Raw genomic sequence first — 60,948 nt, 5'->3', positions numbered from 1 at the left:
AACAATGAGATAGCACCCGTTATTACAGTTTAAGATACATAAACGTCATCGAGGATCTATCTAGTGTCTGTGCTATTATTTTATACATACAAATACTTAGGAGGGCTCCAAAATATTACAAAATGACACATACATTCTGGTGTGAATGTAACACTCCAGATTCACACAACAGACTTGATGTTACACTTGAACATAGATGTGGGGTGATCTATAGAGTCATTTTTGCAGACCATTTTCTGAACCTTGGTCACACAAGGGAATACCGAAATCAGAGGAAGCATCTTATCTGGCGGCTTTGGCAACGAACATAACATGTTTTTGGCTCTGCATGTATGCCTCATCCAAAGACGCGCTGTTCGTTTGTATATTAGTGAGTGATTGAGTCCTCCAGAGAGCTTACACCCAGAGCGCTTTCCTGTCTCCTTAGCTGCTGCCCGTCTCTGTGGGACGGCCTCTCAGTGGCCTGGCTCCTTCCCCCTCCCACCCCCACCCCCGCTTAGGCACGTGGTGTTCCTTATAGGGCTGTATTTAAAAAGTTTCACGTGTCCCTTTCAGGCTAAGTGGCTCTTTAAAATCCCTAATCTTGAGGTCAGTCTTCTTATCCATGACAGGATGCACATGCACACGCTTGCACAACACACATTTTAGTAAAAGCAGTTAATGACTCCCTGTCACCTGATGTCAGCAGTGTGCTTTTGAAAGGAACCTCCCAACTCGTCCGGGTTGAGCATTAGAGACCCTCCCTGTCTGAGGGGAGCACGTGAGACAAACCTCAAGGGGGCTGGGGTCCGGGATCCCAAGGCCAAGGCTCTGTGTGCCCCAAGGCCAAGGCTCTGTGCGCCCACAGAACAAGGAAGTGCGGCCTCAGCGGAACCTACAACTACTGTCTCCTCAGGGCGGACATCATGTCTAAGGGCTCTGTGGGTTGACCCTGTCACTACTCTTATGCACGTGGGACCTCAAGGGTCTCCTCGGCCTGACCCAACCGGCGAGGGGAACAGTGTTAACGCCATCCCCTCACAGCAACACGGGTGAGCTCAGGCACAGGCATGTGTGTTCAACCCAATAAATATTACGTCTTAAAGCCACGCTCGGCCGTTCCCCTCTGCTTCATTTCCCCAAAACAAATCTCTAAGGTAAGGTGACCAGATGTCCTGCTTTTGGCGGGACAGTCCCGATTTTTAACAATTTGTCCTGCAGCGTTTCCCCCCCCACCCCCCACCCCCCCCGCCCCAAATCGGGACTTTTTTAAAACGACTCGGGACAAATTGTTAAAAATCAGGACTGTCCCACCAAAAGCAGGACGTCTGGTCACCTTAAGGCGCTGGAGAGAGGCGAGGGGAGCAGAGCGCAGTCAGCCTTTCAGTGGGGATGTGGCTGTGCAAACCCTGGAGGGAGCCGCTGGGAGCTGGAGTCCCCGTCTATGCATGTTCTCTCCAAGAGGACCCGGCATGTAAACATACTCGAGTGAAAGGACTAAAATAATTGGCTTTAATTTTTAAAAAAAAAAGGCCTAGGAAAATGACAGGGCAGCTTATTTTCCTTCTCTAACAGATATTACTCCTTGGCAAGAGGTGCTTCTTTTGGCTCAACTCATCTGAAAACAGTTCCATTTGAACTTTCCTTACCAGGTCACTCTAACAGGGAACCTACTCAACGCTGGTTCTAGGACCGTGGTCGGCAAACTGCGGCTCGAGGGCCACATGCGGCTCTTTGGCCCCTTGAGTGTGGCTCGTCTGCAAAACACCACATACCCTAATTAAGTTAATAACAATGTACCTACCTACATAGTTTAAGTTTAAAAAACTTGGCTCTCAAAAGAAATTCCAGTCATTGTACTGTTGATGTTTGGCTCTGTTGACTGAGTTTGCCGACCACTGTCCTAGGGGATGAGACAAAACACTGATGGGTATGAAGCCGCACAGCCGGTCAAGGGACTCCGCCCAAGGGACTCACACCCACCAGACTGACCGTGAGTCAAGCCAGCTCCTCGTTCCTCACCAGCCAAACACCACCATGTCCTAAAACACGGTTCTGGTGGAAAGGAGAGTGGAATCAAGGCCCTCACGACAGTAGCCAGGCTGGGTGTTCATGGTACGGCCCATGGCTAACCTCTGCCCCATGGTCCTCGGTATCTGTTAAAGAGACATTGACGGCTGGAAGGACAACCTGAAACTTCAGAATCCTGACCCGAGGATGGAGCTGCTCTGTGCCACCTGACGCTCCTCTCCTCTCGGCCTCAAGTGAAGTGTTTCCACCCCAGATGTGTGGGTGAGAAGGCTCCGAGCCCCAGGTGAGTGGCTGAAGGCTGACACCGGGCTCAGAACCACTTCCGTCTGTTTATCTTCCCAGCGTTAGGTTTCAGTTCTAATGTACGACTAGCATAATGCAAGGGTAATGTGAGCAAAGTCTGATGCTTTGTTCAGTATCAAGCTATCTAACCAACGTCCACGGAAGGCAATCTAGTGGGGTAATGTATATGGCCCGGTAGAAAAATAAACACCAGTCGAATCACGTCTTTGTTTAAAATTTTCCATCTAAAAAGTTGACTGAGCAAAGCCTGAGATTCCCTGCTTTTTAATGCCACTTGCAATCTCCATTTCAAACTTGCATTGTGTGATAAAGCTATCGAATAGACAACGCCATCGCCATGACAGAGAAAAAACGGCCCGTGAGCAAAATGAACCACAGCCTTGAAAAGTAAGTGGGGAGGCATTTGAATGGACAGGACACTAAGGCTTTCAAAGTTAAAAGGATAGTGTATCTAGAAAATACTGTGAAAATATGTATCTCAAAATAGAACTAGATTTAGTCAGAAGGCTCAGGAAAGCAACCACTTAAAAAGCTGACCAATAGCTGGGACCGGTTTGGCTCAATGGATAGAGCGTCGGCTTGGGGACTGAAAGACCCCGGGTTTGATTCCGGTCAAGGGCATGTACCTTGGTTGTGGGCATATCCCCAGTAGAGAGTATGCAAGAGGCAGCTGATCGATGACTCTCTCTCATTGATGTTTCTTACTCTCTATTTCTCTCCCTTCCTCTCTGTACAAAAATCAATAAAATATATTAAAAAAAAAAAAAAAGCTGACCCATAAAAAAAAAAAAAGAGAGAGCTAAAACAGCCTTCTGACTTTCGACTCTTCCTCACTTCTCTGCCCTCCTCAGACTGTACCATCCCGATGCCCTAAAGAGGAATAATCTAAAAGCAGTGAGTGATAAAGTGCTGGTATTTTTCAGGATATCTTCAAGACCATTTCCATCTCGGTAACCTGGCTCTTCTCTCTGATCAAGGCAACTCACGGACTTTAAATGCTTTGGGTGACGCGGGTTCAAAGACTTCGTCATCGTCTTCCGCCCCTTCTTCTATTGGCTTCATCTTGGCAGAGGCCCGCTGGTGTGGGGAGGACACGTCTGTCGGAGACACAGAAAGGAAAGCCACTTAACGGGCACCCTGTCCTGACATGGACGATATGCACCAGTTTCAAACTCCAACCGGAAAACAAAATCCCCTGGGAATCCATCGCTGGTCCCACAAATGGAGTTTCCGTTAACACTGTATTTTTCAATCGAGCATTTCAATGAAACAACCAAGTCAGGATGTGGAACACATTCCACTGCGTGTGCTTGTACGATGAGCTTCTCAAACACCCCAGTCCCTAGTGGGTTGCCCTAAAGTCTGTTTAGGAATCAGAATGTCCCTCCATGAATATCAGACATGGTTACTGGAGTCCCTAAAAAGCTGAGTGAACTCCTGATTTCCCTGCAGTATGGTTTTATTCTAAAACTCTTGACCCTCATACCACCTGTAGCACTTCCTAAAAGAACAGTTCTTGCCACGCTCTGGACTGACATGGAGATGGAGAGCCGGGGACAGCGGGGCGGGAAGAGGGTTCAGGCATGCAGGGGGAAGAGCCAGGTGGAGGAAATACAATCCTAAGTAGCAAGGCATCCCAGGGCCCCAGAGGAGGCCGTTTAATCAAGGGAACCAAGCGACGAACGATTCATGCATCCAGTTCCTTGTTCATTCACTCATTCACCAAAGGCACGTCCCAGACAGGGACGCCATGACTGATGCAGAAAAAAAAATACTGTCTGGCCGAAACCAATTTGGCTCAGTGGGTAGAGTGCCGGTCTGCGGAATGAAAGGTCCCAGGTTCGATTCCGGTCAAGGGCATGTATATTGGTTGCGGGCACATCCCCGGAAGGGGGTGCCCAGGAGGCAGCTGGTTGATGTTTCTCTCTCATCGACGTTTCTAGCTCTCTCTCCCTCTCCCTTCCTCTTTGTAAAAAATCAATAGAAAATTTTTTAAAAATTATAAAAAGAAGTATTGTCTGAAAGTAAGAGAACATATTGCAAATAGGTGCAGAGACTCCGTGAGGCGCCTCATGAGCAGCTCACGTGACATCATAAGCACGGACTCCCCTCCACATTCGATGTCAGGATCCACTGTGTCAGGGTCCCTCTGCCCACCCACCCCTGGGCACATTCTTGCTTCCCTCACGCAGGATGGAGTGGTATTCAGCAGATGCTGAACTCGGGCTGGGTGTAAGGTTGATGATGGAAGAACAATGGGTGAAATCAGACTCTTCACATGTTTGCTGTACAGCAAAGGCAAGGAACAGGGTCTTATAAAGATAGGAATCAGAATGCCTACAAGAAATTTATACTGATCAGCTGTTCAACGTTGACAAGAGTCAGCAGCAGTCAGCAGGGCCAGCCAGCCCGGAGAGCAGGCTGCTGCCAGCGAGGAGGGTCAGGGACCAGCAGGGGGTGCCATGGCACAAGGCAGGTGGCCTGCACAGGGCTCAAGACCAGAGGCTCAGGAAACAAGTCCAGGGTCAAGTTGCCGCCCTGCTGCTTCCTGCTGTATGCCATGTGCTCCGTTACTATGCCTCTCGGGGCCTCAGCTGCCCTCTCTGTGTAAGGAGATATTCACAGGACCTGCCTTCTGGGTTGTTGGGAGGATTAAACAAAAATATGCCTAGCAGGGTGCTGGGCAAATAGACAATATCATTTCTTATTCCAGTGGTTCTCAACCTTTCTAATGCCGCAACCCTTTAATACAGTTCCTCATGTTGTGGTGACCCCCCCCCCCCAACCATAAAATTATTTTTGTTGCTACTTCGTAACTGTAATTTTGCTACTGTTATGAATTGTAATGTAAATATCCGTGTTTTCCGATGGTCTTAGGCGACCCACATGTTGAGAACCGCTGCTGTAGAGCCTAAGACCATCGGAAAACACAGATATTTACATGTGCAAGCCCTGGCTCTGGTATAGTTTATGTGTTTGATGTATACACACAGAAATCGTTCACTTTCAAACATTTAAAATGCTGAGCTTCTGGAATGACAACTACTGACCGACGGTAGAAAAGAAGCTTGTATCAAAGTCCCAAGAATGAACTTCTGTCACAGAGCACACGGGTTTTGTGTCCTTTTTGTACAGGTGATTCCAAGCCCAACCTCCAATTCACAGGCTTGCTAAAGCGGCAATGTCTGTGACTTTGGGCAAATTACTTCACTTCAATGTGCCTTGATTGTCCTGTCAGCAAAATAGGAATAATCATAATATCTACTTCACATGCTGTTTGGATGAGTGTCTTCATATTTGTACAGTTCTTACTCAAGTCAATACGTGGGTATGATAACACTTTGTAAGTCAATCAAACCAGTGCATTAATATGGTCTTTGGAGGGCAATAGCCTAAAGAGTTGGTAAACTGGTTAAAGTTCATCATTACCCATAGGATGGCAAAGACAGGAAATGGGACTAGTGCTTGAATAGAGCTTTGTGTTTCTCCGTCTAAACTGGCCTGAGTGCAGCACAGTTATCTTGTGGTTGTTTTTTTGTTTGTTTGTTTGTTTTCTTTCTACCAGTAGCCATGACTTCCATCATAGTTCTATACTCAAGTTATGATTGATTCTCATGAAATATTAACTTAGGCTGAGTATTTGCAATCAGAAAAAAGTCCTCAGAACAAACAAGATAGCATGTCTAAGAGCATTCAGCCAAATCAATAATGTAGAGCATTCAGACATAATTGTATGCTACACATAACAGAAACACATCCAGTTCATTTTGATTGGGGAAGTGATCTCTACTTTTTAAGCTCGTCTATCAAAACGATCTACGGTATCCTGAGGCTGCTGCCTACATCGGGGACAAAATGTTCTGACCCTCCCACTACCTGCCTAATTGCTGCATTTCCCCACGGAGGGAAAGTGAAGAGAGGGCCCCAAACAACTGGAAATGACCCAGGGAAAACTTTCTAAGAACTCCCAGTTTCTCTGTGAAAGAACGTATTCTGTTCCCACTCTATTTGCCTGGGAAAGAAAGGGCTGTGGTGGTTACTCTAAAATAGGGGTGTCGAACTCAATCAGAGAAGGGGCCAAAATCTAAAATCCAGCCTAAATCGTGGGCCGAATGGTTTACTGAACAGTCATAAACTGTCATTGTGATGGAAACGCAGCAGAGTGCAGTGATGACAGCGTGGTGCCACATTGCAAGGCCTGGCGGGACGGATTTGGCCCGCGGGCCTTGTGTTTGACACATGTGCTCTAAAACATTACAAGGCAGTCAGGCCAGAGTCACCCACAGTCCTGGGCTGGCATTCCAGGGTCTCCAGGGAGGGCCTCCTTCCCTTCTAGCCCACGCCCTGGCAAGCTCACTGACCCCCAATTCCAACCCATCCCTCTCTTCTTCTCCTCGTGCTTCTCTCCACCTGGGATGGTCTCTCCACTCCCATCTCTTCCCACCAAATTCCTATCCAGGTCTCAAGGCGGAGTTCAAACCCAACTCCTTCACTTGTAGTCTTCCCTAATTCCTTCTGTGGGGGATTCTATTCTTCTCCAAACAACCACAGCCCTTCCACACCTGCACCACACTGTGGTCCTAAGGACGGCATCTCTCTCTTCCCAGAAAACAGCATCCCAAGGGCCATGACCACAGCCTCTTTCTCCTGCAGCTTCACCGCAGCGCACCCCACACTAGCCAGGTCCCAACTACTTAGTACTTGAAAAACAAACAAACAAACAAACAAAAAACCCTCCTCCGAAACTAGGCCTTCAGAAAGCTGATTCTGAGGACGAGGAAGAAACACAGGGCAGTCACATTTCATCTCTGATGAGTCAAACCCCGCCCCCTGACCCCATGGGGCACAGCAGCATTCAAGCGTCAGCAGGTCTTGGGCCTACAGTAAGCCCTCACTATGGAAAGGGACTGTTACAGCACATAGATTCTGCGTCATGTTTCAAGGGAAATCACTTTCAAATAATTGGCTGATATCACAGTGCTCATAGCAAAGAGTACCGGCTCGCAGCAAAGGTACCTACAACCAAGTTTTCATCCCATAAGCCATGCAAATCTCTGAGCAACGGAAGGGATCAATGTTGGGGAAATAAAAAACAAATCGGACATAGTCTCTGACTCCCTTGTTTGTCAACACACTTTTCAGAGTAACTCATTCTCCTCGCGTCCCTACTCATGTTTCTACTTTATACCCAGAAGCTGAACCTGAACGAATGTGAAAGCAAACAGCAGGGGAGCCGCCGTGGGCACATGCCTTTCTCCCTGGGGGTGAGCAGGTGGGAAGAGCCTGGCGGGAAAGCCAGGTGGCCCCAGTGGCCCCAGGAGAGTGCACATTTCTCCTGAAGCTCTTTTCTCCTGGAGAGCACTGAAAGCACTTTCGTTTCAGGCTCTGCGCTGGGTGAGAGCCCACAAGTCCCCAGGTCCCAGTTCCCACAACGGTGCCTGTTGCTCTTTCCCCACCGGCAGATGCACCTGAAGCTTCACAACAGAAAGTCGGTCTCCCTGTAACTGCCAGAAGCAGCCCAGCGCCAGCTGGCGGCCTGCGCTTGACAGGAATCACGGTGGCAGAGAGTGCCCACACTCTGTATCAACCGGTAAGCCTGGGCCTCCTGCACCAAGAAGGACGCTCACCTGGCCCCACCTGTCACTGCCACCGCTAGGAGAAAGGCAGGCTTCCAGGAGCAAGAGCAAGGAGCTCACCTGGCCCACAGACACAGTGCTCTCCAGCCTCAGCAGGACCCTGTGGCTCAGTGGGAAGAAAGAGCCCATCGCTACACAGCTAGAAATCATTATTTTGTCCAATAAAATGTCCAAACCCAATATGGAGTGTGGAGAGAGAGAGAGAGAGAGAGAGAGAGAGAGAGAGAGAGAGAGAGAGAGAGAGAGAGAGAGAGGATACTGTGCTCTAAGGGAATGATCTTCCATTTCACAAGCTGAACATTATTAAATTCTTTCTGCAAGTTTGCCTGCCTTTTTCATTAATTTTAGGCACTGATGCGTCATCAGACACTTGCCCAGAAGGCCTTATATCTTACCTAGAGGTGAGAGCATGAGGAGAGGGGAAGAAATTGAGCTTATCTTTCATTAAGTGCTTTTCAAATTACTTTTGCCCCTCCAGGACATTGCTATGAGTTCATGACCTCAGTGTAATATTTTTACTTTTCATTTGTTTCAAATTCGAGAAAGCAAATACGTCCATAGCCATACATTTTCCAGAAGACTGAGGTTCATCTTCTGTTACACCCACTTTTACAGTTGGGAGACAAAAGTGGTAAACTCTCTCCTTTGGTACTTATCATAATATAAAAGAGATAATTAGCATTAGCCCCCCCCCCCCCTTTTCCAACCCAAAATTAAGAAATCGATATTTTAAACATTTTGCTGGTTTTCCTCTTAAGGCCTTCTTCTTTTTTTGTCATCTTAAGGAGTTGTTCTTCCAGTTTTCTCCACTGTCTGATCATACACTCAGTAGAAGGAGTCCTAATTGTCTCTCTGCAGCTCTATTTTCACGCTCTTTTGCAAAGCTGATTACATTCAGTTTAAATTTTGAAGAGTAAGATAATCACATACTGGTATTTATTATATTTTTATTTTTTGACATTTTTATGGGCTTAGAACGCCCCAGTCCCTGTTGCATCTGTGCACTCTCCATCTCCACCGACAATTAAGGCATCAGCTGAGGTCAGTGACAATAAGGCTCATGATTGGAGAAAGCCTGTTTGACAAGGTGTGGGCAGCCACACAACCCTCCTCAACTCTCTCCTCGGCTGACTTACGTGTATAAGATGCCCTTTGATTTTCAGTCTAATGACTTTAGAAAAAGAAAAAAGAAAAAAAAAGGATCTTCTACACGGAAAGATAGAGTAAGTCACAGGATGTAAGTGATAGCATAGAGAATATAGTCAATAATACTGTAATAACTATACATGGTGTCAGGTAAGTGCTCGTCTTACCCTCCAAAGTTACATAAACGACTAACTCTATGCTGTATGTGAAACTATATAATAGTCAATGTCAACTATACTTGAAAAAAAGAGAGAGAGAACCACAAGAAGCTTTTGATACATGGACCAGGAAGGTCATACGGAACAGTCAAAACCCCGATGTGGAGTAATAAAAGATTGGGTGAGAGAGACCAGCTTTCCCAGAATTCTGTCCTTATTAAGCTTATTTCTGTTGCAGCATGCTTCTCATTGTTAGGCCTTAGAGCCTCTCCTAGCAGGCAAAGAACCAGACATACATTAAATTTTTTTTTTTTAATTTTTAAAAATATATATAATATTGATTTTTTACAGAGAGGAAGAGAGAAGGATACAGAGTTAGAAACATCGATGAGAGAGAATCATCGATTAGCTGCCTCTTGCACACCCCCTAATGGGGATGTGCCCGCAACCAAGGTACAAGCCCATGACCGGAATCGAACCTGGGACCCTTCAGTCCACAGACCGATGCTCTATCCACTGAGCCAAACTGTTTTCGGCACATATGTTGTTCTTAAATCCAGAGTGAAGGTCATCTCTGCGCTAGGGAATAAGCAAGCGACGTCAAGTTTGATCTTCAGATAAACCCAGCACCACAATATAAAGTTTGTCCAGCGCTATTTCTCTCTGCTTCAGAAACACTTATGAAAAAGGAGTAACATCTCTGTACACTATTCAATGTAATGCATGATTTCCCCCTCTCCTCTGTTATTTTAATGGCATTTTCTTTATCCCTTTCAAGGAGCTCTTTTTATTATCTTTGACCATCTGGCCAACTGCTTGAGCAAGCAATTACAGCCCGTACAGGGCTTTAGAATTTTAGTTATGGTACACAATTTCTGATGAATGGGGCCGGGGAAGGATTTAATGGCTTCTTTGCTAGAAAGATTATCATCCATTTTCCTGCCTTTGACTACTTATAGTGAAAAATGTTTTTAATTAAAAAAAAAATTTTAGTGAGGTCGTAAGACATTTTTAAATAAAAAATTAAGTTTGATTGAAGCTTTCTGAACAATAATGCTAAAGCGCAGGCCTGGCCTTTGTACTTCACTTCTCTTCGAGGGACTCGGCACCAGCAAGGAGGTGTTCCAGGCAGGGCAAATGGGCAGGTAGAGGAAGTTAGTGGCTCCCAGGAGGAGGTTTTTTATGGCCCAAAGAAGCATCCCCAGGTCAATTTCTGCTACTCACAGTGGCAGTCAGGGCTCTGAGCTGCACGCCACAGGGCTGAGCAGTGAAGGAATGGTGAAAACCCTGCAGTCCCTTCCTGTCCCAAAGGAAAAGACATAGGGCTGCAGAGACAGCAGAACGGGAAGCTGGTCCCAATGACAGCTGAGCAACAGAGCAGAGAATCACCAGTCCGGGAGGGGGAGCAGGAGGGGAGACCACCGTGAGAAAGATCTCAGCCAAAGGGAGTGGGCACTGATGAACAGAGAAAGTGAAGACATAAGATGAAAAAATGAAAGGATTAGGAAAACGAAGGGCAGCTGGAGATACCCATAAACACAGAGAGCAGTATGAAAAGGCACGATTCAAACAGGAACCAACCACTCGGAGACTTTAATTGAGAAGTGAAAGGAATGTCACCTAAAATAATAAGAAGCTATAATAGAAGATACTGAGGATATAGTGGCCACATAAGCAAAGCAGTAAAAAAAAACTAAAAAAAAAAAAAAACTTTAGGGGAAAAGGAGGGTAAAAAATGGAGCAAACGGTGGCATGATTTCTGTGTTGTGCACAAAAGCCAGATCCACGCATCTCTGACATTAGGAACCTTGGCACAGAACAAGAGTCATGACATTGAAATAAAAAAGAGAGAAATGTAGTCACAGCCAATTATTTGGTTTTGAATAAAGTATAATAATGTCAATACTTTTTATTCACTTTGATTTTTCAGAACCACCCATAGGCAAAGGAAGACCTACTTACAGTTACCAAAGCACAGAGTACTGAACTGTACACTCAAAAATGGGTAAGATGATAAATTTTATGTTATGTATATTTTATCATATTTTCTAAAAAAAAATAGAAGAGAAGAGAGAACAGAATGCATATGCCTTCGACCTTAATTGTTTAAAAGTTAAAGAAGTTGCCAAAACCAGTTTGGCTCAGTGAATGGAGCATTGGTCTGTGGACTGAAGGGTCCCAGGTTCGATTCCAATCAAAGGCATGTACCTTGGTTGCAGGCGCATCCCCAGTAGGAAGTGTGCAGGAGGCAGCTGGTTGATGATTCTCTCTCATCGATGTTTCTAACTATCTCTCTCCTTTCCTCTGTGTAAAAAAATCAATAAGATATATTTTAAAAATAAGTTAAAGAGCCCAGAACAGTATGAAGGTAGAAGGGAGAAAGAATAAGAAAGGGTAGGGATACCGGTACTAATGCTTTCACCTTTAAAAATGCCACAGAGCAGAAAAGAAATGGGAGTTTATTGTGTCATTTAATGTTACAAAGGTAAACAAAGAATATAACCTAGTGACATCAGCATTCTGAGCAGAGGGGGAAGGCAGTTAAAAGTGAGCTAAGTTAGGTTAGTGGTTAAATCAATACATAATGACACATTATTGAATACTCTGGACAAACAGTTTCAAAATGACAGCTCCCAGGAGCAATTAGTTTGGAGGGGATCAGATCTTTTCACTAGTGATTTTTCTTAATGTTTGATATCTATGTGCATATATTAACTTGATAAGTTTTTAGATTTTTTTACTAAAAGATGAAAAATGTATAACTATAAATTCCCTTTGTAGTCACCTTACAGGTGAGAAAATGCTGGGAGCAGACAGGCCATGTAAAGGACTGGGGAGGGCGGGGTTCTGGAGGCAGACAGCACAGGGGCCAGGGACTAAAGACCCAGAGAGATCAAGGTCATACTCCTCTACCCTAGAAGGGGAAATGCAACACAGGACACGAGGTGGTGGTGAAGATTGAATGAGGACATGTTTGGAAGTGGTCAGCTGCCATAGCAGTACATATCCCCAAACAAGTTTACTCTCACATATGGATCGGGGTATTGGTACGGAAAACAGCAAAGCAAGAGCGTCAGCACTTCTTCGTTTCGGGGCTAGCCCAGGAGCCGTGGCCAGGCCTGTGACCCGCCCTCAGCTGGCTCCATCGCTGCGAGGGAGGTGCTGCGTGGTGGGCCTGCGGCCTGTTCCTAGCTCTTCCTCCCTGTCCCTGCGCCTGATCACCTCTCTCCAGCTGTCCGCAGTGAAAGCGCATTGTTTGTAAGTTGACAGTTGTTTGAAGGAGGAATCAAATGCAAATGGAGTTGACCAGACTAGTTCATGGAACCAGTCTTGAAACGAAGAATTGGCTGTTTGCATCTTTCCTGGTAAATAAATAGCTAAGAGAGCCGAGAGAAGGTCCTTATGTCAGATACGTTGCTAGTGTTTGTGGCCAAGAATGCTCACCGGATGCAAGCTAACCTGACTGAAAGCATATTTGGGCACCATTTTGACATTAATAACACAAAACGCCAGAAAAGGTTTTATTTGTCAGTAAGAGATATCTCTCTAAATATTTCATAGTTGTCTTTTAAAGAATCTTAAATGTTAAGTTTAATTCTGGGGGAGGGGGGGAATAGATGGTTTAAACCTTTAAAAGTTAAGTTCCATCATCAGGAGTGTACTGCCGATATTGCCCCCCAGGGTTAAAAAACAACAACAACAAGCAAGCAGCAAGCCAAACAGTAGATTATTTAAGCTAAATTAACTAAAATAAAGTTCTGCAACTTTAAAGGAAACACAGTATGTCCTCCCATTGCCACAGCAACGTCTGTGTTCATCACCAGTTATCAGACAAGTGCCAATGACAATCTGTGTGTGTGTGTGTGTGTGTGTGAGTGTGTGTGTGTGTGTGTGTGTGTGTGTGTGTTACACATTACTTGTGGGAGAAAATCCCATAAGGCAGAGATGATGACCGGGCACTGAGGAGCACCTTGGTCCAGGAGCAGAGAGAAGCAAACTCATATCCCCGAGAGGGCATGAAATCCTTTCACACATTCTGGGCGCCTTGTCTCTTTTGGCCTTCCTAGGAACAAAGGTTGAAAAGTCTGGCCAAAGCTCCCATGCTAGCCTATGAAATACCAGTACAGGAAGCAAGAAGAGTTAAATTAAGTGGATTCTGAGCTACTGAATAAACGGGCAGAGACTATCTTTTTCCTGGGCTGCTGTGCCTCCTGCAGAGCTGGCAGGTTCAAATGCAAGAATGGGGTGAAAGTGACCTCTAAACTACAAAGGGCTAGTCAAATGATATATGCATCTTTCTTTTCAACACACGGAGACAATATGTTTTAACAGCATGGGCTTTTGGAATCAGACACGATACCTAGGTTTGCAATCCAGCACTTCCCCGCACCCCAATGAGGCGAATAAACATCTCATAGTTCCCATTTCCTCACCTGGGAAGTGAAACAATACTCACTGTGATAGATCCTGTTATTGTCAAAATGCCTGCTTTCCCTCCCTCCTGCAGGAGGATTCAAGATTCCATTCACTACTTGTGGTTCTGGCCAAATGACTTCTCTGATCCAGAGAACATGAGCAGAAGGGGCGGAGCTGCGAGAGCCATGACATGATCCTGCCCTACTGTCTGCCCTCTGCCATGAGTGGCAGTGACCCCAACAGTGACTGCTCCTCCCACATCCCAGCGTGAGCTGGACTCGGGCCTGGAGCAGCACTCAATGTGCACGTGAGCAAGAAAGCAGCCTCTTCCTCATGGAGACTGGGGGACTGCCTGTGAGTGCCTCATCATCTAGCAAACACCAACCCACCTCCCTCTGTGCAGGAGCCCAGTGCCTAGCCCATGTGGTTTTGTACAGAGAGCACCTGAAAAACACTAGCTGCTGCTGTCAATTGACGTTTGTTCCCTCCTCTCCTTTAGCACCATGACAGCAGCTACCAGGCTGTTCGTTTGCACGTCAGAAACTCGAATAATAAGAGTTTAGTCACTGGTTTTTAGGGACCTACCATTGACTAAGACCCATCACATGCTCAAAATAGGATAAATTTTGTTACTTCAGCCTAGCAGTCCTAGGAGGTTGGTTCTGCACTGTTTTACAGGGACTGTAATTTGTAATGGAAGAGTAGGAGGCGTATTGATGGGAGTGGCAAATGAAAAACGACAGCCTTCAGCAGTTCTGAGATAACATGTAAGAGACACAGGAGCTAACCAGTTCCTAAGGAACTATGTGATAGAATTAGTAATTCATAATTTGTGTCAGTGTTGTGCTCAGGTCCCAAAGCCTTTCATTAAAACCGCAGGAGGGAAGCCGAGAAATTCAGAACAAGGATATGCTGTGTAATTCACACACACACTCAAAAATATGATGCATAGGGAGCTGGATGCATTGGTATCAATATGTGAGATCTTGCATAATAAATCTGAGGCTAAATAATTAAATAAACAATGTAAGTAGGTTGCACACATCTCTTTTCTTTCCTTCCTTCCTTCCTTTTTTTCTTTTTTTCTCATACAGCAAAGTACTAAAGTCTAGTTAGACAAGGGAACGAGGAAATGAGAAGTGAAAATGTGACTCTGCTCTGAAGGGCAGCACACTTCTTCACAGACACTGAAGCCTGAGTTAGCCCTGCAGGAGTGCTTGGATTACACTCATGATTTACTGCAGGGAAGAGGGGAGGGTACAGAGCAGGAGTTGTAACCAAATATGACAGTATACGTCAGATTAGAAAGGTCATGGGACTTCCCACAAGGCCCACAGCTAATATTAGGTCTAGTAATAATTAATGTCGTTTTCTAATACTTTTTTAAATCGAATTTATTTAAACAATACAACAAAATTTAATCAACAATATAGTTGCTGTTGTTTTCTACTACTTGTGCCCAATGCTCAGGAAGCATTTTAATACCTCTGTTGTAAAATTCTTGTGATTTTGATGCAAAAAATTCGGTCAATGCATTTTTGAGGCATTCTTCATTATTAAATTTTTTTCCAAGAAGAAAGTTTTGCAAAGAACGAAACAAATGGTAATCAGAAGGGGCAATATCAGAAGAATATGCAGGTTGAGGGAGAACTTCCCATTCCAACTGGCGCAGTTTTTCAGCAGTGATTCTTGCAGTATGCAGTCGTGCGTTATCGTGGTGAAGAATTACGCCCTTCCGATTAATCAGCACGGGTTCTTTTTCTCTTAAAGCTTGGGCTAACCTTTCCAATTGGGCACTATATACTGCACTTGTAATGGTTTGGTTAGATGGTAAAAGTTCATAATGAAGAATTCCTTTAAAATTCCACCAAACACACAACATCACTTTTTTCGCATGCAAGTCAGGTTTTGGCGTGGGCTGTGGAGCCTCATTTTTGTCCAACCATTGAGGCCGCCTTTTCAAATTAACATACAGCACCCATTTTTCATCTCCGGTAACAATTTGCTCTAAAAACGGCAAACGGTTTTGACGAGAGAGGAGCGAACTGCAAATTGTGACTCTTTGATTACGGTTGTTGTCGGTCAACTCATGAAGAACCCCATTTTCCAAACTTTTGGACTTTGCCAAGTGCACACAATTGATTGGAAATTGTTTTTTGTGAACAATTTAAAGTTGTCGCAAGCTCTTGTTGGGTAATTTGAGGATTTTGCACCAAAAGAGCTTGAAGAGCTTCTTGATCAAAATTGGACACACGGCCTCGACCACTCTTGTCATCTAACGAAAAATTTCCCTCGCGAAATTTCTCAAACCAACACTGGCATTTTCTGGCGCTAACTGCATCTTGACCAAGAGTACTACAGATGTTTTTTGCAGCCTCACTTGCTTTTCTTCCTAATTGGAACTTGTAAAGCATGCAGTGCCGAATATGCTCTTCATCCGCCATCTTCTTAGCCCTAGTTTTGCAACAAAAACCAAACCAAACACAAACTTTTTCAAGCAAAACTTGTTAATTGCACTTCACACGTTCTGTAGATACCACGTGTTTGAAGGTTATGTCAATACAAGTCAATGCCAAGCAAGATTTTAAAGCACATGTGTCAAACACAAGGCCCGCGGGCCAAATCCGTCCCGCCAGGCCTTGCAATGTGGCCCGCACCATGCTGTCATCACTGCACTCCGCTGCGTTTCCATCACAATGACAGTTTATGACTGTTCAGTAAACCATTCGGCCTGCGATTTAGGCTGGATTTTATATTTTGGCCCCTTCTCTGATTGAGTTCGACACCCCTATTTTAAAGGAATGTTTAAAAACGACATTAATTATTACTAGACTCGATAATTATTAGAGCAAGAACTAGTTTGTATGCACCTGTGTGAGCCATCCACTCAAGACCAGAAAACAGGTCTCCAGAGGTGAGTACAATACAGATGGTAATCTTGAAAACATGTTTTAATTCTACTTAAACAATATACTGTACATAAACTTCAACCCCTAAAATGTTTTTATCCCCAAAATATTTTGATGATACAATAAAATACTACAGAAAAGAAAGCTATATACCACTGGTTCTCGGTGCTTCGTAAGCAAGACTATAGAAACTAAACAAAAGTAAGAACTACAAAAACAAGCTCTTCTACCGGAAAAATAATCCACATATAACATTTAACTATAATTCTCTTTCTGCTGACCTTTCGTAGTAATTAATCACTACACATGTAACTAAGATGGGTCCATTTGAAAATGCTGATTGAGCACCAAACTGTTTCAGGACATCTGACATGCTATCCTGTTTCCCCGAAAATAAGACAGTGTCTTATATTAATTTTTGCTCCCAAAGATGCACTAGGTCTTATTTTCAGGGGATGTCTTATTTTTCCATGAAGAAGAATACGGTACACATTTATTGTTAAATGAAAATAAAGGAAATTTATTACCTGTATATGGTAAGGTAGTATGGTAGTTGTCAACACAAACCAGACAAACTGTGAATCCTACAGTATCAAGAATTTACTCATTTATTCAATGACAATCATGTCATCATCTTAACAATCCAATTCCTGAATTTCCTGGTGAATTTCTTGTGACTCCATTTCTTTCAGAATCAGTGGACTGATTCTTTCATGTTTACAATCCAATTCCTGAATTTCACCAGGAAATTCAGGAATTGGATTGTCATCATCATATTTCTTTCAGAATCAGTGGACTGATTCTTTCAGTCCACTGATTCAGAATCAGTGGACTCCATTTCTTTCAGAATCAGTGGACTGATTCTTTCATGTTCACAATCCAATTCCTGAATTTCACCAGGAAATTCAGGAATTGGATTGTCATCATCATAACAATCCAATTCCTGAATTTCTTGTGACTCCATTTCTTTCAGAATCAGTGGACTGATTCTTTCATGTTTAGCCTGGGGGGGGGGGCTTATTTTCAGGGGGATGCCTTATATTTCACTCAGAAGGAAACCTGTAAGTAGGTCTTATTTTTGGATGATGTCTTATTTTCGAGGAAACACGATAGTAGGCTGCAGGCCTTGGTTAACCACAGTGATTTTCAAAACATAACTTTAGAATAAAATACAATCATTTCCAATTTCTCGTTTGTGTTGCTCCTTTAGGTCCAAAAAGTATTTCAATGCCTAGACTTTGCTTTGGGAGCTTACACCAATGATGTGGCTTTGCCAATCCTTTGTCCATTTAAACTATAGTTAAAATCCTTAATCCAGTTCATCCAAAGCATCCAACGTTACTCATTTACACAAACACTTAGGCTTGCCGAATGTTTATCTATAGTTACCTAATAGTTATTCTGGATTAACATACATTTGGAAATAGTAGTAGTTTTTAGTTTATGCAATGGGAGACATTGTCTTTTTGCTATTTCACATGAATTTGTTCGAAGTTCTTTTACTACCATTTTTGGAATAATGCATAAAATAATTTTAAGCATATGATTCTTAAAACAATCTAGCTTCTCTCACTTTACTTACTAATCTTCAACATGTGTCATCAGTTGTACTTAAAATGTCTTAAAACAGTCTAAACTATGGAGAGATCTTGCAAAACGTACTACTTGGTGGTGTGTGAATGAGTAACGCACAGGGGCGTTGAGCGGCCTCCTTCATCTTCGGGGATATTCCATCACCCGGCCTCACACTGAGATAACCTGCCAGCAGTAAAACACCCAGCAGTTGCTTGCTACTATTTTTAACACATGGCTGGATCTTTCGCTAGGATTAAAATCATGAAAACAACAAAGCCAAAAACCCAGCAAACCATAAGGACACGTTCCCATTATTCCAGCGAACCAGTCAGTATTTTAAAAAGCAGGTGCCCAAAGCAGTGAACATGTTCTGAAACAGAAATAAGAGATCTGAATTTGGATTTTAGCTGATATTATTAAAATAATCAGCAAAGATCTGATTTTTAATGATGCCTTTAGGCTGCCAACAAATTATTTTTCTGGTCAGAGTTGTCGTCATTTGTCTATTTCCAGTACCATCCCTCGGAATCCTGACACGTGTCAGTGCTGGGCTAACTTACGGAGCGAGGACGCGCTGGGGGTGCCCCGGAGGAACTGGTGCAGGCCGTCCTCGCTGTCGCTGGAGCTGGCGATGCTGTTCCTCATCTCCAGCATGGAGATCTGTGTGCAGAGGCTGAGCTTGTGCTCCAACTTTTTGGCTTTCTGAAAGCAAAGTTTCAAGATTTCTGACACCCATGGGACTTAGGTAGCATTCCCTATCAGTGCATTTACTTTTCCTTGGAAAAAAAAAAAAAAAAAGTCTACCTGGTACAAAGTACAAGTGCCCAATGAATGTCGGCTATAATTTTTATTTTCTGGATATTACTATAGATAATACATTTAATATACTCATTAGTCTATTTATTAATCTTAAAAAATAGTAAGGACCAACCTAATTTGATAAACAGTATAGACAAGATGACTTAAGAGAGCACAGTGCTATACTCATAGCCCCTTGAAGAACAACAGTGCTTATCATGAAGCGATGTTTTCCAAGTTGTCTTCTGTGATCATTTTAATTTCCTTCTATGTAAACGTGGGGGAATGAAGATCAAATTGCAAATTGGTGAAGATCTCTATAGCTGTGAAATCCCAAACTAAATTGCTGCAGGCCTCCATCTTGTACCTCTCTAGTCACGTATGGGCTTCCGGGGAAGGAGGCTGACCAGGAGGATGTGCAGGACTGGGAGACCCCAGGGTTAAAATGCCAGCTTCCTGCTCGCTGGGGTTCGTCAGCATTGCTCAGTCTAGAATCTCCCCACTGTCCTGACCCCCCAACCTCCGCCCCCCCACTCCCTCACACCACTCACTAGGCACCTTCCTTAGACTGTTTCACAGACTCTTTACGAAGAGGATAGCCCCTTCTCGCCATCCATGGAGGCCCCTGACATTTAGAGACACCGCACTCCGTAATGGCAAATGTGATCATTACAAAATATGTCCTCACTCTTGAAAAATGAGTCCCGGAAGCATTCCTACTTAACTTAGCATTTGACTAATTAATGGAAATTCAGGAAACTACAATATATGTTGTATTAAGTGAGGTATACCTCATTGTACATATTTATTTAACAAAATAAACACACCCAGAAAAACTTACTTTATCATTTAAGGTGGGATCATTCAATGAGTAGAGCTTATTTGTAATGTCTTTTCCTATAAGATACCTAAATATTTCATACAGGAAGGGTTCGGATTCCAGGAAGTAAGTTAATCTTTCTCTTGACCAGCATAAATATCTGCAGTTATCATCTGCAACAATGGTGACCTGACAATGAAACACAAAAGGAAAAAAGTACATCTACGTATATGAATTATGACTACAGTAATTTGGGGAAGGGTCAAATAATTTAGTGGATATTATAGCAATGATTTACCATATTAGTTAAATTAAAATAAGATCCATACACATAAGCTTCTATAACCATATATAAAATTATGTTTAAAACCAAGGAGTCTTAAGACTAAATAGAAGCAAATTCTCCAAGTTTTATTGTTTCTTGAGGTCTGGGGACAGAAGAATGGCCCCCTTCAATTCTACATTCCAGTTGGATGTAGAATTTATAGCTAAATATTTCCTTACACCATGAAGATTACCACAGAAGTTGAAGAATACACTTCAAGCAAAAAACAAAACAAAAACTGAGGTAAGATTCACGAGGCCAAGTTACACTAGCTAAGTCTGCAAACACACACTAGAGGATAAGAAAATTGACTCATGAATCAGTTTTAGGGCCTAGGCTGTTACTAACAAATATGACCAACAAGGGACCTTCTCCGGGTCTTTTTGTCATACTATTTACTGAGTGTGACCCTTCAAGACTAGCTCTAATCAATGTAGCCCACTGGGGACACACAGGGATCCCGCAGTTAGATCAGCACTGGGAAACCACACCCTTTCCTTAAGTCTTATGACCCAGAAAAGTGTAAAAGTACTGTAACTGCACTACAGAGAGTTCAAGTATTCCTCAAATCAATCCTTTCTCCAGAGTGAAGGAAGCTAGTATCAGGAAGCTCTTCCTCCCAGGCAGGTCCCCTTCCATCAGCTAGTGCTCTCATAGCCCTGAATCCTGACACACCTGTCTCTCCTGGTCGCTATGACAGTGCACCTCCATGTCTGGATGTCTGTGTCCAACACAGAGTGGTGCTCAGTGCATGTTTAACATGTGAAGCAATTAGCAAATGAACATAAATACTGTTGAAGGCAGGAACCATTTTTCTATCTCAACATGAAACCCCAGGCTTATCCAGGTAGGAAATGAATAAAGGCTTGTTTATATGCAGTAATAGCTGGACCTCACAGCAAATATGTCCACAGGAGCTCTTAGTCACAAAATTAAACCTATTTCAGAAGACAAAGGGTTATTTATGTCTACTAAGAGAGACAATGGAAAACCCAGGAGAGAAGCTGAAATCTGATCTTTACAAATCAAAGAGTTTGACTACTTTAAAAAATAGGTCAATACTTCCAGGGGGGAAATTGTAATTATTTAATATCTTAAAAGTGGGAATCTCCAAAACCAAATATATTGAAGTTAAGAAATGTGTTAACAGCTATGTGACTCCATAAAATACTAAAATCCATTCATTCTTTCAACATATATTATTATGCATGTATTTAGTTCCAGACACTGTTCAAGGCAATGAGCTCACAATGATGAACAAGAAAGACAAGTTCTTACCTTGTGAAGCTTGCATGCTAGTGAAGGAAGCTGATAGTAAATAAATGAAATATGACACCCTCAGGTGGCAGTAAGTATTTGACAAATGTAGAACAGGGGAAAGCGGTAGAGAATGACTAGGGAATGACAGTCAAATATAATGTAACTTATTTTATATATGTAGTAGAGGCTCATGTATGGATTCATGCACCAGTGGATTCCCTTGGCCTGGCCTGCAGGGATCAGGACAAAACTGTCTCTCCAATATCCCAACGGGTCCAGATTGCAAGAACACACAGGCCAGGCTCAGTACCCCACCAGTGCACTATCCAGGGCCTGGGAGGGACTGCAGGAAGGCTCCAGAGTGTGTCCGGCCTGTCATGCCCAGTCCCGATTGGCCAGACCCCAGCAGCAAGCTAACCTAGTGGGTGGAATGTCTGCCCCCTGGTGGTCAGTACTCATCATAGCTACCAGTCCAATGGTAGAATGGTCTTTTAGGCTTTTATATATATAGATTGTACTTTTAAACATTTAAGGTGCATTTTTTATCTATCATATAAATGTATCCTCATAACTGCCTTAAATATAAAACAGGTTACATTCTCCCCTATTTTTCAGATAACAAATGAGAAACAGCAAAAAACGTATTCATGAACACATGTTAACTAGTGGTGGGATGAACACTTCTGACTTTCAGCCCAGGCCTATTTTCCCACCAGGCCAAACCCCACCCAGCATGTCCAATATTCTCTCCCCATCCCTAACCAATATTCTTCAAGATGGCCAAATAGAGAGTAATCTGGCCAAGTGGCCATAAGGTTGGCTCACAGTCCACTGAAAGTCCCTCAAACAAAGACCAGCTAAGCACATGCCATAAACTTGATATTCTAGTGGAGGAAGCCAATAAGTAAAGATGTATGACAAAAAAAGATAATATTTATAGGATGAGAAGTATAAGGTCAAGCCAGTCCTTGGGAGTTCTCAGAAACAGTAGGGTATTGGTATGTAAATGCAAGGTGACTGGATAATACGCTATAGCAGCAGGAATAATTAAAGAAAGGTGAGCACCAGGTACTCACAGCGGTCCAGCCAGGCACCTAAGTGCTGAAGGAAGTGTTTGTCAAGTTGAGGTGCCTTCATTTTACAAAGATGTCATCCATGACTTTGGAAAATATAATGCATGAACAGTGGGACAAGGAGTTAAAAAGGGGAGTTGGAAATCATCCAAGAGAATAGTATCTGGTTATAGATAAGGCATTTCACTTCTTTCCAACCATTTTAATAACCCCATTTCCATGGAGGCAACGGTGCTTATATGATACTACAATATAATTTGCTTAGCAATTCCACTTCTTACAGATAGTTAAAGAAACTCTTTAAACATGTTTAAATTGTTATTAAATTTAAACTTAATAATAGTATTCAAATAATAAGCTATCACTGCAGTAAGTATGAGTGACTTATAAAAGCAGGTATTAAGTCGGAAGTGGCTAGTTAATGATTTCCTGTCATAATAGTCAAGTAAAACACACTTTAATGAGGGATTTTTCTAAATCAATATTGAAATATTTAAAGCTTCTGTAGAATAAGTCACTTCTTAAGGTGGTCAGGTATCCTCAGCAGAGCCATACTTGAGTTCTTGTGAAGAATTTTACTGAAGAAATAAAAGCAAACATGGCAATGGAAGACAAGGAATCATCTCTTCCAGGTAGAGTTCTACCAAAGCTTCACAGCCAGGTTTAGTGTGATTTCCTCAAGGTTCTGGGTCAGCCCCTCATCTTAGACTCCAAGCCACTCTACACCTCACATAATGAGAAGGCGATACACACGAACAAGGGTGTCTGAGGGAGTTGCTGAATGGGCTAGAACCAGAAACAACAGTTTCACAGGAACTTTGGTCTAGAGCAGCTGCAAGTTCAGAATCTATTTCTCAGCTCTACCACTGTGTCTATCATTCCGGTTACCCCACGTCCCTGAACAACATTTGCTGTGCAATCTCAAGGGACAGGCAAGTCCACCTGCCTTCCTCTCATCCTACTGTATAACTCATTAGTACCACTGCCAAAGAACAAACTGAAACAAACATGTAAAGGAAGTAGCTCCTTGTTAGAATACTTGTAACTAGCAGATCAGAGTTAGAGAAAAGTCAGGTTAGCAGGTAAAGAGTACCGAGTGGAATAGTTACCACTGACCATTTCAAGTGTCCTCTGCCATAGGCACAATTAGTAAGACGCTGGCCATGGGAACATGAGACATTTTTCACTTGGGAACTTGCTTCATTAAGAGGTGATGTACTCATACACAGATGTGCAACAGCTATTTTTACTCTTGAGAAACTGCCAATGGGAACATTTTGTGCACAATCTCTCTGGAGGGCTCACTCTGATGGAGTCTTGAACCAACTGTATAGGATACAGGTTGGATGATGCTCGAGTAATTGTCATCCATTAATCAGTTAGGAAATGCTACCCCAGACTCTATGCAGAGAATAGCCTACTGGTGTTTGGAAAGGCTGAATGCCTATACCCTTCACCCAGCTATGTGGTACCTCTATTTGGGTCATGTTCTGGAGCCTTCACAGCAATTATCAGGAACATTTGTCAACTACCAAATCCCAATTCCAGACCCCAAGAAGAAAGAGAACTGTAACTACTAGTAGGAATTCTTTATTTTGTCAATTATAAATATAATAATTTGAAGTTCAGTAGAAATGATAATGCATGTTATATCCCAGGCCTCACAGGGGGCCATTTGCTTCTAGAAATGAAGGAGGTTCAGTTCCCACCTTCTCTCCAAATCCCCTCTTTTCAGGATCCTGTAAGATTGAACTATTGTGTAAAAGCACTTGCTACTAGACACAGAGAAATGGATGCGCTGGACAAAAGTTGGGCTTTGGAAAAAACTGTAAGGAGGTCAGAGGAAAGAAGTGGCCCTGTTCTAGTTGTAAAGGAGGTGACTGAAGATAACAATATGAACATAAATCTCAGTGCACAGCTGACTCTGGCACACACAAGATGAGAGTGCAAACTGAAGGAGCCCGGGTATATAGCACTTGCTTTCTTCTGTAGCTCAAGCTCAGCTGCATGGGGACAGCACTGCAACCAGTCAGTGAACATGTCTAAGACCTCTACTGAGAGCACATCACTTTAACAAGTTACTCAAGCCAGTTACTCGGGCAGGGTGGGAGCAGGGGATGGCTGAAACCATTGCAAAAAAGCATGGTTTTTTAAACTGTCTGTCTGTAATATATCCTTTGGACTTTAATGAGACATGAACTAGTTTCAGTCTTCTTGAAAATAATGCTGGATTTTAAAAAATCCTCATCACAAAAAAAGATACGTAATTATGTATGATGATAAATGTGAACTAGACTTGTTCACAATATATATACAAATATTGAACCATTATGTTGTACACCTGAAACTAATATAATGTTATATGTCAACTATACCTCAATTTAAAATAAATTGATAAAGTAAATAAATATCCTCCAAAAACTCCATGCCAAAACATACCTGGAATTTTTCACCTTTGTGCATCTGAGTTGATCTAAATTCAGGAGAATCTATAAAGGCACAGGGGTAAATGTTATGCAGAAAATGTCCTCGATAGGAGACCTTCATTCTGATAACAGAAATTAATGTTAATAAATGCATAATATCTCACAAAATAACATGACTATCCTTAAAATCTTCATAATCTTATGGGTTTTAATTTTACACTAAAGTTTTAAAGACTCCACAGATGACTAACATAATTAAAAGTACTTCCCAAAGACAAGTATTTATTTCAAAATAAATTTCACCAACAATAAAAAGAAGACAGGTTCTAGCATGGACCCCCATAGGTGCCTTTCAAAGGCTACCATCGCTCTTATACCTTCAGTGACCATACTCAAACTCATGAACTTTCGAGAGAGAAAGGGTGATATTAATGATTATTCCAGAACGATATACATGAGTCTCTTCCTAGAAGGCTGATATTCTTAGAAGTTATATTTGTGATATTAAAAAAAAAAAAATCACCTCTGAAACATGTACACGTTTCTTGGACTTTAATGTCTAATTTAAACCTACTTCAATTTTGATTCACTAACCTTTAAGTAAAAGGTAAAAAAAGATGAACAATGTTCACAACTGAAAATCCTGACACCAGCAAGGTTGAGTGCAGCAAATTCCAGGTAACTAACCCGCTGCTCTGGAGTGTTCCAAAATGCAGCTGTGAAATGCAAGTTCCCCATCAACCAAGTCTGCCACCGCTTCCTCCATTATTTGACAACTGGGGGCCCAGGGCATGAAATTCGTGCACAGGTAAGGTCCCTAGCAGCTGCTGGCTGCTGGCCAGGGCCTCCCTTCCTTAGCTGCCAGCTGCCAGCTGGCGCTTCCCTTCCCCATCTCCCTTCCCCAGCTGCCTGGGGCCTTCCTTCCTTCCGTGCCATCCCCTGGTGGTCAGCACACGTCATAGCGAGTGATCCAACTCCCAAGGGGACACTTCAAATACCGTATTTTCCAGCGTATAAGACGACCAGGTGTATAAGACGACCCCCTAATTTTACAGTTAAAACATAGGTTTAGGCCTGTATTCGCTGTATAAGACTACCCCCCACTTCCAAGGCAACACCAGTTCTTTTTTTAATAGACCGCCTCTCTGACTCTGGCCAATCTGAGCAGGCTTTTTTTCGTTTCAAAAGTCATCTTATATGCCGGAAAATACGGTATTAGGTTTTTATATATATAGATATCCCCTTCCATTCACTCTCTACCCAGGGGCCATGAGAAGATCACTTACCTTCCCTTCAGGAGAATACTCAGACGATCGTCGACTGAGGTTTTATCCTCTGCAGCATACGTCTGACCCTTTGTCAAGGTTTGGATCACACAAAACTGTCCAGTTAATCTTCTGAACAAATCTGGAGGCACTCGGAGTGGTTCAAACAATCGTCGGTATATGCCGTTGAGTTCCTTTTCTATCTTGACCTGAAATGCAGCCATGACAGATGCTGTACTAATGCAGCAATGTGAAAACAGTGGCTTCTGTGGTCCAGATACTGTTTTGAGAACAATTTGTAATGCAGACCCTCACTGTTCCGCATTTCAGTCAGTGGAATCTCACACAGTGGGTAAGTGATGATATCGGTTTAGATGCTAAAAGGGCATTTTTGCAGAGAGCATATGGGGAAGATTTGCACTATCGATCACACCTCTCCCCAGCTGCTACAAAGCAACTGTGGAGGTTGTGAATGTTATTACAGCATTCACCTTCCCAATCTTAGCATTTTCTATAAACACAAAACCTTTTCACTTTTAGAACAATACTGTTTCACAGAAATTACACTAACTTTGAGATATTTAGCAGAAAATAAACAAAAATAGGAATCAATGTACAAACACATTTATGAAAATACATACATTAGGTTTTTTATCTACTGTAATTATCATTCAATGCATTGATACAGGAAAACAATCACCCACAGCTGCAAACATTGCTTCTCATTTATTTATTCTGAAGCAAAGTGAAGGGTGTAAAAAAAGGTTTCAGTGTAGCAGTTTTATGCTAAGCTAAAATAAAACCTGTAGAATAGAGAACCCACTGGTGAGCAAGACTGGCTACTGGAGGAAGAGAAAAGCAAAATGACCGAGTTGCTTTGTTGTGAGACAACCAAGGCCCAGGTCACACCCATTTTGGGGCCCAGCATTCGTCTGGGAAAACTGGGCTGCATGTCAATGAACTCTGGGGTTCAAGTGATTTTCCATCCCAACACTATGAAGCTTATACATCCAGAAGACTACTTGTCCTGATGTTTAATTGCAATGAAGAACCAGCATTGACATTTTTCAGAAAAGTAGTCTTATAGTCCGAGAAAAAACAAAAGCACAGATACTAAGTGACTTACTCATTGGGAGCTGCCATCACATCAAGTACTTCTGAACCTTATGTTCAAAACTTGGGTTCCAGCAAATTCTTAAACTCAGAAACTGTATCCCCATTATTACTGTCATTTCCCTCCTCCTCTCTGGAGTGCTAGTAATGTGTTTAAAACAACTTATTCACATATCTGTCCCACTTGCAGTATGTACACTAGCCGGAGTAGCACAGTAATGAACATATGAACTGAAGTCTACTGACTCATCTTCATAACATGCAAGTCTTATCCCAAGTCCCAATTCCTCCATGAAGCCCTCTTAATTCTTCTCTTTGAAAGCATTCAGTCATCAAATGTGTTTAGTTTTTTTTTGAGCACCTACTATGTGCCAATCCTGGTTGACAGGAACAGGGAATACAACAATAAGTGTGGTAGGTAATATTATTCCCAAGTATTTGCTGCTCCCATCCCCTATAAGAGGATTATACATCCCCTCACCCCATCCTACCCCCACATTATCAGGCATGGCTGTGTCACTTGCGATGGCCAATAAAATGTGAACAGAATTGACATATACCCCTTCAGAGCAGAAATTTTAAGAGACACTGGGTCTCTTGTACTTCTCTCTCTGCTAAGAGAATGCATGTGCAAGCAGAATCTGCTGCTTCGGCAGAGACCCCGAAATGAAGAGACACAAGGAAGAGAGTCACGGCTGACACATTGCTGCCAGAGTCCACATATAAGGAGAGAGAAAAAACCTGTGGCTGGTGTGTGTCGCTGAGACGTTCAGGTTGTTTATAGCATAACCTAGAGAAAAGCAATGCACTAGGGAAAACAGGCTGGGCTATCATCTCATGGAATGTCTATTGCGTATATCACTTGTAATTTCCCTGGAATTGTCTTGTTTTCTACACACCTCCGGCCTTGAGCATACGCTCAGGGCAAGGGCAAGCACTGTATTTTTTATTTTTCTGCGTATTGGGTGTGCTTTGGACAGTCAGTAAACAAGTATGGAGAGAATTCTAGGAGCCTTGCTGTTTTCCAGTTCTATCTACACCTTTTTGTTCTTGGTATAACCAAGGAAACACAGCAAGATAAGTCAGAATTTAAAAGAAGTTAAAATCCTAGTGTTTTGATGACAACTCACCAAAAATGGTGATATCCTTAAATGAATATTTTGAGCATAAGGAAAAATATAGTCATTATATTTTAAAATTAGCAAGAAAAACATAGCATAAGGTATTTGTAAATCGCTAATATATTTATTGAAGTTGCCTATAATTTTGTAAATAGGCAAAGATATTCCCAAGTAACATTTCAGTATCAATACACACACACACAAAAATAATGAAGTTATATGATGAAGAAAAAATAGAGAATACTATCAATTTGTCTCATGTCTACACTGCCCTAATGATTTAAAAAGTTAAAAAAGAACCAAAAAACAAACAAACAAATAAAAAACACCCCATCTGTAGAACACATTTCATAGTATCCGAATGTTTCACTTTCAGGCATATATAAAGAGTAAGTCTCATCTGGAATGATATTGAAGGGATTAATGATGTTAGATGCTTATTCTCAAGTCTGAACAAAGTGCTCTAAAAGCTTTAAAAATCTCTTCCTTGCTAATTAATTTTTAGTAATTACCGGTCTTTTCTTGAACAAAAGATATGAAAGATGCAACATATTGACACCGAGGAACACTGAGTTCCAGATCACAATATCCAAGGCACATCGGTAGAGTGTGGCCCACATGATGTAAAAGGAGCATCCTGTGGGATAACAAAATTACATGTTAGATGTTTAGGACATCTTTAGCCCGAAGCTTAATAAATTATAAAATAAACCAAACATATTCTAGAAATAGCTAAGCCAAACATCATATGTTCATTTTTTTTGGTTTGAATGTCAAAAAGAAAAACACGCTTTGCTGCAGATAATTTGTAAAGTTAGAAAATGTTTTTTAGAATCTGATATTTAATACTTCTTTACAGTGTTTATGCATTGTTACCTGATGGCAGAACTACCATATATAATTTAAAAACATACTCTGTTACTTATTGCAGCAATTTCCCCATTATATTAGAAGTCTCTGAGTATGTAGGTGGTTTTTCTTTTGGCAGGTGAAACTAAAATTATTTTTATTTTTAAGATACATAATTAAAGTACTCAAAATAAATCTATTCTAATTCTAAGTGTTATCAAGACTCATCTATAATAAAAGCATAATATGCTAATTAGACCCAATAGCCTAACGACCTTCCAGACATCCTTCCAAATGAAGCCTTGGCAACAGGGGGCCAAGGCAGAGGGGTTATGGGTGATCAGGCAGGCAGGCGAGTGGTTAGGGGCGATCAGGCAGGCAGGCAGAGGGATTAGAAGCCAGTGGTTCTGTATTGTAAGAGGGTGCAGGCCAGGCTAAGTAACCCCCCTCCCCCATGCGTGAATTTCATGCACTGGGCCTCTGGTTAATTCATATTAGTGTAAGCAGCAGTCTGGATTACAGAAAGCTACTGATTGTTTTGTAAGTTTATTATCACTAACCTATGGACAATAAATAAAATAACAAAACAGTGTCCTCTGAATTTTTCCAAGAGGAAAATAATTGCTGGTATTTGGTTAGTCCTTTGGAGTTAGAATTATCTTTATAGAAATATTTATTTTATTTAAATATCATAGCAACCTTTTGAGATAAGGTAGCATATGTAGTTTTTAATGACTATAATTGATTAGACCATCATTTATTCAACCATCTCCCTATTGGTGGACAGATGATATTTGTTTGCGGTGTAATTTTTGATAAGTAGCCAAAACATCTTTATATGTAAAAATTGATCTGATTTTGTGACTGTTTGTTTAGGGGTAGGTTTACCTGATAGTAAATCAAGGAAATGAGCTTCATAGCTTTTGATGACATTGAAGAATTGTTTTCCAAAAGGTTTTTTAAATTTATAATCCTATTAGTTTGAATGTGAGTATCAAACTGTCAATATTATAAAATTTGAAAACCTTAGTTTGATAGTGAGGAATTTTGTATAATTTGTACAGTTATATTTTGCATTTGCATACTTTCTGGTGAGTTTGACTATTTTACCCATCTGAATATCTTCTAACCATTTGGTGGTTATCTATTCACCTTTGAGAATCTTCCTAGTTTTTCTTATCAAGTCTCTTACTTTAAATCAAATATCAATAGCTTCTTTGGATTAAATTTTTGGTGAGATCATCAATATATATCTTTTTATTTAAAATAAAATAACCAAAATATACAAATATATCAATGACACACACATAAAAGCTAACCTCCCATGTTAAAAAAATTATTCATTTGCAATTTTTTTCCCATCAGAATAATATGGGGCATCAAAATAGCAGCATGAAATGTAAAACTTTAAATGTTCTTTAAGTATTTCACAGCTAAATTTGGAAAAATGTAAACCATTACTTAAATGAGACAGGATAACCTAATGGGAGGGCTGGCTGGGAAGCTGGGGAACCTGAACTATAGTCCTGGTTAGGCCACTGTCTCCCAGCGTTAGTTTTAATGAGTCATTTAACTTCTCCAGGCCTCAGTTTCTTCATTTATAAAGTGTTAAGTTATCTCCTTAGTCCACCTCCAAAACTCTTGTCTTCAAATTCATTTTTTGCTTTTGATTTTTATAGGGTATATTATTTGTTTTTCCCATTCAACACTCTGCTCTCCTGCTGCAATCCCTATCTTACTCAGCAGTAACACAGACGAGGAAGTTGCACAAGCTAGCTACCCTTCCATATTAGCTCACTGGCCATTCCATACCATATTTCATATATTTGAGGCACAATGAGCTAGTGTTCATTCTCCCTAAGTATGCCTTATCTCCTGTGTCTTTTACCTGGATACCACACACACTCACACTCAAAGGAATCCTGTTCATCTTCCAAAAGCCAGCTCCTACGTGGTTTCTTCAGTGGAACTTTGCTCCACCTTCATTCTAAGCCTATCACAGTCTCCATTTCTCCCCGGCACTAGCCACCCATCTATTCTCTGGCCCCAAAAGCATGTCTTTCTTAAGAAGGGAGACTGCCTCCTTCAATCTTTTGTCTGACAAATTACAGGTGCTCAAAAATGCACCTGAATAAATGAATCATTAGGGAAATAATCACAAGAGTAATTTGTCAAAAATCACTGGCTAAACCCTAGCCGGTTTGGCTCAGTGGATAGTGTCAGCCTGCAGACTGAAGGGTCCCAGGTTCGATTCCACTCAAGGGCACATGCCTGAGTTGTGGGCTCGATTCCCAGTGTGGGGCCTGCAGAAGACAGCCAATGAATGATTCTCTCTCATCAATGATGTTTTTATCTCTTTCTCTCTCTCCCTTCCTCTCTGAAATCAATAAAAATATGCCCCCCCAAAAAGAATCACTGGTTACCAAAAACAAATTTAATTGTTTTAGTATTTTGATGTAAATCAATTCAATCTGCTTCTGGAGCCCCTCATAAAAGTTTTATTTAAAACTTTTTGATTTAAAACTATGTGTCTGGGTAATTGCTCTTGTTCTTAACGTTGCTTCTGCCCATTACATACATATACATAGTAAGTATATGCCTATTCAAATAATAATATTGAAGACTATCTAGTACTTACTATTGAAAGTCAAGTGTGTACACACGCACAGACACACATACTCACAACAACCATAGGAGGAGGTATTACTAGTATTTTAACCCTACTAGACTCACGTGGATACTGAAGTATAGAGAGGTTAAATCACTTGCTCCAGTTATACAGTTAGCAAGTGCTGGAACCAGGATTCAAAGCATAAAATCTGGCTCCAAAATCCACAATCTTACACAGGAATAGGTTCTCTGATATCTGGGAAATCTAAAGAACACATGAAAACATCTTTGTGATTATCTAAAACAAGGGTTTAACCGAAACGGTTTGGCTCAGTGGATAGAGCGTCAGCCTATGGACTGAAAGGTCCCGGGTTCAATTCCGGTCAAGGGCATGTACTTTGGTTGCAGGCACATCCCCAGTAGGGGGTGTGCAGGAGGCAGCTGGTTGGTGTCTCTCTTTCATCAATGTTTCTAGCTCTCTCTCCCTTTTGTTTCCTCTCTGTAAAAAATCAATAAAATATATTTTTTAAAAAAGGGAATGGCTTATAAAAATGCCTATGGTCTAAGTTACTTGATACCCTGCTAAGTCAATAACAAAGATATTTTTGGTATGCTATCAACCTGACAGGGAATTCTCTAAAGCTCCCAGTGCAAAACTCATTAGGTGACAGTTACAGAAGCTACGTAAAATCTCAGTTAGGTTTCTTACCTATAGCTAACATCCCCCTAAGAAGTATCATATGGAGGTGGAGAGTAGTTGGAATAACCAACCCAATTGCAAAAAAAATATTTGCTACATGAAAAACCAGATGATGTATTTCTCTCCAGTTTTCACAAGCGGTGTCATTGGAAGGCACAGGTATAATACTTTCTAACTTAGGTGTAAAACCAACTGCAGGCGATTCTGCCAATGGGCTGGACTCAGTATAATTCATCTTGAAAATTCCTGTAAAAACAAACAATAGAACAATAATAAAAACGGTGGTTGTACTTATCATCCCCAAAGATGTTATACCAAAATTATTTCTGTGAACCAAATGTTGGTAAATAGACTTCTCTGGTGCTTGTGAATTGGACAGATCCAGGTCCCAATCCAAGCTCTATTACATACTGAATCCTTATCTGTTATTAATAAATAATGACAATAATTCCTCATTTGACTTTATAATTAACATTTGTCTTCACTCCGGCCAGAGCCTTGAGTCATCTCTGCCCTGGCTGGAGCACCACTCCTGTAGCTCCCTCCACAACTCCCCCGACCCTCCCTCTCATAGCAGGTGTCTAACCCCACATGGCCTCTGCACACCTATGTATGCAAATTAACCAGTTATCTGTGTTGGGTTAATTTGCATGCTCACTCCAGATTGGCTGGTGGGCGTATCGGAGGTATCATCAATTTGCATATTTCTCTTTTATTAGTGTAGATATATATATCTGTAATATACATATTTGTATATACACATACATGATGGTTAAGAGATGGTGGAATTAGCTAGTCTGAAAGAGAATCAATGTGCAGAAACTACAGCAATTAAAAAGTTATTTAATATAGTCTTTCATAATATTTCCAATAGTAAACTAAATCTAAAAACAGGAACAAAAACTGGAATAACTTATTTTTTGAATACCGTATTTTTCGGACCATAAGACGCACCAGTTTTTAGAGAAGGGAAATGAAGAAAAAAAGATTTTGAAACAAATAGTGTCCTAAAATATTTTATGTGAATTAAAACCCAACATCACAGTCATAAACACATGTAATCAACCCTGTAAAGTAAACAGCAGCATTTAGAACCATTTTAGAGCCGGGCAAGCACACAGAGAGCACACAGAGCTGGGCAAGTAAAAAAACTTTTTTTTTAAAGTATATGTGTAGGCTATATTTGGACCATAAGACGCAGGGACTTTTCCCCCCCACTTCTGGGGGAAAAAAGTGCGTCTTATGGTCCGAAAAATACGGTACTTTAAAAAACTAATGCCCTAATTTTTAAATATGAAGGCTTAGGATATTTAGAAGGCTCCACTGTTATTTTGTGAAGTAACTGTATAATACATAGATTCTACATTACCTATATGTACATAATGAATACATTTCTATAATTATTTATGTATACACAGAAAGATATAACATTTACTCCATCTTTCAGTGTTTAATTTAAATCTCTACTTCCTTTCCCATAAAACCCTAGTTGGTTGCACCTTGCAAATTGAAAAGTAGAAAACTTCCATTTTACTTATATGCAGGATGTGAATATACATTGAACTATTTAATATTAAAATATGTTGTGAATACATTTCAAAAAATAAGTATTTTACACAAAGTGGCACTACTTTCTGACCATATTACCTGTCCTCCATCTCTGATATTTAAACAACTCTTTCTATTATTAATTATGCAAATTGGTCCCTGACAAAAACTATGTAGATTTACAGAATAGGTGAATTATTCTATTTCAAGAGAAGAATTCCAAATGGGAACTGAAAATACCTTTAATTTAAAATATGTATTTCTTTCCAAATAAGGTTATGCAATTAACCATGTTTTTCCATTAATTTTCCCCCCATCATATTAAAGGTTTTAGATGGGAAAATAATTGGTGCAGGTTGGGCATTTTGAAAATATATTATTAGACAAATGTATAAGAATTCCACATCTCTTAAGATGATTAGAGAACATATACACAAACTCACAAACTGAATGAAATGATCAAGTCATCTAAAGATCTCTTCACATAATTCTGAAATAGCTCATAAATACAAGAGAAATTGTTGACTTAGTATTAATTTTCTGCAAAAAATAAAAGAAATGACAAAAATTCAATTACTTTCCAAATGTTTGAACCCATAAAACCAGAAGCCTATTAGGATAGGGGACATTATTATTTTAGTAACTCTACCTACACAAAGTTTGCTTTCATTGGGAATCAAATCAGTATCAACCTCATAATTTCTGCAGGAGGGAGAGTGGTATCACTCATAAGCTACTGTCTATGTCGGCTTATGTGTTAGCATTACGTAAGCCAACAACTATCATTTCCATTGTGCCTTAGAATGTGCTTTCACTCCCTTTGTCCTATTTATTCTAACTACCCTATGTTCTCCAGGAGGCAGGGTCAATGACATATTCATCTACGTAGAGAATGCTAGAGGTGAAAGCTATATGGGACACAAACAATGAGGAACACAGTTAGAAAGCACTTTTCAGCCTCCCCAAGCCTCAGCAGTAAAGACGGGAGAATGGCTACCCTTCCTGAGGTTGAGTCAGAGTCCTTGAACAGAGACAGCTGGACTAGAGGTCTCAAACCTCTTCAAATTAACGGCCTGTGCCTCGCCTCTAATACACCGTGGTATAATAAGTTAATTAACACACACACCCCTACACACACACATTCACCTCATTATATGATACTTGTGTTACCAAGTAATTCACTGCAGTACGAAAAGTACCAATGTTTGGTCCAAGAGAAATGACAGGAAAACTACAATCTCCTGACCCAAGAACCAGGGAAATAATAATACAAGTTTTTTAAAGTTGAGATCATCTCATAATATATTTTGATGCACTACACCTTATTAGATATATATATATATATATATATATATATATATATATATACACACACACACACACACACACACACACACACAGTTCATACATTTAAGTATCTATATGTATTTATTATATGGTATGATATTAACATTATATATTATAAATAATTTTACTTATATATTCATTGTCTACTATTTGTCTCTATATATTTATCTGTATGTCTATTTTGAAATGCTAGTTACCTATTGTCAATAAATATTGATAGGATCTTGCGGATTGCAGCTTCCTTTGATCTGTATTAGTGGATTTAGCGGTTTACACTGAACTATCCTTATCCAGAGAATGAATGGGTCTAATGAGGCAGATGAGTATGGTAAACTTTCAGTGTCATTTCGATTAAATTAAGAAAACTTCTTAGTTCCATTAGTTCTAGGAGTCTAATTCCTAAAATTATTGGTTCTAGTAAAGTCTTGTTTATCTATCGGATTTCAAAAAGGTGTTTTTCAAGCTAAATAGACAAATGGTGAAACTAACAACCCTCCACCAAACTACAAAAATGAAAAAGATGACAATGAGCAAAAGTCGTGCTAGTCTACTTATTTAATCCACTCTGTCATTCCAACGGAACCCTTCCACATCTCCCACAGGGCATTATGACGCTAAGAGTCTTTTCACTCCTGAAAACAAGCAATTTCTGTGACTCGTGTGGCCAGCAACCGGCTTCCCAAAGCCCGGCTAAGGAGGGCACGGGGATGGGAATAGGTGGGATGGTAGAGGTGGCGAGGATCTCGGGTTCCCGAGCCATCCACGCTTCCCGGGGCCCTGGCTCACCTGGTTCCTGAAAGAAGGGGGTCAGTGTCCACTGTTCTCCTGGATCCCAGCTCCGGGGCCAGGAGCGATGCGCCCTCAGCGCGCTCCTCCGCACCCGCCCCGCCCGGGCCGCCGCCACCCAGCGCACCGTCCGGGTGGAGGAGCCGGAGTGGGTTCGGGGTCAGGGAACCCCGGGAGCCCGGTGGGCAGAGCAAAGGCCGAGCTCCCCAAGGATCTGCCAGGGGCAGAGCGCGGGAACGGGCACCCGATGGGGCCCGGGCACCCGGGGACGCTGGCGCTCACAAACCCGAGTGGACACACTGGAGGGTCCTGAGGCCCAGCGCCCAGCCCCGCGGAGGAGAGCGGCTTCGAGGGACCGGGAAGCCCCCCCCCCCGGGGGGCGCGGCCAGCGAGCAGCAGGCGGGGCGCCGGCGCCCGCAAAGTTGCTCCCCGTGGAGCAGGCATCCAACTTTCGCATCCCGATTTAGCCCGGGAGCGCGCGGCTGCAAATAGCCGGGCTCCGGTGCCAGCTGCCCTCCCCTCCGCTCCTTACCTGGCGGGTCCCTGGCGCCGAGCCCGGGCGGCGCCGGCCCAAGTTCGGGGCAGCGGGCGGCGGCGCGCGGGGCACAGGGCGCGGCGGCTCGACGGGCGCCCGGACGCCCGAGCCCCGGAGGTGCGGCGGGTGCGGAGGCTCCCGGGTCCCCGCGCCCGCGGCCGCTCCGCTGTACTGGGCGGCGGGCGGCGGGCGGCGGCCACGGGCCGGGGCCGCACCGCGCACGCGCCCGGCGCCCCACGGCGGGCGGAGCCCCCGCCCTCCACCCGCTCCCCTCCCGGCCCCCCTCCCTGCCCTCCTCCCGGCCCCCCTCCCGGCTCCTCCAGCGCCCCGCCGCCGCGGCACCGCCGCGATCCCTTTGAAACGCCCGCTCCTCTCTCCCCGTCTCCGCTCGCCGCTCCGTCCTGCCCTTGTTTGGTCAGGAGCGCGGGTGCGGGTGCGGGCGGCGCCCGGGGACCGGCGGCGGGGCGGGCGCTCACCCCCCCGGGGACACCTCTAGCAGCGGAGTCCCGCGGGTAGGAAAGAAAGAAGAAATGAGAAGAAAGGGGAGCGAGCATCTCCATTTTCCCCCGCAAAGTGGAACGACTACCCCCCCACCACCCCCCACCCCGCGCCTAAGTCCGGCCCGGGACGGGCGCCCTCTGCTCTGCACCGGAGCGCGGAGAGCGCGCGGCTCACATCGAACCGGCCGGCGGAGGCTTTGGTTCCCGTGGACCCGGGACACCGCCCTCGGGGCCCGCCCGGGGCCGGACCAAGCCAGCCCTCGAGGGAGAGACTTTGGACGTGGCCCACGGTTTTGTTTTCAAAGGAGAGCATATGCCCGAAATTTGCATTCCCCTGGTGGTGCAGGGCCCTCGCTTGTAAATGAAGCTCCACCGAATAGGTCGAGTTGGGACCTTAAAATTGGAAAACAAGATGTGAAAGTAAGCTCCAATCAATCTTTACAGTTTATAGAGGACAGCTATGTGGGTAAGACACGCAGGACAAATTCATGAAAAGTTGGCAGGAGGGGGAGGGCTGGAGGACTCAAGAGGAAGGTGAGATGGGCATTCACAGTTTCCACCCAAGTGCCCCATTATGGGATGGGATTTGTGCCCATTCCTAGAGCCTGGGGTCCCTTCACGGGTGCCAAACATGATCTAAATATACAAAACACTACAGTTACATGATCAACGTCTCACCGGTGAAGGGGCAGTTCAGCATTCCAGGTCATAGGTGACAGTGCTGGACAGACCAGGTGTGAATCCTGCCTCTGCTGAAGCTAGCTGTGACCTTGGGGGAGTCACTTAGCTTTTCTGGTCTCAGTTTCTTCTTCTGTACTATGGGGCTGGTAATGATGGTGATGATGATGATGATAACTCCTAGGATTGTTTTGAGGACTATATATATATATATATACACACACACACACACACACACACACACACATACATATATATATATACATACACACTAAGTGGCCAGATTATTATGACCTCTGAACACATAATAATCTGGCCACTCAGTGTATATCCTATATAATATGCAAATTGTCCCCTCAACCAGGAGTTCCACCAGCAGTTTGACCAGCAGGCTGGCTGGCCAACCACTCATGTCCCCTCCCCCTAGCCAAGTTGGCCAGACCCCAACCATGCACAAATTCAGGCACCAGGCCTCTAATATATGTATACACACTGAGTGGCCAGATTATTATGCATTCAGAGATCATAATAATCTTGTCACTCAGTATAAGCACACACACACACACACACACACACACACACACACGGCTTAAAGTGGTATGAGGTACATAGTTCTATGTACATGATTATATTTTATATTTATAAAGCTCCTTCTCTAACATGTTTGAAATTTGCTATAACTATAAAAGATTAATTTTCAAGGCTATTTCTTCAGTCTATTTCTTTCTAGATGCTCTGCCAGCCATTTAGTTGCTACCAATAGACACATTTTAGGATGTGGATGTAATAATAAAAATGTGCCCAAAGATTTTGCCTGGCTATTCATTGGAGGGTGACATACAATGAGAACATGAAACAACCTAAATTCTAACGGTAGGGGATGAAGTAAATTATAGGACATCCAAACAATCTTGTTATAAGCAGCCATTTACAATAATATATAGTAAGATAATAAAGACATGTTAATCTCTATTAATTAGATAAAAGGTCCACAAATGATGGCCCTAAAACCCAGCCTACTGCCCATGTTTGTATAAACTCTGAGCTAAAAGTGTTTACATATTTTTAATGGTTGAAAAAATCAAAAGATGAATAATATTTCATGACATGTGAAAATTATATGAAATTCAAATTCAGGGTCGGTAAAGTTTCATTGGAACCACCACCTCATTCATACAAAGGCATCATGCAGGGGTTGTAACAGAAACCAAATGACCCGACAGAGCCTTAACTATTTATTTGACCCTTCATGGGACAATTTTACTGACCCTGATACAGAGTGCCTGGCACTGTTGTAAGCGATTAATATCTGTGAAGCCATTGAAGCTTCATAGTGGGCCCCAGGAAGAGGCAGTTACTGTTTCGATTTCCATTTTATAGATGGGAAACTGGAATAGCAGAGAGGCTGAGTAGCCTGCTCAGGATCACACAGCTGAGCCAGGATGTGAACCAAATAATTTCAAAGCTTGGACTCTCCTTCATGGCACAGTTTCTGCCACCTTCTAACTCTAGCTCTATACTGTCTCCCATGGAAAGATGTTAAACAGAAAAAGCAAGTTACAAGAGTGTGTAGAATATTACAAACCATCCAGGATGGAAATATTCTCAGCACTATTTGAAAACGAATATGATGCAAGGAGGTAACTTGCCCGGAAGGATAGAATGAAAAGGACAAAATGTAGGGCAGCCTGTCTTCTCTGCATGACTCTGGCTAGCACATCTTAGATGGACATAAACTGTTATTTATGCCTTTATTTCTTGATGGGGCATCCAAGTGTGTTTTTACTATTTGGACAAAAAAATAATGAGATTTCAGAATTCTGATAGAATAAATGTTGTGAGAATAAAACAAGACTTGACTGAGGTGGGGAGAGGGAGGAGAAGGTCATTGAGTTTAAAAGTATGTAGCATTATCTTTCTTATCTATATCTGCCCCTGGTTTATGTCAGTGTAGCCTTTCTTTCATCTGTTACTCCTAATTGCATGGAGACCATAGCTTCTTCTGATAGGGTCTCATGGCAGACAGTTCTGATAAAACATGGACTATTAACCAATGATTTAACTAGATTCTTTCTGTACTAAATTCCTCTCAGTAAATGTTATGTTACTGTTTTCACTGACTAGTTTGACAGCCAACCTCATTGACTATTCAAATTTTTTCTTTTTAAAAAATAATTAATATACTTTGTTTTGTTGGAGCAGTTTCAGGTTTGCAGATTATTAAGCAGTTAGTCTAGAACATTCCCTCTCTCCCCTGCTTACAGTTTCCCTTTGCATTAGTGTGATGCATTTGTCACATTGTTGAACAAATAATCAATGGATTATTATTAACAAGAGTTTACATTAGAGTTCATCTTTGTGTTGTATAGTACTATGGGTTTAGCCAAATATATAATGTCATATATCCACCTATCTATACTAATAAAAGGGTAATATGCTAAATAGATCAGGAGACCTTCCAGGAGATCTTCTGGATGCCCTTCAGGACAAAGCCATGGTGGTGGTGGCCAAGGTGGAGATGGTTAGAGGGGGATGATCAGATGATCAGGCTGACAAGGGAGACAGTTGAGGGTGATTAGGCCAGCCCGGGGGGGGGGCAGTTGGGGGGCGATCAGGCTGGCAGGGGGGGCAGTTTGGGGTGATCAGGCTGGCAGGCAGGTTATTGGTTAGGAGTGAGTGGTCCCGGATTGTGAGAGGGATGTCCAACTGCTGGTTTAGGCCTGATCCCAATTGGACATTCCCTGAGGGGTCCCAGATTGGAGAGGGTGCAGGCTGGGCTGAAGGACACCCCACCACCACCTCCATGTATGAAATTCATGCACTGGGCCTCTAGTAGATAATAAGTGTTTCCCTGAGTTCTCTGAGTTAGTACATGTCAAATCTGAGGACAAGGTCACGGGAATCCTGATTTATGTCCAAGTTGGACATTAAGTGTGAACCTGGGGACCCACTACTTGAGATTGGCTTCTGAAGTAGGGGGACAGGCTTGATAGCTCATAATATTTTATAGGATGGATGTACCACAGTTTGTTTATCCATTCACCACTTTTAAAGAAGGAATTGGTTTCTTCCAGATTTGGGCAATTATGAATACAGCTTCTATAAACATTTATGTTCAGGTTTATGTGTGGACTTGTTTTCAACTCATTTGAGTAAATGCCAAAAAGTGCACTTGCTTGATAGTGCGGTCAAACTATGTTAGCTTCACAGGAAACTGCCAGACTGTCTTCCAAAGTGGCTGGGCTGCTTTCCATTCCCACTAGCAACGAATAACCATTCCTGTTGCTCCACATTCTTGCTAGCATTTGCTGTTATCACTTTTTTGAATGTTAGCCATTTTAATAGGTGACTTTTGCTTTTTAAACTGACTCAGTTGGTTTGTTTGTTCAAAATAATCCAACAGGTTATTTACAGTTTGGCTAAATTACAAACAGGGAACAAGACTTCAAAGCAGATCTTAATGTGCAAGTTTTCATATTATTGTTGCATCCCAAGACCCAAAAAAAAAAAAAAAAAAAAGGAATGCTTTAAAGAAGATCTAACTAATTTTTAAAAATATATTTGTATTGATTTTTAGAGAGAGAGGGATAGAGAGATATAAACATTGGTGAAAAAGAAACACCAATTAGCTGCCTCCTGCATGCCCCTTACAGGGGATCAAACCCTCAACTCGGGCCATGTGCCCTGACTGAGAATCAAACCAGCAACTTCTTGATTCATAGGTGGCCACTCAACTGCTGAGCCATACTGGCTGAGCATATCTACTTAGTTTTAATACTAACTTCAGGGAGAAGTGCTTTAAAAAAGTTGAATTACATTTGATTCATGGAGCTCTTACCCAAATGGTTCATTCAACAACTCTTAAGAGAAACAAAACACAACAAAAATTTTAAAAACGCGACCCAGAGCTTTAAGAGGATGGTGAACTATGAAGGCAACTGAAAAAAAAAAAAAAAAATCCAGGCTTTAGAATTAGTACCTAAGTTTGAACCACAGTTTTACTTTTAATAAGCTCAGTGAGTTCAAATCATTTATCAAACTTTTCTGAGCCTCCATTACTTGTATGCTAAATTGGGAAAATAATTTGTAGTTGACAAGGTTATTTTAACCTTTAGTGACTATGTCATCTAAAATGCTTGGCATCTAGCTTTTGGTAGCTTAATTTGCACATCTGTTCTAGCCCCCTTCTGGTGCCCTGCACATGATACACAATCAATAAAAATTGTCAGAACTTCAATCATCAGAATTCCCTAGTCTGATGAAATATTCTATGAATATATAAAATATAGCTAAGAAGTAGTTTCATCTTCTATGTATTTGCTTGTTTTAAATAGGTGGACTATAATATACACATGACTGTTGTTTCAAAGAAAATTTGCACATCGTAAGACTTTGCCACATGCTAAAATTTCCCGTGGTTTGGGATTTCCCTGGAGAAGCCAGAAATGAGATATTGGCTTCAAAAGCAAACTCATGAAATATGCAGTAGTATAGATTCTAGAAACCTACCACTTGGCAGAGCTAAGTTACAGTAATTCATCATTTTGGGGTTGGCAGAAATGTGTATGTAGTGACTATAATGTCAAAAACTAACAGCCTGCTATTCGCTCTGTCTATTCTCCCTCATACAGCTTTTCTTCTAAGACAGAAGATTGCATTTGTGAATTGTTTTTAAATACTGACAGTAACAAATGAGGGCCATAGGTGAAGCATTTAATAAACTTCCCCAATTTTTTAGGAAGCTACTACTTGAAAGAGGAGAAATTTACTGTAAGTAACTACGTACAGTATAATCTCTGTCTTAAGTGTCAAAAAGAGGATCAGAAAAGCAGTTCTGAATTCACAAGCAATCCCAAAGAAGCTGCAGAGCTGGAGGCTGGTTGGGTCCTCAAGACAAACTGGATCCCGGGTCCAGGCAGGTCCCCCTGGAATAGCAGGTTCAAAAGCCTGACACTGCCGAAACCGGTTTGGCTCAGTGGATAGAGCGTCAGCCTGCGGACTGAAAGATCCCAGGTTCGATTCCGGTTAAGGGCATGTACCTTGGTTGTGGACACATCCCCAGTAGGGGGTGTGCAAGAGGCAGCTGATCGATGTCTCTCTCATCGATGTTTCCAACTTCCTATTCCTCTCTCTAAAAAATCAATAAAATATATATATTTTTTTAAAAAAAGCCTGGCACCAACCACTGTGACAACCTGGTTTGTGCTTTGTTTTTTCCATTTCTAGAAACTCACAAACGCTTGAAGCCTGTCTATGAACCCTAAGATAAGCACCTCTACTCTCAGAGGGAAGAAATGCAACTACTCCGAGGTATGGTTTTCCAAGTGTGTAAATAACTTATTTATAGGAAATATTTGGTGGTTAGAAAGGAGAAGTTGTTAATGATAAAAAAAAATTACTTTTGTCAATTCTACAGTAAATAACGTGTAATCTGATGGTTTACATAATATTTTGATTGAAAGTGAAGCCATGAGCCTGACCCATGTGGCTCAGGGGTTAAGTGTCAATCCAGGAATCAAGAGGTCACTGATTGATTCCCAGTCTGGGGACATGTCCCGGTTGTGGGCTTGATCCCCAGTAGGGGGAGGACAAGGGACAATTGATCAATGATTCTCTCTCATTATTGATGTTTTCAGCTCCCTCTCCCTTCCTCTCTCTGTAAAAATCAATTTAAGAATTTTTAAAAAACAAAGAAAGTGAAACCATGGAATGACTTTTACTCTCTATCTGGTCAAAGCAGAACTTTCAATCACAGAGTTTCCACTGAGCAATATCATTCTCTTATGTAATTAATTCTCAAAAAGGGGTGTTTGGGAGGCAAATGTGAAGCCTGATAATAGCCAGCCTGGTAATTAACATCGGCTAGAAACAAAAACCCAAAGCAACACATTGTAAAGATGGAATAATAAAAAGAACTTGGGAATAATGAGGCTGCCATCCAGCGTTAATTGATGTTAAAAAGCACTCAGAGTTCCCAGGAGAAAAGAATTATTTAAATGCAAATTTTTATTATTAACATTACTTGAATTGTTGTAATGAGTTTATGAAAATAAGACACCTTGCTAGTTTTATGCATACATAAAAAACCTAATGAAATTTATGAGCCACATACCAGCAGTGTTATCTTTTGGCATAAAAAGTGGTAAACAAGAGGAAACATTTTTTTTTTTTTTTTTTTTTAGACCAAGATCAAATGTATTTGGGACAATTTAAAACCACACAAAATGATTATGATGATATTGGGTTTGAAAACTACAGAAACCCTCACCTACTTTCATGCAAAAAAAAAAAAAAAAAAGGTCGTATTTTGAAGAAATGCGGATTTTATTGTCATTGAGTCTCTTTAGAGCGTGGGAAGAATGGAAGTACCTTGGGTAGCACAGTTTCTGACAGAACACCATGTTGGTTTGCATGCCCAGTACAAAACGATTCTTTGCAGTTTTACTGCATACTACAACTTAGGGACTTCTTAATATTTTTTTTTTACACCCACTACACCACTTTAAGTTATCCGAAGAGAAGTGTAATGAATATATTATAAGCTTAGAAAATGGCATCTAAAAGCAACAGAGTGTTCCAATGTGAGTCAGGAAGTCTTGCAGATGATCCCGTATGACTGCTTAATGAATAAATAAAACTTCTAATACTTAGGAAGCTGATGTCGAGTGGGAAAAATTCTAGGAGAAAATATTACTATTAATGACCATTATAAGATGCCATGTGATGAAATCATTAACAATGCTTTGGCATTTATTACTTACATTATTAATGACTTAACTTGTTGGCATGGGTTTTAAAGTGATATTACAGAAATATGATCCCCCAGAACAGTAAGTTTCTATCTATATTATGGCATTTGTCTCTTGCTACCTTTTATATGTTTATGTACAAGTTTTGGTTCTCCCTCTAGGCCATGATTTTTTGGAGGGTAAGCAGTGTATTCAATTTATCTTTCATATATCCTTGGTACCCAGCATGTGATTCACATATACTTGGAGCTCAGTAAATATTAATTGATGGAATAATCGAGTGTATTTGTTTTCAAGTATAATTCTCAAATAGAATAAATAGTAAATATTTTTTTTAAATTGTGTTTTACTACTTAAATTATCATGAATGGGAAAAATAACAGAAGAAACACATACCAACATGTTAATAGAAATTGTGCTAGAATAGTAGAACTCATCATTTTTTCCCCCTATTCCAACTTGCTTATAATATGGTTATATTATCTAATAGAAGGAATAAATAACACCAAAATGACACTTAATATTCTACTAGATTAAAAATCACTTTATTAGAATTTTGGTGACCGCTCTACCATAATAGTGACACCCTACCCCCCTGGCCCACCCTCACACTCCCAGCACCACCTGCTTCTCCTTCCCCTTCCTGTCTAGCTGATTGATCATGGAACAGAAAAAAAGATGGAAAAAAAGAAAATTGGAAGGAGTGGGAAGAGATGAGGGTTTAACCCCGAGGGCATTGACTCGTTCATTTAGAAACACTGAGTGGTCCAATGGGTGGGAAATGCTGGGTCAGGATGACTGTGGGGCAGAGCCCAGAGACCCCACTGTCAGAGGCGAAGGTGGGACCAGGCACACTCTAGAGCCATCAGCTCAGATGCCCAGAGACCAAGTGGTCTAGCAGCATTGCAGGGGACCCAGGGAGGACTCAGAGGTCAGAGAGAGGTCAACACACTTCTGCTGCTCTGCCATGCATCCCCAGAGCAAGGACAGAAACAGAAAGCCGGAGGGGTGCTGTTTAAAATGGAAAGAAATCACTTTTCAGCTTTAGGATCTCACAGAGAGTGTGAAAACAGGATGAGATCAGTGACCAGTTAAAGAAAAGTGTGTGTAGCAGGTGTCTGATCAATCTCTTCTCAATTTTTACCAGCTGCCTGTCTTACTCATTTAAAAAAGTAATTTAACAAACAATTGCTACCTACCAGGCACTAGACCAGGGGTGATTTTTGCACAGAAAAATATAATAGAAGTGTGGAGACTGGCTTTAAGTGAGGTCAGAAGAGCTCCCAAACCATACATTTTTAAAGAAAAATGAAATACAAAAATCAGTCTAAGCTAAATCAGCTCGCAGATTTTCAGCTCAAAGAATGACCTTGGAACCTGAAAACTAATAACTGTGCATTCTGAGTAAGTGCTGTTCAAACTCACTTCAGCAATATCAGGGAGAAAATTGTGGCTTTGAAAATCATTTAAAGAAATAATGGTCCTGCATCATGCAGAAAAAATGACATTATTACAGGTCTTATGTTTCATTTCATGATAAAACTGTTGATGGCATTGCATCATTGAAGTCAAATTGAGAGGGAGATTCAGTGTTAAAATTCAGGTGCAGATTTAAGAACAGATGCAATTATTTTCTTTTTACTCAAAAAATATTTACAAAGCAGCTACTTTTTCAAACAGTGAGTAAGATGCAGACCAGTGCGGGAAGTCCTTTTCTCAGAAAAATAGACACTGTGCTGATGCATTGACTGAACTTTTATCTCAGCTGAACCAATTTATATCCCACAGTAATACCCTGTTCTTCAGAGACCCCTGCTTGTATCACATTAAAAATATGTCTGTCTTGGAGATCTCACTGGCTTCTACTTGAAAAAGCTTCAGTTTACAAAGTTCCACTGTACATAAAACTTTATTCCTTCCTAAAAGAGAGAGATAAACAGCACTGCCAGGGGTCCTGAATTAATTTCCCTATCAGTTCCGGAGGTGCTACCCAACGCTTGGTGACCCCCGATAAGGAAGGTTTCTCAGCAAAATTCCTGGGACAATCTCAAATGAGCCATGGGAATATCTGAAAGGAAACGGACAGATCCAACATTTGAAGACCTTAGGTGAACTGCCTCAAGAGGCTTGGACATGCTCTCTCATGATAGAAGCTTGTAACCATTTTTAATAGCTACATTTAACTTCACTTGTAAACCACATTTGAGCTCAAGCTAGTTGCTGAGAAAGGAAGTTTCTTTTCTTCTTCTTTTTTTTTTTTGAACCCATACGGTCATTAACTAACCCAGCAGATGTGCAACTAAGCATTTTGCCTTGAGCTTTCCTTCATTTCAGATTGGGGACATTTAGTCCTCTTCAAGTCACGGAGGAACACCGTGGTCAGGGGAGCATGAGAAACCCAAGGACACTGCTTTGGAAGAACTGGCTTAAGTGGAGTGTCACCATTTACTATGATTCAGACTCTCTCATCTTTACCCACAGAATGGAATTCTCCCAAGGAACAAGTAAATGAAATCATGTGAGGGCACATACTTTGTAAATGATAAAGCATTAAGTAGATGTACAATACTGTCTTGTAATTATATAACTTGGGAGATAATTTTATGTTTCATAAGAATAGTAATCTCATGTTAGATGATAAAACATTTGGCATTATAGTAACTGGAGCTAAAATCCTATTATAAAATTATCTAAAAACATTTATAAAATTATGTCAAGTTTTGGAATTCTATAAATAAAATAAAATTACATTTATTAAGATCATCAGAGTTAGAATTAAATTAGAGTAAAGGCGCTAAGTGAAATTAGCCAGTCGGAGAAAGACAAATAATATATGGCTTCCCTTATATATGGAATCTAATGAACAAAATGAACTAACAAACAAAATACCATGTTTTCCCGAAAATAAGACATCCTCCGAAAATAAGACCTAGAGCATGGAAAGATAAGACACCCCCTGAAAATAAGACCTAGAGCAACTTTGGGAGAAAAAATTAATATAAGACACTGTCTTATTTTCGGGGAAACAGGGTAGGAGCAGACACACAGATACAGAGAACAGACTAACAGCTGTCAGGGGAAGGGAGTTGAGGGGCTGGGTGAAAAAGGTGAAGGGATTAAGCAAAGAAGAAAAATCTCAGAGACACAGACAGCACTATGGTGATTACTAAAGCGAAAGTGTGTGTGTGTGGGGGGAAGGTAGGCGGAGTAGGGTAAAAAGGGGAATAAATAGTGATGGGAGGAGACTTGATTTAGGGTGGTGAACACAGAATACAATACATAGATGATGTATTTATAGAATTGTACACCTGAAACCTATATAATTTTATTAACCAATATCACCCCAATAAATTCAGTAAAAAAAATGATAAAAACAAAAGAAATAGAGTAACAGGAAAAATTATAATTCAAGATATAAATATTCAGTTCTTAAGGGGAAAAGGAAAGTTCCCTGTCAATCTTTAATAGCTAGCAGTTTTAAAAACTACTCAAATTTAGCATAACAATAAAACTTCAAATTATGTTCAAATCATGCTGATATTATATGCAAGTGTACAACCCAGCATTAAATGATGGTAATATTCATGGTGAGATAACTAAGAGCTAAAACAACTAATATTTCAATCTTGCCACATCTTCTCATTATTATAAGATTTTTGGTCTTGAAGTAACAAAGTTCTATAAAATTAAACCTGTATTTTCTATAAGAAATTGGTCTATACCAGTAGTCAGCAAACTGAGGCTCTTGAGCCACCTGTGGCTCTTTGGCCCCTTGAGTGTGGCTCTCCCACAAAATACCACGTGTGGGCATGCATGGGAAATTGAAACTTCGTGGCCCATGCGCAGAAGTCAGTTTTTGGCTCTCAAAAGAAATTTCAATCATTGTTCTATTGATATTTGGCTCTGTTGACTAATGAGTTTGCCGACCACTGGTCTGTATGATACTTGTTTGTATTTGATATTTATTTGTATCTTTTATTGTTATGTGTTAAATTTTAGTAGAATGAAGAAAAATAATGGAATTAATTGGGTCAATTGATTTCTCTAGTTTGTGTAAAAACTGTCTTTCACTAAGAAAATTTTAATTTGGGATCACCATTTTTGAAGGTTAATTTCTTCTATAATCATGTGCAATGTAACAGAACATGAAACCCAGTTGGAAAGTATACTCCAAGGCCACTTATGCCTTTGGTCAAACTAGGAGTCTCAAGTACATAATGTTGTATCAATATAATGTGTTGCTCTAAAATAATCCTATATAATAAAAGCATAATATGCAAATTGACATTAGGCTGAACGACCAATTGATGGGAGGCGGGCTGGCAAGCAGGCATTGCCTGGAGCCAAGGCCTGTGCCAGCGGGCAGAGGGAGGGGATAGTGATAGGAAGGGGTGGTAGAGCAGGCCTAAGCCATCAGTCTGACATCCCTTGAGGTCTCCCATTCTGTGAAAGGGCACAGGCCGGGCTGAAAGACACCCCCGAGTGCACACATTTTCATGCACTGGGCCTCTAGTATAAACTATCTGCCTGGTATGCTTTTCTATCTGCCTGGTATGGCTTTTGACAGTTTAGCTGAGGGATTTCACTTTGTAATGCTCTGCCAAGTCACTTCTGTGCAGTGTAACAACATGACACCCACCCAGAGCTTACCCAGATGAGCAGAGAGCAAATGAATTTCCTTCTGCTCCTGTGTTGAAGAGAGAAAATTCTTCACCCCATAAATGTTCAGAGAGCATCATATTGTTTTTCATGGTAATCTCAGTACCATGCATTCCTAGGAATGCAGAGTCCCTTCTCAGATTTAGACAAAGGTCAAATCAGGTTCAAAGGACCAGCCCCCTGTGGGGACGTGAAGTCTTCAAATATTCAGGTGAATTTAAGAATGCGCAAGAAGCCCCTGGGAACTTGCCTGTGGAGGTGTTCTTTACCCCTTAGTCTACTTCTTAGTCTCTCCTGACCATGAAATTTAGGACAGAAAAGCACACAGCAATCACCCTAATTACTTCAAGTCCTAGGGACAAGCCTTGGCCTGGGCCTGCAACCCATGTTGCAAAGAGCCTCAAGCTTACAAGAGCCCTGCCCTTGGCTTAATGCTCTATTGTCTTGGCCTTGAATCTTAATACCTTTTGAACAAAGTGCTCCATTTATAATACAGATCTTATGTACAAAGCCATGAAGCATTTTTAAGGCAAGAAAACAACCCGTTCCTCATCTTAATGCATTTTTACACAGAATAAATGAGTCAAAGGAATTTAGGTCTGGAAAAAAAAAATAGGCTGAGATGAAAATGAGCCCAATTTTTAATAGAAATGAAAATTTAAGTCACTGTGATGTTGCATTGAGGGGTACTTTTCCAAGATCTAAGTATTTTTTCTTTCCATCTGGGTTGATTACTTTGAGATAATGAAATGTGGTTTGCTAGACATTTCAAACCAAAAATATAGAGTACATACATAGAGGTTATTACAGGGTTTTGATTTTTTTTATTTTATAAAAACTGGGTGCAAACAAATAATAGCATATCTATACTAATAAAAGGGTAATATGCTAATTAGACTGGATGTCTTCCGGACATCCACCCTGATGTCCTTTTGGACAAAGCCACAGTGGCGGGGCTGAGGCAGAGGCGGTTAGGAACGACCAGGTCAGCAGGGGAGGGCAGTTAGGGGCGACCAATCTGGCAGCAGAGGGCAGTTAGTGGCGACCAGGTTGACAGGGAGGACAGTCAGGGGTGACCAGGTCAGCAGGCAGAGGCAGTTAGGGGCTATCAGGCAGGCAGGGACAGAGGCGGTTAGTGGCGACTAGGTTGGTAGGCAGAGGTAGTTAGAGGCCATCAAGTAGGCAGGCAGAGACGGTTAGGGGTGATCAGGCAGGCAGGCAGGTGAGTGCTTAAGAGCCAGCGGTCCTGGATTGTGAGAGGGGACCTGGATTGGAGAGGGTGCAGGCTGGGCTGAGGGATCTCCCCTTTTCCCCCGCCCCCATGCATGAATTTTGTGTACCTTGCCTCTAAGCTGTTAATACGGAGGAATGGCGCCAGCCCCACACAGAAGTGTGGAAGTTTCACAGCCATCTCTTTACTGCCTCTTCCAGCATGCCTATATCCTGTCATGACTGCTCTCCTCTCTCATCTTAAAAGTGGTTAGATTTCTGGGAAACTTATAAAGTCTTCACTGTCTGCCACATGAATTGAGCCAAAAACTTGCATCCCATTTCTGTGTGGCTTTGTTCTCAGTTGACTTCCATGGTTAGAAAGTGATCTGATAGTTAACCGCTATTAAACTATTAGCTGGTACTTAGGGATCTTTATTTTAATATTTAGTATCACAAAGTCTCAAAGACTCCAAGGAATGAATTTCCCGAGAGCCATTGCAAAGCCCATGACAAGCCAGCGAGTGCATTCTGAAGGCCTTCAAACTGCACCAGGCAGACAGCTGCCCTTGATGGCTATGGTGTTCCGGAGACAGAAAACCCCTCCAGTATTTCCTCTGTTCATGCCAAACCTGCGTAGCTCAGTAGCTCATCCAGACTAATGACTTAGCCCTTGTCACGTTGTATGACTTATGGCAGATGCTAACATACAGAAAAAAAAGCAATGTACTCTGCATAATCCCAGTACTTCCCCATTGTCCTTGCTGACTTCTTAGGTCACTGAGAAAATAGAAGGCATTATTATGACAGAACTTTTACAAGTTTCTACAACATCTCTCACTTGCCATGTATTCTGCCTTCTCTCCTTACTAATGATTAATTGTCCATGTTCCTGTTTAAGGTCATGGGGTCCCATCATCACTCAACAATTCACCACTTTCTTCTGAATCATTCCCATCAGCATTCCAAGATGCCATTGTTTCTCTTATCTTCAAAACAACAACAAAAATGTTCTCTCTCTTAACCTTATTTCCTGTGCAGGCTGCTGTCCATTTCTATTTCCCTTCACATCAAAACTCCTTGAAAACCTTACTTACACTTGCTCTTTCAAACTTGTTCCTTTCATTTCCCCTATACCTACTTCAGTCAAGTTTTTGTCCCCAATGATTCCACTAAAACTGCTCCCACAAGTTCACCGAAGACCTTCATGCTGCTCCACCCAATGGCTTATCCCCAGACCTCCTATCACTTGTCAGCCACATTTCAGACAGTCCACCACTCCCTTCTCCTTGAAACACTTTCTTCACCTGGCTTCCAAGACTCCACACTTCTGATTTTCTTCCTGCCTCACTAGCCTTCTCATGCTTTGTTGGCTTTTCCCCATTTTTTTTTTAAAAATATACTTTATTGATTTTTTACAGAGAGGAAGGGAGAGAGATAGAGAGCTAGAAACGTCGATGAGAGAGAAACATCAACCAGCTGCCTCTTGCACACTGGGGATGTGCCCGCAACCAACGTACATGCCCCTGACCGAAATCAAACCTGGGATCTTTCAGTCCGCAGACCGACGCTCTACCACTAAGCCAAACCGGTTTGGGCATTTTTCCCCATCTTAATAACAGGGGACCCCAAGGAAAGATCCTTGGACCATTTTCCTTCTGAATCTACATTCACTCCTTTGGCTATCTCATGGCTTTACATATCATCTCTATCTGAAATACTCCCAAGCTTTTCTCTCTAGCCCAGATCTTTCTCTTGAACCCTAGACTCCTCTATGTACTTCAGGGTCTAGTTGGCATGTCACACCATGACTTATTAGACCCCACCCAGCCACTCTTTGCCTTCTCTCCCTAGCACTGGTTCTGCTTTAGCCAGGTTGGCCTTCCAGCTGCTCCTGCTGAGACCTAACGGCCTTCTCAGGTGCTCCCCTCTCTGCCCAGATTGCTCTTTCCCCAGATATCTGCAAGGATTGTTCCTTTGACTCTCTCTCAGGTGTTGTTCAAACATTACTTTCTCACTCAGGCCTTCCTTGACCACCCTATTAAATTGCTCTGTACTTTCCTATCCGCCTTCCCTGATTTACCTTTCAATGGCACTCTCTAACTCCAGGTGTTGTTTTTTTTTTTAATTATTACTAATTTTATTATCTGTCTTCCATGCCCAGAATGTAAAAACTCTGTGAGGAATGGGACCTTTGTTAGTTACCTGATGTGTTCCCACTGCCCAGATCAGCACCTGGAACCACGGTAGGTGCTCAATACACATTTATTAAATGTCTGATGATATATCTTTCCCCCGAAGGACATAGCTTGCGTGTGATGTTAAAAACAGCAACAACTGTTTTCTAAAAATTGGGATCGGATTTGTGACTGAGGACCTGTCCTTTCTTAAGCTCTTCTTTATCAAGCCGGCTCCCTTATTTGTTCGGTGGGTGGAGCATTCACTCCTAGTTCCTCATGGTCCCACATCGAGACACACACACACATGTCCTTTCAGCTGAACGTAGGACATAAAAGTGCTGTGCACCATTTTCACTATTTGTTCACGGGTGTTCTTTTTTACACAGTAATTACTATGCATTTTTTTGTTTTCCATGAAATGCCTCGTTTAAAATGTTATGGTGAAGATTAAGATGATGAATGAAGTGTAGCTACTAAATAGCCCTCACGATGGGAATATTATCGCCTCTCACATTTGTTCTACTGCCTAGGCATATTAAGTAACTTCCCATCTAAAAGAAATAATCGCTGCCTACCACAAGAATGCATCTCGCTTTCACCAGAGGTTGTAGCAAACAGTGAATTCCGGGAACACTCAGATGTTTCCCCATGAACCTCCTCCTGCTGAGAGTACTTACCATCGGCGCTTAGAGAAGCAGTGCTGATCTCCATAGGGCCAGACCACAGGTTTGAATCAATTGGAGGAAATATTGGAGAAAGCAGGATTTCATTCTCCCAGTTCTGAAGCAGGAAAGGGAAAACTTCCCATATTCATCTCCCTGCCCGCCCCTCCTCACCCCAATTTGTTCAAATAAGAACTACAGAAAAACCATTACAATTTATTCACAATGCAGAAGTTGAGATGAATAAAGCAGCTGGCAATGGCATCTTGCCTCTGAGTTTGAGTTATAAAAAATATTAATGATCTCAATTTTCTGTATTTTGCTATTTGGGGAATGATGAAGAGAGTCTTTTTTAAAAAATATAATTATAAAACTTCAGACTTCAATGTCATTTATCACAGTGTTGTCTGATGTTTCGAAAATGTCCTAGCAGGGGTGATCTGGGCTTTTTAGGACCTGCAAGTTGATAGAAGTTGGGTAACCGTATATCGTAGTGGTATCTTCCTCCTATGTATACCCTGTCATTCAAGGCATAGAGTTTATCTGCAATGTCACTGCCAATTAAAACTGAAAACAGGCGGGAGATGTAACGATACTGAGCGAAGAGCAAATATAATTTCTTTCTCCTCCATGTCACATACCGACAATCAGTTTCTGCTGTGAGGGTTACCTAAAAACAATAAAACCATGTATCAACAAAGATTAGGGAGCAAGAAAAGTTCTGTCACATTTTTTTGTGCCCCACCATTTTAAATGAATGTCCATTCTGTTTTTTGTTTTGTTTTGTTTTTAGGTTAAAAAAGCCCACCAACCCAAAACATTGTAAAAATAGAAAAAAAGAGAACAGAAACTGTATTACTATATATAATTTATAACATGAATAGTCGCAATATTGTGCCCATCTCCAATTTATCTGTTTTCTAAGTTCAGATATCTATGTTCTGCTTTTTTATTGAAGCGAGAGCTACATATACTAAAAATTAATAAAGTTGGCCAATGTTAGAGAAGTATCTTCAGTCAGTCCTGAAGACTGTAGACATTTAACCCTAAACCAGTTTCAATAGTACAAAGCAGAATTTATTTACCTCTCCTGCATATGCATATGGATTTGTATTTTTAGACACACATGTATGTTACCTGTATCAATCACAGGAAAACAGTATATACCGTACTATAACAGAAAAGAGGCCCGGTGCATGAAATTCGTGCACGGGGTGGGGTCCCTCAGCCTAGCCTGCACCCTTTCCAATCTGAGGCCCCTCCAAGGATGTCTGACTGCCCGTTTAGTTGGACATCCCTCTGACAATCCAGGACTGCTGGCTTCCAACTGCTCACCTGCCTGCCTGATAGCCCCTAACCGCTTCTGCCTGCCAGCCTGATCACTCCCTAACCACTGCCCTGCCAGCCTGATTGATGTCTAATTGCTTCCCTGCCAGCCTGTTTGGCCCCAACTTCCCTCCTCTGCCGGTCTGGCCACCCCTGACTGCCCTCCCCTGCAGGGTTGATCGCCTTCAACTGCCTTCCCTTGCAGACCTGGTGCCTCCTGACTGCCCTCCCTTGATGGCCATCTTGTGGTGGCCATCTTGTGACCACATGGGGGCAGAATCTTTGACCACATGGGGGCAGCTATCTTGATCTTGTGTGTTGGAGTGATGGTCAATCTGCATATTACTCTTTCATTAGATAGGATAGAGGCCTGGTGTATTGGTGGGCCAGCTGGTTTGCCCTGAAGGGTGTCCTGGATCAGGGTGGGGGTTCCCTTGGGGCATGGGTCGACCTGGGAGCGGGGCCTGTGGTGGTTTGCAGGCCAGCCACACACAAGCGGAGGCCCTGGTATCTGGAATTTATTTACCTTCTACAATTGAAACTTTGTAGCCTGGAGCAGAGCCAAACCCCCTGCTCACTCTGTGGCTGCCGCCATTTCTGTTTGGTTTTATGTATTTTTTATAATTGAAACTTTGTAGCCTGGAGTGGAGGGCTAGGCCAGCCAGGGGAGGTGGAAAGCTTTGCTTCCTCCATTGCTGGGCGCAACCCTAGTCTGTTCTTTCCAGCTCTGGGGCTGCTTCCATTATTATTGGGATTTACCTTCTATAATTGAAACTTTGTAACCTTGAGTGGAGGCCTAGGCCAGCCAGGGTGTGTGGAAAGTTTGGCTTCCCCTATTGAAACCAAAGCCTCTCAATTGCTCTCTGTGGCTGCAGCCATCTTGGTTGGGGTTAATTTGCATACTTGCTCTGATTGGCTGGTGGGTGTGGCTTGAGCAGAGTGATGGTTAATTTGCATATTGCTCTTTTATTAGGTAGGATAGAACCTCCTGCACTGATTATCTTTCAAAACTCCCAGACCTGGCAGCACAGCAGAGATAGGAAGTTTAGATCTTTGTTGCTAGAAACAACTGCAATCCATCAGCATCTTAAATTTCAAAAATAACTTACTTTGTAATAAGGGCAGGTCTTTTTTTGTTCTTGGTGTTTTTCTAAACAGTCACAGTGGCAGTGTGTAGTGTACTGTCAAGTCTCAAATAATTTTCATTCCCATTTATGCAGTTCAGCAAAGAAAAAGGTAAGAGTAATTCTCACAGACTCCTTTCTGTCATATGGAATACTCATTCTTCTCCTCATTGCTGGACCCCTATACAGTGACATTAATCGGCTAGAGTCAAACAGCTTTAGAAAGTCATGCATGCTGCATAGTATAATCCAAAGTGACGTATACATTATTCCTCTGCCACCTGCTGTTGTGTTTGTTTATCTGTGTGTGGAGAGGTGTGTTCACTGTGTGCGTTCGTTATCTCTTACCTGAAAAGTGCCTTCCTCGGTGGGTCTCAGTGAGTCCCATTCAGGAGAATCCAGGAACTGGAAGGGGAAAATGTAATGCAGAAATTCGCCATCAACTGTCACTCTGATCCTACCCAGACACAAAGAACAGCATTTATGAGGAAGGAGAAAGCCAGCACATAATTAGGGTGAGGGGCGGGTTCAGGTCTCTGAGGACCTTTTTTGGCTATTAAAATTTTGAAGGGCAAAGATTAAACTCCTGCATTACAATAGGTGGCAAGTCTCCTGTAAGATTCATGTACTGATGTTCCTCACATAGTTAGGGTTCTGGAATATTGAGCAAAATTCATCAAACAACTCATCAAGCTGTACATTTTTGATATCTGTGTGTATTACACTTCCATAAAAAGTTTCAGTGCACTCAGTCAGATTTTAAATGAAATAGAACGCTGAAGAACATAAAGGGGTACCTCTGAAAATTAAATACTTAACCTTTTAAAAAAACATAATCATATTGTTTCCTCTTCCAAACTTTCTGTTATATATATATATATATATATATATATATATATAGGCTCTTGAACAATATGAGTTAGAACTATGCAGACCCACTTACATGCCATTTTTTCTAATAAATACTGCTATATGTATTTTTTCTTTTTTATAGCTTTCTTAATAGCATTTTTCTTTTCTCTAGCTTACTTTTTGGTAAGAATACAATATATAATACATATAATATGCAAAATATGTGTTAACTGACTGTTTAGACTCAAGGGTGGGGAACCTTTTTTCTGCCAAGGACCATTTGAATATCATCATTCATGGGCCATACAAAATTATCAACTTAAAAATTAGTCTTCTATTGGTCAAACATTTATTTTATTTTTTATTTTTATTTTTTAAAATATATTTTATTGATTTTTTTTTACAGAGAGGAAGAAAGAGGGATAGAAATTTAGAAACATCGATGAGAGAGAATCATCGATCAGCTGCCTCTTGCACACCCCCTACTGGGGATGTGCCCGCAACCAAGGTATATGCCCTTGACCGGAATAGAACCTGGGACTTTTCAGTCCACAGGCTGACACTCTATCCACTGAGTCAAACCGGTTTCGGCCTAATTGGTCAAACATTTAATTAATTCACCCCTAATGCCTTGGCAGGGCTAGACCAAATGATTTCGAGGGCCTTATATGGCATGCGGGCTGGACGTTCCCCACCTCTGGTTTAAGAGATGGGTAAGGCTTCTGGCCAAACAATAGGCTATTAGTAATGCTTCATGGGAATCAAAAGTTATATGTGGATTTTGACTGTTGGGATCAGCAGAGTCAAATATTTTTTCCAATTGATTCTCTATCCCTGTGTTGTACAAAGGTCAACAGTGTGTTTGTGTGTCTGTGTCTGTGTCTGTGTCTGTGTCTGTGTCTGTATATGTATATGTATATGTATATGTATATGTATATGTATATGTATATTACTAAAGCCCCAGTGCACAAAATTCATGCACAGGTAGAGTCCCTAGGCCTGGTTGGTGATTCAGGGCCTATCAGGGCCTTCCTCCCCCCAGCTGCTGGCTGAGGTCTTCCTTTGTTCTGCACTGTCCCCTAGTGGTCAGTGCACATCATAGTGAGCGGTGAATTTCTGGTTGGCCTAACTCTGGAGGGGACAATTTGCATATTAGCTTTTTATTATATAGGATTGTATAGGATATGTGTATATATACATATATGTATATATAATAAGGCATGCCCACCTCACTTTTAGCAATTGCTAGAAATTACTGAAAGAGTTGATCATTATAAAACTAATTATTCTAAAATTCAATGATCTCTATTACTTAAAAGAATGCCCTATGAGAGTCTATTTAAAATACTTTGCATGGCACCGAAGCTGGTTTGGCTCAGTGGTAGAGCGTCGGTCTGCAGACTGAAAGCTCCCAGGTTCGATTCCAGTCAAGGGCATGTACATTGGTTGCAGGCACATCCCCAGTGGGGGTGTGCAAGAGGCAGCTGATCGATGTTTCTCTTTCATCGATGTTTCTAACTCTCTATCCCTCTCCCTTCCTCTCTGTAACAAATCCATAAAATATATTAAAAAAATAAAATAAAATAAAATACTTTGCATGGCAACAGAAGTATTGTATTAATTCAGTACTCATTTTGACTTTCAGTAATGATCTTGGAAATGAAATACATAGCATATCCGGATAACTCAATTCATATATTTGATTTCTAAGAAGAATGATTGAGGCTTTTAGATTGTTTCTTGCTCCAGGTAAATAATACCATGTACTCTAAATGCTATGGCCTATGGCCATGACTCATGTGTCAGGGCTTTCTCATGCCTCCGGGTGTGAAATGCCACCCAGGACTATGCTGTGCTGAGATAGGAAATAGAGCAGAAAGGAAGACAAGCTAGTAATGACTGTAGAAGACATTCAAACACCAAGAGTACAAACCTTCCTGAAACCAGCAGAGAGAGCCTGTCAATGGAGGTTTTCCCCTGCATGGCATAGCAGTGCTCCTTCTCCAAAGTGACCACTTCGGAGCTCAGAGCAATCGTTCTGAAGACGGGCACAGGGGTCCCCAGAGGCTGGAAGATGGAGCTGTACATCAGCTGGAATTCTCGGGCGAAGGTTATGCTGCGCACTTGATACGCAATGTGGACAAACTGCATGAAGCAGATGATGAAGAGCACAAAATGCCAGGAGAAGATGTCGGCGGCACAGATATCTACCCAAGCCCAGACGGCAGTGCAGAGGAAACCCAGCCCCAGCAAACTGAAGACATAAAGGAGTCCGAAGAAGCCACTGCCGCCCATAAAACCTACTACAAATAAAATACTGGCGAGATGATAGATGGCTCCCTCGGCCTCTTGCTTCCAGCCTGTGCAGATGGGGTGTTCATCTATTAGGTTCTTCCATACAGTGGAATTTCTCTCCATGGCTGTACTTTCCCGTTGATGTGAGATGATATCGAGATAAGTAATTAAGTCCTTTGCTTTTCCATCATCTGAGTTTCGCTAAATCCTCTCAGAACTGGAGAAAGCCTGGTCACTGGAGCTGTGGTGATGAAGGGTTTGGTGTGTAGGGATCCTGAAAAACGAAGAACCTCATGCTGGCTTCGCTAAGTGTATCTGGGCTCCTGATGTAGATCTAGACCACGAATCCTGTGTGGTTTCCTATGTAAGAAGAAGAAAAAAAGGATCTAGTTGGAGAACTGAGACACGTATTTAATAAATCACCAATATTATCCTAGATGAGCTCCTATTTTCCCTAAAGTTGGAGTATTTTAAGCACCAGTGCTGCCAAGTGTTAAATTTCTAGGAGATGCAAATTAGTTTTTAGAGTTATGCTTATTAATAATAAAAAATTATCAACAGACACTTTGGTATTTGATAGGATTAGCTAACTACAGATTCTTCAAGGGCGCTAAGTGCTGTAGTCAGCCAGTTTCGGTAACAGGAGTTCCGTGTACCGCATAATCACTTGGGAAAGTGACTGAAAGTGCAGATTCATAGGCTGTTTCCAAGACATGCTGACTCAGGATCTTCTCTGGAGGGCAGGCTACAAAGCTGGTATTTAGAACAAGCTTCCTACATGATTCTGATGCCTTAGTGCCTGGCCCTCGATGGCCCACCCTCCGAGAGACTCTGTGTGACAATGTTATTCACGCCTTAAAGATGAAGAATTTGAGGCTCAAAGAGGCTAAGAAATTTATCCCAGACCACACAGAGGTCGGTTACAGAGCAGAACATCAGCATTCGAGCCTGTATGCCGAATCCCACCCTGTGGCCTCCTCCAAAAGATGGTTTAAATTAGGCACTTTAAGGAGCCCTAATAAATACACAAACCACTATCTGGTAATTGAAGTCACGTATTAAGAGCTGTAAAATGTGCAGTGACTTAGATCAAAATTATTTGAGAAATATATGCTGTTTTTGTTTTTTTTGTTTTTTTTTTACTTTACTGTATTAGAGGTTATTTCAGAGTAAAGGTTGCCTCCCTATAACTAAATAAACATGACAGTTCCTGCTACTGGCATATTTATTTACCAGATGGCCAAAATGTTACCGACTTGTTCCCCTACACATACATTCTCTACCCTTTCAGCCATATGGCAAAAATGCTAATATGTAAAAATGCTAATATGAGTCACATATTTAAACCACGATGATGGAGCTGTAGGATATGTATCCTTTATCACCAGGTTTCCTAACAATAAATGGCTTTGATGGGAAGCATTCGTCAGATTGGTGCTTTAAAGTCATAATTAACATTCAACACCCTTGAACTTGTGTGCTATATTTAGGGTTATTTTTGAGACGGATTATTCCCAGAACACCTGTTAGTAAAGTGTCAGGTATCACAGATTTTGTTTCATAGAAGAAATGTGCACACACGGTGAAAATGACTTGGCTGAGGTTTGGGAACAGGAAGAGGACTAGACATGGAAGGAAAGACGCTGCTTTATTGAAGTTCCGATTTGCCATCTTGGATAGGGATTCTTTTGCCAGCAAGAGATGGCTTTAAGAATGCTTACCGGGTGAATCGTTGAAATAAGCAAAATAATAATAACAATAATGAGACCCATAACGTACAGCGATATTTTTGTTTCGACTCAACTTGGCTTTCCAATGCATTCCAAACATTCTGCATCCTCCTACGGATCACCTCCCCCAACCGCTCCCCCCACCCCCAACACTCTGAGATTCAAGGGAGACCAGCACCCTGAACATGTTCGATTTCTCTTTTACATAAAACACAAAACTATCTGCTAGTGGATATTCAAAGAAAAAAAAAAATT

At 41.7% G+C, this 60,948-nt stretch overlaps 2 protein-coding genes across 5 annotated transcripts in view; both read right to left on the bottom strand.

The window, feature by feature from the left end:
- Window positions 1-3,071: 3,071 nt before the first annotated feature.
- On the bottom strand, window positions 3,072-36,953 carry BVES (blood vessel epicardial substance). Of its 3 annotated transcripts, XM_036415257.2 has the most exons (9): window positions 36,195-36,655; window positions 34,505-34,601; window positions 32,523-32,759; window positions 28,867-28,991; window positions 26,142-26,329; window positions 24,869-24,977; window positions 19,793-19,960; window positions 18,714-18,855; window positions 3,072-3,410 (listed from the first exon to the last, which is right to left on the bottom strand). In XM_036415257.2, exons 3-9 carry the CDS (start codon window positions 32,746-32,748, stop codon window positions 3,286-3,288), a joined length of 1,083 nt encoding a protein of 360 aa, XP_036271150.1. In that variant the 5' UTR covers window positions 32,749-32,759; window positions 34,505-34,601; window positions 36,195-36,655; the 3' UTR covers window positions 3,072-3,285. The 3 variants fall into 3 exon arrangements, with proteins under 3 accessions (XP_036271150.1, XP_045428890.1, XP_036271149.1); XM_045572934.1 differs by lacking the exons at window positions 34,505-34,601; window positions 36,195-36,655 and adding an exon at window positions 36,727-36,953; XM_036415256.2 differs by lacking the exon at window positions 34,505-34,601 and having other exon boundaries at window positions 36,195-36,653.
- Window positions 36,954-53,726: 16,773 nt separating this feature from the next.
- The window catches only part of POPDC3 (popeye domain containing 3), a 22,180-nt gene continuing 14,958 nt past the window's right edge, over window positions 53,727-60,948 (bottom strand). For both annotated transcript variants that reach the window (XM_036415259.2, XM_045573035.1), the window contains exons 2-4: window positions 58,602-59,323; window positions 56,165-56,273; window positions 53,727-54,036 (exon numbers count right to left, since the gene is read on the bottom strand). In XM_036415259.2, coding sequence (XP_036271152.1) covers window positions 53,755-54,036; window positions 56,165-56,273; window positions 58,602-59,086 — 876 coding nt within the window. In that variant the 5' untranslated portion in view covers window positions 59,087-59,323 and the 3' untranslated portion in view covers window positions 53,727-53,754. The remainder of the gene's footprint in view (window positions 54,037-56,164; window positions 56,274-58,601; window positions 59,324-60,948) is intronic.

This window comes from Pipistrellus kuhlii, unplaced genomic scaffold (assembly GCF_014108245.1).
Source record: "Pipistrellus kuhlii isolate mPipKuh1 unplaced genomic scaffold, mPipKuh1.p scaffold_m20_p_5, whole genome shotgun sequence".
In the NCBI taxonomy this organism is placed as follows: domain Eukaryota; kingdom Metazoa; phylum Chordata; class Mammalia; order Chiroptera; family Vespertilionidae; genus Pipistrellus; species Pipistrellus kuhlii.
Note: the sequence above shows the minus strand (reverse complement) of the source record. Positions and strands in the feature narration are given on the sequence as shown.

What these genes read in the sequence shown, in the direction of transcription:
- BVES (XM_045572934.1), bottom strand. Translation starts at nt 32,748, where the DNA reads ATGAATTATACTGAGTCCAGCCCATTGGCAGAATCGCCTGCAGTTGGT. An exon ending in TTTTGTTCAAGAAAAGACCG is followed by an intron (nt 26,330 to 28,866) that starts GTAATTACTAAA and finishes GCTGCATTTCAG; the next exon opens with GTCAAGATAGAAAAGGAACT. An exon ending in ATCCCACCTTAAATGATAAA is followed by an intron (nt 18,856 to 19,792) that starts GTAAGTTTTTCT and finishes CTTTGCTTTCAG; the next exon opens with AAAGCCAAAAAGTTGGAGCA.